At 48.2% G+C, this 70,533-nt stretch overlaps 5 protein-coding genes across 9 annotated transcripts in view; 3 read left to right on the top strand and 2 right to left on the bottom strand.

The window, feature by feature from the left end:
* LOC122372245 (60S ribosomal protein L10a-like) overlaps positions 1-2,266 on the bottom strand; it is a 4,387-nt gene extending 2,121 nt beyond the window's left edge. The window contains exons 1-2 of one of the 2 annotated variants that reach the window (XM_043349192.1): positions 2,161-2,266; positions 1,647-1,942 (exon numbers count right to left, since the gene is read on the bottom strand). Coding sequence is in view for 1 of the 2 variants with exons in the window: in XM_043349191.1 (XP_043205126.1) it covers positions 1,790-1,942; positions 2,161-2,168 (161 nt within the window). In the remaining variant the exon portion in view is untranslated. The remainder of the gene's footprint in view (positions 1-1,646; positions 1,943-2,160) is intronic. The other variant, XM_043349191.1, reaches the window with a different exon arrangement.
* A 630-nt stretch (positions 2,267-2,896) lies between these two features.
* On the top strand, positions 2,897-13,323 carry LOC122372240 (lipoyl synthase, mitochondrial-like). 3 transcript variants are annotated; one of them, XM_043349176.1, is made up of 8 exons: positions 2,897-3,009; positions 8,634-8,733; positions 9,143-9,383; positions 10,393-10,526; positions 10,968-11,182; positions 11,554-11,712; positions 12,064-12,179; positions 12,445-13,322. In XM_043349176.1, exons 2-8 carry the CDS (start codon positions 8,671-8,673, stop codon positions 12,696-12,698), a joined length of 1,182 nt encoding a protein of 393 aa, XP_043205111.1. In that variant the 5' UTR covers positions 2,897-3,009; positions 8,634-8,670; the 3' UTR covers positions 12,699-13,322. The 3 variants fall into 3 exon arrangements, with proteins under 3 accessions (XP_043205111.1, XP_043205112.1, XP_043205113.1); XM_043349177.1 differs by lacking the exon at positions 2,897-3,009 and adding an exon at positions 8,167-8,286 and having other exon boundaries at positions 12,445-13,323; XM_043349178.1 differs by lacking the exon at positions 2,897-3,009 and adding an exon at positions 8,344-8,366 and having other exon boundaries at positions 12,445-13,323.
* A 1,220-nt stretch (positions 13,324-14,543) lies between these two features.
* LOC122372239 (src substrate cortactin-like) lies at positions 14,544-22,886 on the bottom strand. 2 transcript variants are annotated; one of them, XM_043349174.1, is made up of 11 exons: positions 22,590-22,886; positions 21,747-21,857; positions 20,791-20,966; positions 20,183-20,293; positions 18,347-18,457; positions 17,969-18,090; positions 17,684-17,801; positions 16,742-17,445; positions 16,372-16,429; positions 15,978-16,033; positions 14,544-15,562 (listed from the first exon to the last, which is right to left on the bottom strand). In XM_043349174.1, exons 1-11 carry the CDS (start codon positions 22,748-22,750, stop codon positions 15,485-15,487), a joined length of 1,806 nt encoding a protein of 601 aa, XP_043205109.1. In that variant the 5' UTR covers positions 22,751-22,886; the 3' UTR covers positions 14,544-15,484. The 2 variants fall into 2 exon arrangements, with proteins under 2 accessions (XP_043205109.1, XP_043205110.1); XM_043349175.1 differs by lacking the exon at positions 20,183-20,293 and having other exon boundaries at positions 22,590-22,884.
* A 5,378-nt stretch (positions 22,887-28,264) lies between these two features.
* LOC122372243 lies at positions 28,265-31,006 on the top strand. Its single transcript, XM_043349185.1, has one exon. The coding sequence runs from the start codon at positions 28,265-28,267 to the stop codon at positions 31,004-31,006; it is 2,742 nt and encodes a 913-aa protein (XP_043205120.1).
* A 5,008-nt stretch (positions 31,007-36,014) lies between these two features.
* LOC122372238 (metabotropic glutamate receptor-like) lies at positions 36,015-59,257 on the top strand (the record flags this gene model as incomplete). The annotated part of the gene is made up of 5 exons (XM_043349173.1): positions 36,015-36,087; positions 46,091-47,002; positions 56,633-57,120; positions 58,671-58,774; positions 59,003-59,257. Coding segments are annotated over exons 2-5 (1,689 nt in total), but the record flags the coding sequence as incomplete, so codon positions are not given.
* Positions 59,258-70,533: the final 11,276 nt, after the last annotated feature.

The following is a 70,533-nucleotide window of genomic DNA, read 5'->3' as shown; positions in this document are numbered from 1 at the left end:
ATTAACCCTCGCCCATGTAGGGGGGGGGGTTGGTGCAACCCCCCTGAGGTTTTTCGGATGTAGTGCAAAAACGGCGGCGCGCAGCGCCGCCAAATTTTGGGTACCTTATGGGGCAAACCTTGCGCATCTTTTGATAAAAAAATTTGACCGGGTCATGTCAGGTCACGGAGTTATGACGTCACAAAGGGAACAGCCTCCGGCCGGATTTTCACAAACTGAGTGCCAACGCCCGAGGTTTCCTGCCGGTGGTACGGAGATCGGTTGATGGATCGTGATGAAACTTCCCATGCATGTTGGGGCAAGTATTGGCTATCATATGGTATAAGAAACTTGACCGGGTCAGGTCAGGTCACGGAGCTATGACGTCACAAGAGGAACAGCGTCCGGTACTATTTTTGAAAAGCGCCCGAACCACTATTTTGCTAATTCTTGTCACCTCAATGGGAATATGCAGCAATATTAGCTTCTATAGGGAGCAAATGGACCTCCCAAATCCAAAAATACAATCAGATTTCAAAAATTTAAATTTTGATTTTTCGAATTTCTGCCGCCGACTGTGACCTTGCCGACTTCCGGCGCTCCCAACGCGCCATTTTTAGAGCTAGGGAAACGAAATACATACCAAACGATAGAGAATTGATCAAGGAACACGATAGTGAAGGTTTCAAGTCGATATCTTCCACCGTTTTGCCGCAATCGCCGCCGAAAGTTGAAAAAAAGTCTATTTTTCCGAAAATTTGACCTTTGACCGGTCAAAAGTAGGTCAACATTTGACCTACTTTTGACCGGTCAAAGGTCAAATTTTCGGAAAAATAGACTTTTTCCACTTTCGGCGGCGATTGCGGCAAAACGGTGGGAGATATCGACTTGAAACCTTCACTATCGAGTTCCTTGATCAATTCTCTATCGTTTGGTATGCATTTTGTTTCCCTAGCTCTAAAAATGGCGCGTTGGGAGCGCCGGAAGTCGGCAAGGTCACAGTCGGCGGCAGAAATTCAAATAATCAAAATTTAAATTTTTGAAATCTGATTGTATTTTTGGATTTGGGAGGTCCATTTGCTCCCTATAGAAGCTAATATTGCTGCATATTCCCATTGAGGTGACAAGAATTAGCAAAATAGTGGTTCGGGCGCTTTTCAAAAATAGTACCGGACGCTGTTCTTCTTGTGACGCCATAGCTCCGTGACCTGACCTGACCCGGTCCAGTTTCTTATACCATATGATAGCCAATACTTGCCCCAACATGCATGGGAAGTTTCATCACGATCCATCAACCAATCTCCGTACCACCGGCAGGAAACCTCGGGCGTTGGCACTCAGTTTGTGAAAATCTGGCCGGAGGCTGTTCCCTTTGTGACGTCATAACTCCGTGACCTGACATGACCCGGTCAAATTTTTTATCAAAAGATGCGCAAGGTTTGCCCCATAAGGTACCCAAAATTTGGCGGCGCTGCGCGCCGCCGTTTTTGCACTATTTCCGAAAAACCTCAGGGGGGGTTGCACCAACCCCCCCCCCCTACATGGGCTAGGGTTAATCAAGTTTATCCATTGTTATGGAACACAAAGCACACCAAAAACTTAACAGCTGGTGGGACTAGAAAAGAAACATGATTGTGACACAACATGCACAAGACAAAGCTGAATACCTGTGTCATACAACATGGTTTGATGCTCATCACCCTAAGGTGGCGAGATCTGCCCAAAATTATTAAGGCCCTGGGTGAGGGCCCGCCCCGAAGGACTTCCCAGAACAAGTGGCCACTGGCCAAACTTGTTTGGGCAGACATACTTGACAGTTCCTGAGAAACGCTTGTCCTTCTGGGGGTCATAGTTCTTCAGGCCAATCTGGAGTTCCACCGTCTCACGGAACTTCCTCTTCTTCTCCTGTGCTGACGACAGCACAGCATTCACACACTCATACAGAGTGTCTCTTGATACTTTCCTGGAATGAACATAAAGTCAATATTACATTTCATAGCATTAACACCTCATCACACCTACAAAAGAAACCATTACTGCTCCATGTTAAAGCAAACTGAAATAAAGTCTTGACGTTTGGCAAAAAAGGTAGCCAGCATGTGTTGACATTGTACATATTAGCATTGTTACTAGCTGAAATAGAACAATTCACAGGCAGATATAAGTATCTACACCACTTACGAAGACATTTTACGGCGGAATGGGGAACGACGTCCGACACGTTTCGCGACGACCGGAAAAAGGACGAGAAGTGGTGGTTAGTGTGATACCAATTTATATGGCTACTTACAAAAAAGTATTCTTCTTTTCTCACTTACAAGTATATCTTAAATTATATTCATTTGCGAAACTCACTCTTTGACGAAATTCGTAAGCAAATAAAAATCAAATTTTTAAGTGCGCACTAAATAGACCTGCTACTTTTAATCATCTTTTAGTCTTGTAGAGTCGTAGAGTTAGATGGTCGCCTTCTTTTATTTAGTGAAGGAAGGATATGAGACTAATGATTTTCAGAATTAAAACGTTAAAAATATTTTGCACCAACTGTTGCAAATATCCACAGTTACATCAATTTAGCCTTGCTCTATGATCATCAAAATGAAACAACGTATCCTCGCATTTGCAGAGATCTTTGGAATCTGACAGATCTGCTCATCAAAATATCATGTAAAAACATTTATGTTTTTGGTGCGTTTTCTTAAAATTACAACATAATAATTTTTGAATAAATATGAAAGATTTCTTTACATAAATGAAGAAGAGCAATTGAAAAGCGACACAAACAACGCATTAAAGACATTATGAAAGCATCAGCCCTTTGTTCTACGAGTCATGATTATGAACAATAGCAGCAAATTGCTAGGCAAATTGGTAAAAATTTGACTGCTCAGAGCATTGGTTGATGGAAACATTGTCTGCGTATGCTGATCGCATGCTTTTGAATAGAATTCTTGTAGGGTCTTATCCTGTGTTGCTTCGTATCAAGGCCCCTTCGTATGTGCAACACATATACAAACAATTCAACACTTGGTAGGCAGATACAACTTTCATTTGCTTTTATTTTTTGTACTACAGGTGCAAAATCATTTGTACCTGTAGTTTAAAAATTGAAATGATGTGGAAAAGGATAGCATCAGTCTCTATGCGAATGTACCTATGTTTCTTACTGACTAGGTCAAGGTACCTATGCGTAAATTGAAATAGTTCCCAGTACATACCTAGGTAGTGGATTTGCAAATGCTTGTCTTATGTAATGCATTTTAATTTGGACATGAGTTATCAGATGTTTGTCTTAGGACTTCGGCTCGCGCTTTCACGGAGATCGGACGTGTCAAATCGAGCTCTCACTCTCACAGGACCCAATCAGTGCACACATTAGTTAGGTACCCACGACACAATTTCAACTGTCTCGGCGTATCTTCATGAGCGAAGATGCCAGTCCAGAGGTCACCTCCAATGTCGAAACCACAGCGGACCGCAACTGAAAATGCACTCAATTCGACGATCGCAAATGGATCTACAGCGACGCCATCGACGCCGTCGGATGCAAATGTGGAGGCCGGCGGCGGCGAATGTGGAGGCGGCAACGAGGTGAATGATTTTGTTGCCGAAGGAGCTGAAGGAGGTAAGGCAGGGAACTGTGCTATTTCTGAACCGTGTGGAATATTTGAGCTAGGCTCCAAGGAAAACCAGACAGATAAAATAAAAGAAGTGGCTGGTGCTGTCGCACGAGCCCCCCAACTGAGCTCACTTGCAACAGATTCCACAGAGGATGAGGCTCCCAAAATTAGGAGGCTCAGTAGTGACGCCTATAAACTGTGGGGCACAAGGTCTTCAAACACGAGCCCTGATCCGGATGTACCAAACTTTGACAGAAACTCGTGCAAGGGTGGTCCGAGCAACCCAATCTGTGACACTGATGTGAAGGATGGGGAAATGGGTGTACAGTGCTGCACGTGTGATCGCTGGTTCCATTCTAAGTGTCAAGGCATTTCAAAGCAGTGCTACAATGCCCTTGTGAAGCACAAGGTGTTATCTTGATCTTGGCATTGTTCTGCCTGTAAACAAGCCCTCAAAACTAAGGGGAAGAGTGACGAGGACAACAGGCTTTCTAAGCTGGAGTCAAAGCTTGATGCATTGATTGATTTCATGCAAACAGCATTTGCAAAGATTGATGCCAACAGTCACAACGAGCACTGTGAGACACAGAGTGGTGTCAAACAGCTGAAAGATCATGTAAATGAACGAATGGAAAAGGTGGAGAAGGTCATGCGTGCTCATGCCAAACTCATCGGGGATCAGGAGACACTGTTACAGCACTCCTTCAAGAAAATCCAGGATGATAGGGCGTCCTACGCAGAGGCTGTCAAGGGCAGCGCTGAGGTGATGCAAAAAGCAGCCAAAAAGTTTGAAGCGATTCCATCCCAAGGGAAGGAGAATACCAGCCTCTGCACTGAGAAGGCAATAGCAGGTGTCTTTGATGACTTCTTAGAAAAAGAGAAGCGCAAGCTGAATGTGGTAGTGCATAACCTCCCGGAGCCAACAAGTGAGTTGTATGCTGAACGAGTGGAAGCAGACAAAGAAAAGTTTAAGGAGGTAATCCGCGATGCTATGCATCTCAATGTGAGAGTAACAAAGGCATACAGGGTCGGCAAGCCGGGTCAGGAGAAGCCACGACTGTTGATAGTGGGACTTGAAAACACTGAGGTTAAAAGTGATGTGCTAAAACTGGCACCTCAACTACGGTCGACAGATCTCTGGAAAAATGTATACCTTTCACCTGACCTTACCTGGAAAGAGAGGGAAGAGGGTAGACGCCTCCGAGAGGAGCTACGAAGGAGGACAGATGCAGGTGAAGTGAACCTCACCATCAGGAAGGGTCGGCTTGTGACAAGAAAACTGGACCTGACTCGGACAGTGGAAGCTGAACTTGTTCGGGGTAGGCCACAAGGTGCTGTAGCACCCCAGCAACATGCTACATCTCAGAGGCAGACCTTGACAACCCCAGGGACGGCCCAGACGGGTCAGACCCCGGATCAGGAAAGGTGCTGACAATCCAGGCCGGCAGGACCGAGATATGAAGAAGGTCTCAAGGTACTGTATGCAAATGCAGACCAGTTTGTGAAGAAACGTGATGACCTTTGCATGTTCATTTCGGGAAACGAACCAGACTTCATCTTACTTAATGAAGTCATACCTAAAGCCCAACTTCACCCAATATCCCCAGCCCTTTTGTCTGTACCTGGCTACGTCATGTATCTGAACTTCGACCCCTCGGAAACCAAGCTGGGCTCAAGTGGTATTAGAGGGGTCTGCATTTATGCCAAATCATCACTCCGGGTATCTGAAGTTGTTTTTAAGGATTCAACATTCAGAGAGCAGCTTTGGATAGAAATGCCGCTGGCTAGCTCTGATGTCCTTCTACTTGGCTGTATTTATCGAAGCCCCTCTGGTTCTGCCGAAGAAGATCTAAACAAGATTGGATCTTTATTCAAGCAGGCTACCAACTCTAGATACACACATGTGGTTATTGGAGGTGATTTCAATCTGCCGCAAATCAACTGGCAAGTGGATCTTTCTTCAGCACCTCCCTCACACTGTTCACATGGGTTTGTTGACCTGTTGAACGACTCATTTCTGTACCAGCATGTTGACAGACCTACCAGATTCAGACTTGGCGAAACACCTCATACCCTTGATCTAATATTGTCTTCTGAAGAGGCGATGGTTAAGAACCTGGAATACTTGCCTGGCCTGGGCACAAGTGACCATATCATGCTTCAGTTCCAAGTGGAATGCTACTGTCCTCCCACTGAGCCATTGGAGCCACACCTCAATCTCAGCAAGGGCAACTACACACTCTTAAACCAACTCATGTCTGATGTAGAGTGGCCAACAAGTACTTCACAGGACACACATGCTATGTACCTTTTTATCAAGGCCAAACTGTCCGAGCACTTGACCACTTGTATACCCCTTGCCAAGTCCAAACAAAATAATAAGAATATCTACATCAACCACGAAGCCATTCGGCTAAAGAAGCAAAAACGGTCACTGTGGTTACAGTACATGCGAACCAGAGATATGCTTGATTATGCCCGCTTCTGCCGTGCACGCAACAAGCTTCGGTCACTCACTCGGAGTCTTCGGGCGAACTTCGAGAGACATCTGGTGAGGAATCTGCGTACGAACGCCAAAGGTTTCTGGCGTTATGCAGGCACTCGACTGCGGACCAAGACAAGAGTGGAGGACTTGAAGGCTGAAGACGGGACGATGGTTCGGGAGGACCGCGACAAAGCCAACTTGCTCAATCACTTCTTCCAGAGTGTATTTACGGTCGAGGACCCCGTCCTGCCAGCACCACCACCTGTTTACCCTGGCCCCCTGCTGGACAACATTGACATCAGCACTGGCGCGGTCAGGGAGAAGTTGCTGAAACTCAAGATAGACAGCTCACCGGGACCAGACGGACTCCACCCGCGCATCCTTCGGGAAACGGCCTTGGTTATGGCAGAGCCATGGGCGCGTCTCTTTCGTTCTTCTCTGGACAACTCCTCCTTACCAAGTGACTGGCGCAACGATGAGATCATCCCTATCTTCAAGAAGGGAGTGAAGGACAGTCCTGCAAACTACCGACCAGTGACGTTGACAGCCGTCCCATGCAAGGTCCTCGAGTCATTGGTCCGTGACCAGATGATGTCCTACTTGATCGAGACGGAACAGCTGAGCAACCTGCAACATGGCTTCAGACAGAAGAGGTCGTGCTCCACTCAGCTTCTCGAAACTGTCGAAGACTGGACCCGTGCACTGGAGGAAGGTGACCCTGTGGATGCCCTGTACCTGGACTTTAGTAAGGCGTTTAATTCTGTGCCTCACCAGCGCCTGTTATTGAAGCTCCAATCCTGCGGCATTAGGGGTCGGCTGCTCGAATGGATAAGGGCCTTCTTGACTGACCGACAGCAGCGTGTGTCGATAAATGGGGCAAAGTAAGACTGGGTTCCTGTCACCAGTGGCGTACCACAGGGAACGGTCCTGGGCCCGTTGCTGTTCCTGGTCTTTGTCAATGACCTGCCCGCTTGTGTCTCGTCAGGGCTAAAGTTATTCGCAGACGACACGAAGCTGTACAGAAGTGTCGGCCAGGCTTCAGAGTCGGAGGCTTTGCAACGAGACCTCGATGCCCTGCTCGGATGGTCTGAGAAATGGCAACTTCCTTTTAATCAGTCGAAGTGCAAGTCTCTTCACCTAGGTCCTCGAAACGTCAATCACCTGTACCGTATGGGAGACACTCTGTTAGATCAGACGTTGGTGGAAAAGGACCTGGGGGTCAAGATAGACAACCAGCTCAAGTTCCGGGAACAGGCTGCCGCAGTCGTGGCCAAAGCGTCACACATTCTGACAGTCATTCGTCGATCCTTCGGAGTAATTGATGAGACTACGCTTCCAACACTCTTCCGGACCATGGTTCGCCCCCATCTCGAATACGCCAACGCGGTCTGGGGACCCTTCAACCGAGAAGACCAGAAGCGCATTGAACGGGTACAGCGACGGGCCACGAGACTGGTTGCCAGCATCCGCCACCTGCCATACGAGGAGAGACTCCGGAGCCTGAATTTGCCATCGCTCTACTATCGGCGCCGACGAGGCGACATGATCTCGGTTTACCAGGTGCTTCGACGGGGAGTGGATGTTGACCCATCTCAGTTCTTCACTGCGGCGACGACGACCAGAACTCGAGGGCATGAGTGGAAGCTGTCCAAGCCAAGAGCTGTCTCCAGAGTGCGGCGGAACGCCTTCAGCATACGAGTCCTGAACGACTGGAACTCTCTGCCATCCGCTGTCGTCGATGCGCCCTCAGTCAATAGCTTCAAGGCCAGGCTTGACGAACACTGGGCTCACGCCAAGTACACCATACATTCCAACGACTGATGCAGTGACACACTGACACAAAGCTCGTCACGTGCGGATCCAAGAGGCCAAAAGGCCTTCCTAAATTCCGCATTTTATAAGTATAAGTATAAGTATGTAATTCATTTTGATTTGAGCAACTGGCTCATTTGATTTTGGGCTAAAATATATAGCCTTGGCTAGGATCTCCCAAGCATGTCCCCCAGCTGCTGATCAGCTTTAGGATGAAATACTTAATCTTGGAATGGGGTTCGGTGGCTGCCGTACATGTGCAGGCATCAACACTAGTACTTAAAGGTAGTTCAAGTTAAGCAGGCACCATGCTTCCACCTTTTTCGACTGACTCCGGGCCTGCAATGCTGGAGACTGGAGTTGGATATCAAGCTTGTCTTTCTCTAATAAGTAATATGAGTGTCATTTGGATCAGCAGTGAAGTAAGACCAGTTTTGTGTTCAGCTGTAATGCAAGTCTCAGCAATAAAGATTGAAGCATGAGCTGGACTCTTCCACATTTCAAAAAGCATTTTTGGTTTGCCTGATTAAGGCCAGGAAGTGTTCAGTTAGGTTAGGCAGTGCTAAGTAAGGCAAACTAGAGCAAGGTTATATATACCTAGGTCCTAGGGCTAGATCTCTGACAATGTTTGTGCTGGTTCAGCCAAGTCCAACACTATAAATGCTGCAGAAATTAATAAAAATTGATGTTGGTAGATGATCAAAATTGTCAACATTGTTTCTTCTTTCTTTTTTCAGAGGCGAAATGAACAAGTGACTTCAATAAAGTGACATCATGATTGTTTTTAAATCTCAACTTAGAGGGTGTACCAGAAACAACTTCAGAATCTGGGCTCAGGTAGGCAATGTGGAGTCTTGTCATATACATATAAATACTGTAGTGGAATGGTTAAGATAGGTGTAGGTTAGGTATTTATTGACATTGATTTCTAAAATCATGTTAATGTAATGGACTGTTCTACTGAGCATTAGCAGTGCATGAGAAATGTCTTCATCAGTGTACAACCTGCAGTTAGTGATCATATTTGATGACTTTACTTACCTTGCACCTAGGTTGTTGAACTTTTCCCTGTCACTCATCTTGGTCTTGGCTTGGCAGGCTCCAGCTAGTCTTCATCTGTGTACCTAGTACCTACATAATTTGTTGATGCTGACTTAAAAAAATCCTTTACTCATTCATCTGTGGACTCTATGGAAGTCTCACACATGTTGTATGGTGATGGGGTTTGTTGCTCTTTGTGTCACAGTCATCCCTACAGTCCTCTACTAAGACAGCCAGTGCATCTGATGGCGAGGGAACCGCCGAGCGGTCCAGTGCCGGCCGAGCGGCTGCCGACCCGCGCACGGGGCCCGGCCTGGAGGAGTTCCTCTCCGGGGAGGTGCCCGCCGGCAGCACGTGGAGCAGCTACTCGGGCCAGCTGCGGCGACAGCCCGGCGAGCGGGGCAGACTCCGGCTGCCGCCCTGGCTCAAAACGGAGATACCTATTGGTGAGAGCAGGGTTTAGCTGGCGGGGAATGAGCGGGTGGCGCTACCTTGACCGGCAGTGTGTCACCACTCGTGAATTGTACGTTTTGATGAAATATTTGATCTGAGTGTGAGATTTGTAGCTACTGTGTAAAAACCGTATGTGATAGTTTGTTTCTTATCGATATCCTATTTCGTAATTTTATAGCTTCGTGCTCTGTCTGTGTATATCGATTTGAATTGGATATTATGCTAGCTTCGATGGCTAATGCCGCGATACCTCCCGATGTACCGGGTGTTCATTAATGAATGGAATAAAGTAGCTACGTCACGTGATAACAATAAATCACGTACGCGCATTTTTTGCCTTGTAAATATGAAGCATAGGCCTTATCATTTTTTAATACATTATACCTAACTTAAATCACGGCGTCATCCAAACGCTTGTGAATGGCTCTGGTTTCGAAGAGCCCAAATCGGCACTTCAAGACAAACTCGCCGTTCAATTATGAACAAGCGGGTTGGGTTGTGGAGAAGTGTGCCGGGTTGGAAAGTCTTACCGTGGTTAGGCGGGCTTTCCGCCTTAAGTTCTCTCCGAGAAAACCAGCAGCAATACCACATCTGAATGCTTTTCAGCGTTTGGTGGAAGGATTTAGGATGGTTGCAGCGACACGGCCATGTGTGCGCTCCGGGCGCCAGCCGATGACCCCTGGTGAAATGGAACAGGTCAAGGATTTCTTCCGGAAAAATGCCACAGCTCATGCTCGGCAGGCGTGCGAAGAGTTTAAAATGTCCATTGGAAAGGTATTGAAGATCCTAATTCTGCCATGGCCTCCCTCGATCGAAGTTCAGCGATCTCGCGCGGAAGTGCCATCTGCACTGGCCCGCATACAGTCCCGACCTGTCCTGCCTGGATTTCCCGTTCTGGACCCAAGCTTTGGATCGCGTGATGGAATCGGAGCCGGAAACAATCAAAGAACTGAAGAAGGTCGTGGGTATGTCCCCTAAACGTATGTATTTTGTTTCTGACAGGGAAGAACTACACTAAGCTGAAAGATACGCTGCGCGGCCTGAACCTGCACACCGTATGTGAGGAGGCTAAGTGTCCGAATATCGGCGAGTGCTGGGGTGGCGGTGAGGACGCCACCGCTACCGCCACCATCATGGTAAGTCGGCATACCAGAGCGTGTTGATCTTTTTCGCATTACAACCCCTTTTACGTACCAGAGTGATTGTGTAATTCAGCGGAGCTATTTTTATTTGAACTGCCTGACGGTTTATTGACCTATTTGGCCCCTTTGTTGCGGATACACACGCATTATTCGTTTCCCGGGCATAAACCCTAAATAACCAATGCTGAGTAACACGTGTCATCAGAGCGAGACTTTACTGTCATGTATTGGGCTGTCTTGTCTGTTTGGTTCGTCTTCGATGTCGGTGCGGGTGTGTCACTGTTGAGGCTTCCTCTCTGAATGTGTCTCTGTGTGGGTGTCTCTGTGTTGGTTGTGTCACTGGTTTACCAGTCTCGTATATGTCGGTGAGAACTGAACAGTGTCGATTTCATGACGATGTAGTGACCATCCGGCGGTGAACCTCCGTTACCACAGGTGCTCGGTGACACTTGTACTCGCGGCTGTCGCTTCTGCTCTGTGAAAACGTCACGTGCACCGCCACCTCCGGACCCTCTGGAGCCGGAGAACACAGCGGCAGCGGTGGCCAGCTGGGGACTCGACTATGTGGTACTCACCAGCGTGGATCGAGACGACCTGCCCGACGGCGGTGCCGCCCACTTCGCCAAAACGGCCGCCGAAATCAAACGCAGGTGCGTCTCATGGATGTGTATTTGAGTAATGGCTTGAAAGTGTCTGTACTACTAGGTAAGCTGTACAAATGCATTGCTGACACATTTTTACACCTTTCATTTACAATATGCAACTTATAGATGCTTGATAGAAAACGTCTGGTATGGCATTTATCGTTCTTTCCACCACCTGAGATATGCTGTTACGTATCACGCAAAACTGAGCCCCGTTCCTGCCGATCTACACCAATACCTCACTCATGAGTCATGCAGCTATTCATGTGCACTCATCACCGATTTGTGTCTTTTCCATTACCCCATCTCCACAGAGTCCGGTTTCCGTCCTCGCTCTGTCCTCTGCCTGTGTTAATCACTCGACCTTCCACCGCCAGGAATGCCGCCATCTTGGTCGAGTGCCTAGCCGGCGACTTCCAGGGCGACCTGGACTGCGTGGCCACGGTGGTTCACTGCGGTCTGGACGTGTTCGCACACAACATAGAGACGGTGGAGCGGCTGACACCGGCCGTCCGCGACCGGCGGGCCAAGTACAGGTCAGGAAGAGAGTACATAAGTCACTTGTGGCGGTGCTAACGGCCACCGTTTAGGTATAATTGTGGACCTGCAGCCTATTGCTCGCTCGCTTGACTTACTGAGTTCAGGTGTTCATTCAGTGCCCCGTACTTACTCAGAATGTTAGGTTTTCGACCGGTCATTCAGTGTCAGTGATCACCACTATGGACGTGAAGAACTGTTTGTCTTCCAGACAGCCATCTTATCCCATCGCTGCTTGTCTCCTCATTCGGCTCGGGCGTACCGGGGTGCTGCGCTATTCGATGGCATGTAGAACGTACTCGTGTGTTGTATCTCGCCGATTCTCATTCTACCGTGTCCGGCGCTCGCAGGCAGTCACTGACTGTGTTGGAACACGCCAAGCGGCTCCGACCAGAGCTGGTCACCAAATCGTCCATCATGCTCGGCCTCGGCGAAACAGACGACGAGATCCGACAGACCATGGAAGGTACGGCTGCGAGACGAAAGAATGACGCATTGTGTGTAACGTAACTTATTGTTTTGCGTGACAGCTATCTGTGGGTAAATGACAGCTGACAAGTTAATTTGTGGACCCCAGGTGCTGTACTATTCGACCTCTGACAGCTGTTTACGGTATACCTACCCAAGCAATCGTTTTCAGTAAGATGAGCTGTCATCAATCATTGCTAAACCGTCCTCGTCCTTGCTCACCACAGCCCGCCATTTGACCGTCATCCCCGTCTCCCCGGCAGACCTGCGCGCCGCCGGCGTAGACTGTGTGACGCTCGGTCAGTACATGCAGCCCACCAAGCGACACCTGAAGGTGGTCGAGTACGTGACCCCAGAGCGCTTCGACCACTGGCGAGAGGTCGGCGAGCGACTCGGCTTCCTTTACGTGGCGAGCGGACCGCTGGTTCGCAGCTCTTACAAAGCGGGAGAGTTCTTTATCAAGAACGTCTTGAAGAAGCGACGCGCTGAAGTTGCGGGGGATACCTCGGCGGCGTGAGCGGGAGGAAGCAGCCCGCCAACAGCCGACCCGACTGAGGACTCTGTGTGAGGGATGTATTGACTCTGCTAATGTGGTGATCGGTCGGCACTGCGGCTGGTGTGCCGCGTGAAACTTGTGACCCGTTAGCTGGTCAGGGATGATCTGGAAATGGATCGTCAATGAAATCGCGTTTATTCACTAGTCGAGAGACTCATGGTAAATGATAGCTGGGCGACTCCGATTCTCGCGTTCGATAATGTGACAACCAGGATCTGAGGATGGTTCTTGCTCCTGGCATTGAACTAACAGCAGGCCCATGGCTATTCACGGCTATTCTAGCTATGCACGGCTATTCTGTCACATTGCCGTGACATGCCTGTGCGCTGTATGCTAGACGGATTCTTAGTCATGGCAATCATGACACCTGGGAGTCCTTTAGAGCAGGGGTCGGCAAATGGTGGGGCATGCCCCCTTTGGGGGTAATGGAGCCCTTTCGGTGGGGGTAATGAGGGATTCTGAGAAAATCTATCTTTTTAGAGTTAGTGGCTACTGGCTCCATTGATGGAACCAACCATCGTGACTGTTGCATCCCAGGGTTCAAAGATTAGCCCAGGTCAAAGGCTCAGCACACATTGATTAGATACCAATTTTTCACGTAGCTGCTCGCTCGCCTCACCATCTCACCGCGGCTCCGTACAGTCGTACAAAAGCAGCTGCAATTTTTATCTGTCGCCCGTCTGTTGGCGTTTCCACAGCCGCTAACGTAAGGGGGAGGAGTCGATCGGACCCCCGCGGCCTCTCGGACTCTGAGATGGAGCTGTGCATAGAAAACGATCGTACTACCCGTGACTATAGGAAGCCGCTGCTGCCCATTTTTAAGGTCCTTGGTCATTTCGTCTCATTCAGGAGGTCAAAGACAAGTGTTGAGAAAATAGGGACCCGCTATAACTTCTTGAAGTGAGATTTTATGGCTCAAGATGATCTCCAGAAAAAGCTCATAAGCCAACGGTCATTATGGGTCCAGAGGTCATTTTTACCGACAGAAAAATAGCCGCCTGCCGGAATTTTTCGCCTAAAGAACAATTCACATACGGAGCGTAAACGGTAAAGCCCTATCCACTTGCAAACTCGTCATGCGAAGCGGTTTTTAGGCAAATACTACGGCAGGCGGCTATTTTTCTGTTGGTTAAACTGGCCTCAGGTTTTCCCGGGCAGGTAAAGAAAAAATGATTGGCTCGAGGGTACAATTTGGTCGTGATCCAACGGCTTTTACGTGAGCTTTTAACGAAAAACCACCCGCCGCCCCTATATGTACGAGGGTTAAATGGGATATACAATGGGATGGGATTAAATGCTTTGTGGAGGAAGTGTCATGTTTTAAATTTGATGCATCGGAAATGCAGAAATACCCAAAGAGTTCCAGAAAGGTATGGAATTTCAGTAAACTTGGTTGTGTCAGCAATGGGGTCTGGTAGGTGGGGGTAATGGCCCTGCCTGGCGCCTAAAAAGGGGGCGCAACCGCGATTGACCTGCCGACCACTGCTTTAGAGGCAGATACGGCCGTACGGATAGTTGCAATACGCGATGCCGCGGGTGTTTGCGGTTGCAGTGTAGCGTAGTGTCACGGTGCATCGGGTCTAATGACGATGCTGCGTGGTATTGCCAATTCACTGGTATAATCAGCATTTGCGCTAATTTGTGTGTTGCGGCCATTCATATGCCTACCGATTAAATAGTGGCTATATGGCTGTGTATACTTGATAATGCATGTGGTGAGCGAATAAATGAAAGGAAACCACTAACCTAGTCCGGACAGTGAATAGCCACTGTGTCCATTTCTGTTCCCCACAGAACACGACTCTATTGACCCGTGTGGGGCAGATTGTTTATTATTAAATAATAATCGATGCGTGGTAAAACGATGATGACAAAGTTCTGGCCCCGGCGCCGCTCGCTGGCTCTGACAGTGAACGGGTTTCCGCGGTTGGCCCTGATCAGGCACAATTACACTCGCCGCGCCGAGTATCAAAGCCAGCGGTAGCACAGAACAGCACTTCAGAGCCGTAATCAACGCCGGTCAATTGACAAGATGAATGCGTGTTGACAGCGTCTGTTACACACGGTTCAATTCGCACGTTTCGAGGCCCGAAATAACCCGAAGTTCGGCATGAAAAATCGCGAAAGCCCATTGTTGGTAACACCCTGTGCCAACCATTCAAAAGTGCGTCGTCGCGTATTCAGTTCCATCGCTTGATTGTAAACATTACGAATTCACGATGCCTGTACGAATATTTAGAGAAATAACAATCAGTTGTTCTATTTCACCGCCTCGTCTCGGTTGTGATCGTGTCATATGACGGCTAAGGTTGTTCCTCGATCATATCGTCACAGATAGTTTCACACTAGAAAAATTAGGAATAAAGCTCTCAAACACTCATCAATGATTCATTCTATCCAGACTGGATACTTGAGCGCGGCGAAAAATCTCATCCACTAACCACGATAATTAGGCAAGATCTAGACAACACCTTGAGGGCCAAGCCCGCCTCGCAAGAAGATTACCACACCTCTCATCTCAAGCTTGGAAGCTTTTATGGGAACAGTCTCTTCTGTTCTATGGCATAGAAAGCGATATCAGTGAAGCCATTGATACGTCACGCATACACAATACAAAATATACACTACCGATACATAACAAATGCCTACCGGTCCGGTGTGGCGGCCGGTATTTCGTTGCGGTGGCTCACCCAGGACTGTGTATAAACTGAGCGGGCTGTTTTGTGAGCGGACACAGGCCCCGTCGTCTACAGAAGCTCGACGTAGTTGGCCGGGAAGAGGCCGTACATGCCGCGGCACTCCCCGCGCCACCAGCCGTCGTCGATCTGAAACAGGGCACGGTGATCGTCAGTAATGGTGGACACTGGACAGGATGAACATCATCCCCGAGTGCCTCTCCCCATCATCCCCAAATGTGGACGTCCAGATTGCCTCCCAGCGCAAGCTACACTCGGTGATCAGGGCGTCAGTTGCCGCAACTCCACAAATTGCCGTCATTTAGGACGTCAAAGCAATCCACGGAGACGGTGTGTTCCATGCTTGTGTGAATTCTTACGTCCGTATTCCAAGTTTCAACAGCAGTCATTGGCTACACGAAACGAAAAACATGTGAGATAGCGGTGCTAAAAGTCAATGCTTAAAACAATTATAAAACCACCACACATCCAAACTTACGGCTCCAAACTAGCAAGGTAAGCGAAATTTCGCTAGAAGGGCGCAGTTAGCTGCGCACAGACGTACCTTATCGATATTGGTGATGACCTCATCCGGATCGAAGGTAAGCTCGTCGTCATCGGCTGAGGAGCACACATTTTCGGGTCAGCCACAAACTCAAAACTAATTTCAATTCACCATCATACGCAGACATATTCGTTACTTTCGTGAGTTTCTAAAATAAAATCACAATGTAAACATGTCCTTGAATGCCGGACTGTGACTATCTATCTTGACATATTCCGAGACTATCATTATTCATTACCGATCCTAAAAAAATCGAAACATTAAAACAAGATGTTTTGTCAGCATAATGCATCCTGATGAATACCGTATGAGCTATATGCGTATTGCGTAGGTTCATTTACATTTACATACATATGTGCAAATTTATAGAGACTCGGCCGGGCTGTGAACTTACCGGCCTGGTAGTCGTACAGCGCCCGCGCCGACACTCCAGTCTGAGGGATGCCAACCTCCTGTCGATCAAAAGGACGTCAGGTCAGTTGAAAGTAACACAGCAGGATATACTTCTATGCAATCTTTGTTAACCACTGCAGGTTGATGGAAGACGATAGCATAAGGCTACGTCACGGATCAGTGCAGGTGAAGCAGTGCTCTTTTCCACCGCCGTCACTAAACTCGGCCGGAAAGGACCTGCTTAATGAGACTAACCAATGTCATCCAGAACTATCTCTCGTTTGCCGTGATTGAACTCTGTCTACCATAACTTTCTCTGTCAGCTGATAATGAACTCTGACGGATCTAGTACGCCCTTTGTCGCGACTTACCGCGGCCTGCTGGTCCCTCATCCTCTGCAGCTCCTCCTCGGCGTTCCGCTGCGCCTCCTCCAGCTGCGCCAGCGATTCCTGCTTCATCCTCTCCTCCTCCTGCTGCTGTTTCCTGCGCGCCGCCTCCTGCTCCTCGCGCTGCCTCCTGGCCGCCTGCTCCTCGGCGGCGCGGCGTGCAGCCTCCTCCTCCTGCAGCCGCTGCTGCTCCCGCTCCCTCCGCTCTGCCTCCTCCCGCCGTGCTCTCTCCTCCTCTGCCTTCCGCGCTCTTTCCGCCTCGGCCGCCGCCGCAGCAGCCTTCTCAGACTCCGCCTTCTGTCTCTCAGTCTCCGCCTTCTGCCGTTCCGCCGCCTCTGCAGCCGCCCGCTGCCTCTCTTCAGCAGCGGCCGCCTCTCGTCTGTCCTTCTCAGCAGCCGCCTCCGCCTCCGCCTTTCGCCTCTCTTCCTCCGCTTTTTCCCTGAGCGCCGCCGCGGTCGCCGCCTGCTCCTCGCCCTCCTTGAGGAGCGCCTGTTTGCGCTCCTCCTCCTGGCGCAGCTGCTCCCTCCTGGAGCGCTCCTGCTCGGCGGCGCGCTCCTTCTCCTGGGCGTCGCGCTGCTGGCGGCGCTGACGCTCCTCCTCCGCACGCTGGGCGGCCTCGGTCTCACTCTGACGGGCCATGTTCTCGAACCGAGAGCGCAGGTTGGAGGCCTTCACCGAACCGCCCACGTCTGTGAGGACAGATAGGTAAGCGATTGATAGTTATACAGATCAACTGAACCGCGAACGAGCTCTTATTTCCTTTATATAAAGGTAAAGTGTCATATGACAATCAAAAGCATAAGCATTAGAAGCTAGTTGAGCAGAGGGCCAATCTTTATTTTGCATTGAATATAACATTTGCAGCAATTAACAATGATGTTAATGGGTCTCAGTGACTGACAGTACCAAACAGACCCGACGGCTTACCCTTGTCCGGCTTGGTGGGCTGGTAGTTGGTGCCGACACGCTCCTCGCCACCCTCACCGAACCCGTGGGCCGACTTGTCCTGTCTGTCCGACTGGACGCCGAACTTGCCACCGAAGCCCTGTGAACAGCGAGAAGTGTGAAAAACGATGAAGACGAAGGCAATGCGAGTTCTAAAATCAAACATAGAATATCATAAACACCGATGCCAGATTTATTACAACGAAAAGAAACGATTCAATCGTGCTAGTCTCAGAGAAGTTTCAAAGTGCCAGAGTTGTGACTCACCTTAGCGTAATCCTTTTGGCTCTCGTGTTTCTCCACTTTCTCGATGTGGTCCCAGCCGGCGGCAGACTTATCCTGGCGGTCCGTTTGAACGCCGAACTTGCCGCCAAAGCCGGTCTTGTAGTCTGTACACAACAGACGAAGTCAGTATAAAAATATACGTATAAAAAGAAACAGCGTTGCATTTCGTCGCCAAAAGAACGAAGTAAGGAACACAATAAAAAACTGCTGAAGGTTTCACAAAGGTTTACAGCAAGATCAAAGCACGGAAGTCATACAATCACAGATTGAATTACCAATAACAGCGAACACGTTACAAACACGCCATTCAGACAGAGTAACGCAATTGAGGTGACACGCACGTAGTGCTCGGGAGCGTACCTTTTTGGCTCTCATGTTTGTCGACGGTCTCCAGGTGATCCCAGCCGGCTGCCGACTTGTCCTGTCGGTCCTTCTGAACGCCAAACTTGCCACCAAAGCCGCTCGAATAGTCTGGCGAACAGGCAAATTTAGGAGGCGTCAGTTGAAAAGACAGGTTATCAAATACACAGTCTATAGAGATGGAACTCGATAACAATGCGTTATTAGAGAAAATGACGCTAATATATAGGAAACGATTCCAAGATGTCCTTTCGAATAAACTTTTCAACTAGCTATATGTAAGTATAAACAACCAAACTTAAACATTATCGGAAGGACTAGCTACATTCTGCTTACAAGTCGAGCACATATTCGAAAGCGAGGCAAGAAAATACCAAAGTGCAAATCAAAGAATCCGCGACGAAGAGAGCAATACGCATTAGCCAATAGCCACTCTATATTTCTCCTTAGACCTTACACTACTGTCCTTCAGGGTTGTGCTTGACTCATGAGTCGTGTCAGAAATTTGACTCAACTCTGACTCAAATGAGTCAGATTTGAGTCGAGTCGGATAAAATGTTGGGCTGTTGAGTTGAGTCAGAGTTGAGTCGGACAAAAATATTAAGACGTTGAGTTGAGTCAGAGTTGAGTCAGTAAAATAGCTGTTGACATTGCGTTGAGTCAAACATCCCCCCTCCCGCTTAACAACTTAGCCGTGGCCTTGCTGCTGGATTTTTTCACCCCCCCCCCCCCGCTCAACAACTTTTTTATCTGAGTCAATTTTGAGTCAAATCAGTTGACTCAATAAAAATTGAGTCAAGTCTGAGTCAACTCATATTTTCATTCAGACGCTTGAGTCATGAGTCGACTCAAGGGAAAAAATCAGCTCCTTGTTTGAGTCAGAGTTGAGTCAGGGCTTTCTGAAGTTGAATGATGAGTTGAGTCGGCGATTTTTTTTTTTTTTTTGAGTCGAGCACAACTCTGCTGTCCTTACCTACACTTAGTCCTTACACTACTGACTTTCAAGTCGACAATATCAATAATCCAACAATAGTATTTTCCAGTAACAAATATTTAATGCATTGATAAGAAGGGACAGAACAAATTAGTCATACCGGAGTCTTATCTACCACAGTTTCCCGCGTTAGTTTGTGCGGTCGGCATATGGAGTGCTCAATCCGAAGCAAGTCCAGGAATGAGGAGAACGTGAAGCAGATGCGGTGTTTTGTTTCCAGTAGCACCTCCCGGACTCCACGAGAGCAAACGAAAGCTGAGGCCATCGCTGTCAGTAGCATGCAGCTGAGAACGCCTTTTGTTATTGTTTCCATTACACTGTAATTGGAGCTACAACTAAAAAGCTGTGATTAGAGACGACAGAAATCGGAGGACGGACACACCTGTAAAGTCTGAGCTCCATCAAAGCGAAGAAGGAGTCGTGTTGCACTAGGAGAAAATCATTCAAGTTGCGCGTTAGTAAATAACAGGTGTCCAGTTAACGCCAAGTAGCACAACGCCGGTAGCGTAAGAGGAAACATTATACGGGAGTTCAGTGTCAATAAATGAGAGAGATCAGTAGACTATACTAGGTCAGTGGGTGAGATGAAATAGCAAACAGGGGTACGTAGAGGTGAGTATATAATAGCACGCAGACCGGAGACGTCCGCCCTGCAGCCCGACAGGTCCCTGACAGGTCCCTGGTAAGAACTTGGACAAGACGCGAGCCATCTAATCCTCTGCCTGTCGACGCTGGTGTTAGGCGGAAAGACGGACAATTGCAGACGAGCAAAGACAACCGGTCCAGTGGTAAAACGAGCTGTTAGAGAGACGACACCAGCCAGACAGGAAGGGCGAGTTTACCGATCTGCGACGAGTGCTTTTCGACCTTCTCGACGTGGTCCCATCCGGCGGCCGACTTGTCTTGTCGGTCCTTCTGCACGCCAAACTGACCGCCGAAGCCCGCCTTGTAGTCTGGGATGGTCTCAGAAGGTCAGGAGTGTCATCCAGTCTCAACAACAACACATCGCGACACATACTCGTATATACAGTACCAATACATGGCACTAAGATACCTATTCAACAGGCAAAAGCGACATGGTATAGACATAATGAGAAGTATAGACATTTACACAAATAACAATTATGATAATTCAGATATTAAAACATTAAACTTCCCGAAACTACCATGAAACTCCCTCAGAGAGCCTTTCATATTCCTTGAAAATTTAAAACAAGTAACTACGAAGCACGTAGCATAATCAATACATATAACAGCGAACAAAAACAATGAATAAACACGCATCTACAGCCACAACATGCACTTCTGAAAATGATGCATACACTACCATTAAAATATATACAAAATTAAATGGAAGAATCAAATAAAGCCCCTCTTTCCAACTATACATCTCTACAGCCGAAATACCAACCACCGGCAGGCGGTGCGTCTACTCTCGAGCAGCACCCACCTTTCTGACTGTCGTGTTTCTGCAGCTTCTCCACGTGATCCCAGCCGGCGGCCGACTTATCCTGACGGTCTGACTGAACGCCGAACTTGCCGCCGAAGCCCGTAGAGTAGTCCTTCTGAGAGGCGTGCTTGTCCACCTTCTCCAGGTAATCGTGGCCGACAGCCGACTTGTCCATCCTAGTGATACAGCAGCAGACCGGGATGAGAATATGGACATCAGACCATGATGATATGGATCCATGCTACTCAAACGGCGATCACGTCCCCTCGAGTTTCTCTAAATAAATTCAATTAAAAATACTTGAAAGAAAGGAATCCTCAGCTTACAATCCACATAACACAGGAAAAAGAGGCTTCTGAGGTGCCTCCAAACCAAACCAATTATTCAAATTTCGAGCTCATGTTAAACATCAAGGCCATTGGCCACTGCCCGACCTGTCAAAAGCAAATGTGTGGCCACACCACCATATTCACCTAATCCTCCTGGATAACTTTAGTAGCTCACATGCATCAACATAAACGACAAAAGCAAATTGGTTTCTTTTAGTTAGACCAGATGGTTTGGAACTAGGAACTTGTTGCAAGGCCTGGTGAAGGAACTGTATGCCAGTGGCTTCAGGAAAGGTTGATATAATATGAGGGATGGGGATATTACATCTCAATTAACACTTGTGACACCACCCTGGAGTGTGTGTGTGGGTGTGGGTGTGAGAGAGAGAAAAAAGAGAAAGAGAGAAAGAGAGAAAGAAAGAGACAAAGAGAGAGAGAGAGAGAGAGAGAGAGAGAGAGAGAGAGAGAGAGAGAGAGAGAGAGAGAGAGAGAGAGAGAGAGTAAGAGAGAGAAAGAGAGAGAGGGGAGAGAGGAGAGGAGAGAAGAGTGATTAGTCAGAGGAGGGAAAGGGCCTAGAGAAGGCTAGAGAAACTGAGGGAGAGATCTGTCACCTTTAGGTAAGCATACCTGTCTTTTTCCACACCAAACTGCCCTCCATATCCATGGGAACTTTTTGGTCCAACTTGTTTCTTCAACTCCTGATCAGCCCTTTCAGTTTCTTCTCTCAGCTTTTTCATGCTGAAACATCAGATCATGGACTATGTAGGTAGGTTAGGTTAGGCTGCACAACATTATCCCATAATATGTCTTTAACGTGTTCCAGCTGTTGCTAGAAAATCCTCACTGAAAATCAATAGTGAACAGAGTAAAAACTGAATATTGTGTGAGGATATTGCATGTTATTTTACATATATATTGGAATATTGTAAGCTTAGCAAATGTTGTAAGCAAGATTGACAAAGAAAACGCTAAAAAAATCATTTAAATAGAAACTTAAGTGGCTATTCAAAAAAAATCAGCTTAACTAATAAAACAAATTGAATAGGTATTGAATTGTTTTACATTCAGTCAGTAGCACATTGGTTGTCCAGCTGACATAATGAATTGAGTAAGACATGAAAACAAATAGCTCTGACTCACTACAGTCAAAAATAATTGAGAAAAATTCCAGACGATTAGCTTAACCATATCTTTTGGCATAGATAACATGAATCATGTTATCTATGCTTTTGAATAAATCCAAGCTAAATGTTTTATCAATGGACTAAAAGAGGTGGAGCCACCCAAAGCACAGTTGGCTGTCCTGGCCAGTCCCCTATTGTTAAATAGATCAATTTGAATACCGAGAAATGATTATCCCTAATTTGGATTGGAATTTGGATGAACCCTTGGCTTTAAGATTAACTCGTACTGTCATATTAAGTGAATTCTCATAAACGCAACATTTTTATAAATATGGAAATAACTTACTCAATACTTCCTGCCGTTCTTCCGGATCCTTCGACTGTCTTGCTTCCCCATCTTTGTTCCTGCTCACTGACGTCGTTGACGAAATCAGGGTCAGTTTCCCAGTCATCATCCGGAGTATCTTGCTGGATCTTGACATCTCGACCAACTGTAGCCTGCCACATTGTTAGCAGCGTACGTTTCGACCTCGTCAAATCAAAATTAAAAAGGGACAAGTGCCTTATACTTCGCGCCGGAAGAGAGAAGACAGGAGCGTCACACCCGTCACACCCAACACCGCATCAAACGTCACTCTTGTAAATAACCAAACGTGTTCAGTCCAGTCGCATTGTAGCGAGTGCGTGCGCAAATGCAATGCAAGAGGAAAGCGCTTATATATAAATTAAGTACGCTATACTTTTCTCAAAAGAAATAAACTTTTCAGGCAATCTTTTGAGGATATAAAAATATTATTTTTCCAAATGAAAATTCCAGAAACTTTTACTCCGTTAGCAGTCTAACGCTTACCCTTATATCTTCGAACACTAAAAACATTTGCGCAGTTTTCGAATCAACTGCGTCAAAACTTTCTAAAACGATGTCGCTAAATAAACGTAGGCGATTAAAAATGTTATTACGACACCGAAAACAAAAAAGATGGATTATTTTATTACTTGAATTGCTAACTATTTTCAAAACGCAATCGTTTTCCTTTACATAATATTTTGGTTTTGATTAGAAAAGCAGGTAGGTTCTGATTCAGAGTGAGCTTGGCCAAGTGAAGATCGTGACATATCAATATCGAGGCGAGGCGGTTTTGGTTGTGCACCCTTTCTTGTTTCAGCGCCTCGTCTAACATGTTAATGGGGGGGGGGGCAAACCCCCGCAGTCACCGGCCTGCCCCTCATTCAGGGTAAAAATGGTACTACTGGGGGGGGGGGGCGGCCAAAGCGAAAGGGCTAACGAATTTTCACTGCGAAGTGTCAGAGCACATAAAAAACAAATGCGTAGGTAAATGAAACATTGAGCACATTGGTTTACCCGATTACCTACCTGTGACTGTTTTCACGTGTTTATTTTGTTTACGATACCAATCTTTTTTTTCGCTCAGCAGTACTTTACATTTCGTCTTTTCAGGCAACCTAACTGCGTGTCTCGCATATTCTCCTTTACGTAGCAATCTGTTGCTTCTGTCCTCGGGGCGTCAATCTGTTGTTTCTACCTATCGTCGTCCTCACTACGCAACGTCCATCTTTGTTCCTGCTCGCTGACGTCGTTGACGAAATCAGGGTCAGTTTCCCAAATCCCAGTCATCATCCGGAGTATCTTGCCGGAGTAGAATTCTGGTTGGACGGTCACCGGTGTGCGGCGAGAGTAGCTCCGAATCGTAATGAACCAGGCTGAGGCTCCCATTCTGGGTCAGAGGCGGATCCAGCTCAGAGTTGGGGGGGGGGGGGCAAACCAGGGGCGTCGTTTTGTATAGGCCTGGGAGTGCCCGAGCACTACCAATGTTCAGCTGAGCACTACCAATGTGTTGTTGAGCACTACCAACATTTTTCTTCACTTATTGAGAAAATTGCATTCAAACATGTCATACAAATAAAATGAATGAGGTTCTTATGTATAAAATCAACATGATAGCAAGTAACTTCAATGGTAAGTGGTAACTATTGATGAAAATCTATAGACTTACTCCACAAGTAGATTGAATTTGAATTGGTTGACCAATTCAATCTTCTTGTAGCGTACCTAAGTCCATAAATTTCCATCAATACCTAGGTATCATTTTCACTTTCCACATCATGTCATTACGTCAAGTAATTTCAAGTTATGTGGTACCTACCTACCTACCTACCTACCAAGTTTCACAATAGTCAGGGGCGTCGTTTTGTATAGGCCTGGTAGGGCCCGAGCCTTACCAATGTTTATTTGGGCCCTACCAATGTTCGCTGAGCCCTACCAAATTACCAGTCTTTTGTCACTTATCAGTTGATAAAAAATCAAAATAAACAGATAAGCAAATATTAAATAAGCACATATGCAAGCACATAAATAAGGTTCTAGCCACAGTAGGTGCATGTAGCTGACAATGAGGTTTCACGTGTCTAGGACTCCGGTCCTTAATGGATTTTAAGAGGCTCGAAAACGCAATTGGTTATAGAGGTCCATAACTGCCCCTGAGTCCCGCATACCACGCGACCGCCCCTAATAGACCCCGATCCGTCTCCACACCAGCCGCTGGAGGCCCTACACCGACTTCGGAAGGTGCCGCGGTGCTCCAGAATAGGCCATAGGATTTGAGTGGGTGATGCAGCCTGATTCCCCAGGGTTCAACGCCAGGTCATTACCGCATCAGACCCCGAAAACTGAAGCTCGTAACTACGAGGGGCGTTCAAAAAGTTTCGGGCCGAACAATGAAGGAGTTGGAATTTTGGCCTGCAAGGCGGTGTGTTAAATGATGTGTTATTGGGATGTCCACTTACGCAAATTAAGTAAGTGGCCATTAATTAAGTCTCTTCTGTGATTGATTCGGGCTTCTATTCGTAGCATAGTTCGCCATTTCGGATAGGATGGGCGACGCCCAGAAGAGAGCAGTGATTCGTTTCATAGTAGTTAGTGCAGAAAAGGCACCAAGCGTTAACCCTCGCCCTGGGCATTTTTCATAACACGGCCTGGCAGGGGGAGGGGTCGATGCGACCCCCCTCCGCTCGTCAACTTTCCAAAACAGGGGCACACAATTGATGATGTGCGTCCATTCGATAAACATCGAGGAGAGGCCATAGGGAAGCTGACGTAAAGTGTGCACCTGATCCGCGACCACGCACCTGCGTACATGGGCGGGATGACGAACAGTGAAGCGATGAGCTTCGAGTTGTTGTCGCATCCACTTTTTTTCTCTCCGAACCTTGCACACTCTGGTTAGTGGTTGCCACCTCTTCCCCAACATAAGAAAATTAGCAGCGGCAACCTCGCTAACAGCAGGGAGACGAAATCAGCCGTCTTGGACGTGCAGGATGGGTCCAAAACCCACTTGGTTATGGAGGCCTTGAGGGCTCTCGCGAAGCGCTGCGCGAAATGTGTTTGTCTTAACGGTGTTTATTTGAATAAATGAACATTTTGGTCTAATGAGTCTATGCTGTATCTCTCTGCTCCTTCATGGTCGGGCCCGTAGCTTTCTGAACGCCCCTCGTACTGTCATCCTTTTATTTTGGCAAGCAGGTCTTTCTAACTATCGTTGTGTTTCCAGTCCTCGTTAGTTGTCGAACCCTTCAATTGGCGTGGGTCTTCAATACCGTTCCTGGCCCCGCAGCCGTCTTTTTTAGTCGGCTTGGGCCCTCAAAGCTGTTCCTGTCCCCTTTCAGCACAGCCGTCCTTTTAAGTCGATGTGGGCCTCTTTCAGAATGGCGTGCATTCCTCCGACACTATTGCCTATATAACTGCACGTTTTGTGCATGGCGTCCGGTGTGGACCCAGATTTCCAAAGTTTTTTTTTTGTGTTTTTTAGATTTCGGTTAGTCTTGTCAATGACCAGGGCGAAAAATAAGTGGCCGAAATCCGATGAGAAAGGCAGATTTGGGGGTACCCTACCTTGTAAGCCCCGTCATATATGGCCAGCCGCCGCCTTAGGGCACTACCAATCATTTTCGGAAAACGACACCCCTGGGGCAAACCATAACAATTTATCGATTCTTTGCATGCCTCGTCCATAGGCGTAATGTTAAAATTATGCCGTTTGGGAGGGGCAAATGCCCATTCCCCCCCCCCCTGGATCCGCCACTGTTCTGGGTGATCGTAAGCTCAGCTTGGTGGTCTGTCTCTGGGGACGGTGTGGCGTGATACCGGGGTCGTGGTATCCCGTCCCCGGCGCCGATGTTAGAGACGGTACCTGGTCCGGGCTGTACCGGGCCCCGGACTGTACCGGGCCTCACTGTCAGAGGCGGGACGACAGGGGGTCTGGGGACGGAAGGACCGGGTGGCCTCTCGCGCTGTGTGACTGGGGGTGTGCGGTGGCCCGTCTCGCGTGTGCAGTGGCCCGTTTCGCGCTATCGGACGAATACAAGCTATTTCGGCCTTACCATGGCTGGAGACGAGGTGCCATCAGTGTCCGCGAGTGCAGTGAGCGCGGGTGCCTTGGACGTCCGCGTGATAGCGGAGTTTGACGGCACCACAGACGTGGTAGAGTGGTGGACCCGCGCGGAACTGTTGTGCGCCCACCGTGGCGTGGACTTTGGAGCGGTGGTCCCCCTGCGTCTCACCGGTGGAGCCTTCGCCGTGTGGGCTCAGCTGCCGGTCGATCATCGAGCCTCCCTGGCAGCCGTCAAGTCTGCCCTCTTTGCGGCGTTCGCCCTGGACAGCTTCGCGGCTTACGATGCCTTCGTCACTCGTCGTCTTCAGCCGGGCGAGTCCGCCGACGTCTACCTGGCGGACCTGCGGCGGCTGGCTGAACTGTTCGGTGGCGTGCCGGACCGGACTCTGTCCTGTGCATTCGTGAACGGGCTGCCGGACGCGGCAAGACAGGTGATTCGCGCCGGCTCGCGCGCCGAGGCGTTGGACCTTCCCAGCGTGGTCGCGCGAGCGCGCGCCGTCCTCAGTGACGACCGCGTGGCAACGGTGGCGGCGGCGACGGCAGCGCCTCCACGCGGAGGGGGCGGAAACCGCGGTGGAACGCAGGACGCGGAGGCGGTGATGGCGGCGCGCGTCCCGAGACGGCCGCGCTCGCGCCGGTGCTGGGCGTGCGGCCGGCTGGGCCACCTGGCGGCCGGCTGCCCGCAGGGAAACGGCACAGGGAGCGGTGCGTCAGCGCCAGCGCCGTCTCCTGCGCAATAAGAGGAGCGCTGCCCATAATCAGGTTGCCGCTGAATGGAGGACTCCGAGACGTGCTTGTCGACACGGGTTGTACGCATAACCTCGCTCACGTGGACATTTGTGATCAGTGGGACCGGCAGCGCTTGCTGATCACGACAATGGGTGGTCACGCTGTTCAGGCACTAGGCGTGGGAGTCGTGACGGTTGGCCGCGTCGGTGGCGACAGTGTCTTGCCTGTGGTAGTGGTGGCGTCGCGGCCAATGGGTGTGGACATGATTCTCGGAATGACGGGCATCTCCGCCCTCGGCGGAGTGAGCGTGAAAGGGCCGGGGGATGTGAGGATCGACGCGGTTTCAGAGAGTGTCCCAGTGCGCCCGGCGGGGATCAACAGAGCAGTGGCACGCCCAGGTGGTGTCGCGGGGGCGGCAGTGCGCTCGGCCCCGGCTACGCAAGGACACGGCGGGGCAGTGGCGCAGCCAGGCGAGGCGCCGGCGGCGGCGCGTCCAGCCCGGGCGGCGCAGGTGATCGGCGGGACAGTGGGGCGCCCAGGCGGCGGCGAGGCAGCGGCGGCGGGCCCGGCCCGGGCGGCGCAGGTGATCGGCGGGACAGTGGCGCGCCCAGGCGGTGGCGAGGCGGCGGCGGCCGGCCCGGCCCGGGCAGCGCAGGCGATCGGCTGTGCAGCGGCGCGCGCAGGCGGCGGCGAGGGAGCAACGGATCGCCCCGCTCAGGCAGGCCAAGTGACCGGCGGAACAGTGGCGCGTCCAGGCGGCGCCAAGGTGGCGGCGGTGGAGCCGGCCAGGGCAGCCTCGGCATCGCGCGGAGAGGGGGCGGGGCTTGGTAGCGCCGCAGCGACTGCGTCACAGGACCCGGCCGGCCCGGCGACCGGGCACACCATGCCCGGGCCCAGAGTGGGCGGGGCACCCACCGCGGAGCTAGTGGCCGACGCGAAAGACTTCACGGCGAGGTTCGATGTTAATACACGCAGTTGGACAGTGGCCTGGAAGTGGGCGGACGGAGTCGCACCAGACTGTCTGACCAACCGGGTCGCCGAGTACCGCGTGCCACCGTCAGCGCGGCAGGAGTATGACGAGGAGCTCGAGACGTGGCTGAGGAACGGCTGGCTGCAGCCCTACAATGAAGCAGAGGACGGTCCGCCGCGCGGCCTCGTGCCCTTGATGGCCGTCCCACAAGCAAAGAAGGTGCGCCCTGTACTGGACATGCGAGAGCTGAACGGTCACGTAGCTGCAAACACCGCCGACTCGGACGTGTGCGCCGACCGCCTGCGGAAATGGCGCCGCCACGGCCGGCGGGTGGCCGTCGTAGATCTGCGGCGAGCGTACCTGCAGCTGCGTCTCGACCGGAAGCTGTGGCCGTATCAGACAGTGATCATCCGTGGTGAGCGATTCTGTTTGACCCGCCTTGGTTTTGGACTTAATGTAGCGCCGGCCGTGATGAAGGCGGTGGTGCGGCTCGTCATGGCGCAGGATGCAGCAGTGGAGCGCGCCGTCTGTCCGTATGTGGACGACCTGCTTGTGGATGAGGCTGTCGTCAGTGCTGAGCACGTGATCGAGCACTTTGAGCGTTTTGGGCTCGAGTGCAAGCCACCGGCACGCGCCGAGGACGGCGCTCGGATGTTGGGACTCCACGTGCGGCGTGTGGCGGGTGAGCTGCGGTGGTCTCGTGACAGTGCTGTCCCCGACCCGCCCGACCGTGTGACGCGCCGATCGGTATTTGCATGGTGCGGCAGGCTGGTGGCGCACCTCCCCGTCTGCGGCTGGCTGCGACCCGCCGCCGCCTGGGTGAAACGGCGCGCCAATGCCGTCACGCGCGGCTGGGATGACGTCACGACCGACGCGCTCCTGCAGTCTCAGATCTCACACGTGCACTCCCGGCTGCTAGCGGCGGACCCGGCGCGGGGCCAGTGGTGCTGGACCGGGGATCAGGCAATCGTCTGGACAGACGCCAGCTCGATCGCGGCTGGAGTGGTCATCGAGACACCGTGCGGTGGCGTGATGGAGGACGCCTGCTGGCTCCGGCCCGGCGATGCAGCAGCGACCCACATAAACATGGCCGAATTGGATGCCGCCGTTCGCGGCTTGAACCTGGCCGTGGCGTGGGGCGTGACAAACATCGACCTAAGGACAGACTCGGCGACAGTGCACCGCTGGGTGGACGACGCGCTCAGCGGCCGCGCCCGCCTCCGGACGAGAGCGGCCGGTGAGATGCTAATCAGACGCCGTGTCGACCTCATTCGACAGCTAGCCAACGAACTGGAGCTCAAGGTCACCGTCACGCTGGTTCGCTCGGAGGAGAACCTCGCCGACGCCCTGACGCGAGTGCCGAAGGAGTGGCTGCGTGACGAGTGTGAAGAGAGCAGGATGTCGGTGATGGCTGATGACGGAGCCGGCGACTCGGCCGCCCGTGGGCAGGTGGTCGTTGGTGCTGGTGCAGCAGATGCCGTCAGGTCGTCTGTGCAATCGGTGCACGAGCGGGCCGGTCACCCTGGCGTTCGTCGGACGCTGTTTTTCGCGCGGCGAGATGTGTCTCGAGACGTGACGAGGGCTCTGGTGCGCGCGGTCGTGACGACTTGTGATGTGTGCCGATCGATAGACCCGGCGCCTGTGCGGTGGCGGCACGGCTCGCTAGAGGTGGCGGCAGTATGGGAGCGCGTCGCGATGGACGTGACCCACCACCAGGGGCGGAGCTACCTAACCGTCATCGACTGCGGGCCCACGCGGTTCACCGTCTGGCGCCCGCTCGGCCGTGCCGACGCAGTGGAGGTCACCGGCCACCTGGAACAGATCTTCCTTGAGCGCGGCGCGCCCAAAGAAATACTGGCGGACAATGACACGGTGTTTCGGGGCCGGCGACTCGCCTCGCTCGTGGCACGGTGGGGCATTGCCCTGAGATTCCGCGCCGTGCACGAGCCGGGCGGCAATGGCGTAGTGGAACGGTGCCATCGAACTGTCAAGGTGATCGCGGCTAGGAGGCGGTGCCCTGTGTCCGAGGCCGTCCACCTCTACAACGTCACTCCTCGTGACGGCCGGACGGCGGACACCGCGCCAGCGGCCGGGGTGTACCGCTACGCGGTGAGAGACTGCGTCCGCCCAGGGCATACGCCAGTCGATACCGACGGGGATGGTGCCCATCCTGCGCCAGCGCTGACTCAGCCGACCGACACCCGGCTCCGGGTAGGGGACCGTGTGTGGGTGCGGCGCCGCGGCACCCGCTGTACCGAGACGTCTCAGCGCGGGACGGTTACGGGCGAGCTCTCAGAACAGGTGCTGGAGGTGGACGGCGTTCCGTGGCACGTCCGTAACCTGCGACCGCGGTACGAAGCGTCCTCGGACAGCGGGGATGACAGTGAAGAGGCCGACGAATCGCCGCCACTGCTCGTTGGCTCCCCGCCGGCCGCACTGCGAGCTGAACATGACGCGCTGAACGGGGCGGCGCCCCCCGATGAGCCACAGACTGAGTCACACGGGATAGATGGGACGGTGCCGCCTGGCGAGGGGTCGGAACCGTTTTCGACGGAAGGGGAGCCGGCGGAAGCGGCAAATATCCCCCCGCCCCGTCACAGTGAGCGTGCCCGGCGACCGCCGCCGCCGTGCAGCTGCTGCACCCAGCCGGAGTGATGACTCTTACGTGAGCGGTGAGCACATGTGCGTTTGATATTGCATGATATTGTGTTGTTTGTTTGTATTGCTTGTATTATGTGTTTGTATTGCCGTATCGTGTGTTTGTATAATTGTATGTATGATTCTTGAAAATCAGGGGGAGGTGTGGCGTGATACCGGGGTCGTGGTATCCCGTCCCCGGCGCCGATGTTAGAGACGGTACCTGGTCCGGGCTGTACCGGGCCCCGGACTGTACCGGGCCTCACTGTCAGAGGCGGGACGACAGGGGGTCTGGGGACGGAAGGACCGGGTGGCCTCTCGCGCTGTGTGACTGGGGGTGTGCGGTGGCCCGTCTCGCGTGTGCAGTGGCCCGTTTCGCGCTATCGGACGAATACAGACGGTAAAAACCAGTGTGGGCTACCAGAGCCCAGAGGCCAACGTGGGTCCAGAAGCTGGCATTGGCCCTCAGAGCTCGGTACCGGACGCTCAGGAGCAGGCGGGGCCCATCAGAAACCGATGTGGTTCGCAAAAAAATATATATATATATATATATGCGTGCGGGCCCTCGGCAAAAGGCCCACGGAAGCCGCCTGCCAGCCTGGGAAGGCCTACGGGCGTAGTCTGGGACACTCAGTAATCTAGGTACGGCCCACTAGCAAAAGAGTGGTTGCAGGGGCGTCGCCACGGATTTTTGAGTGGGGGGGGGGGGGTCGGGTTTCCGGTCTTCGTCTTGATGGGTAGGGGTGTATTTAGCCACACTCCCGGTTTTTTCGTGTGCCCGGAGAAAAACCTCGGCGCGCAGCGCCGCGAGAGCAGCGGTATATCTTATTGTACATCAATTTTGCATCGTGCATAAAAATCAAGCAAGGTCACCTGAGGTCAGGTCACAATGTCATGTCAAGTTCAGTTTTAATGCCTCTTAAAACTGCAATCTTGTCATTCCTATAGATTATCTCCTGACTCCTATAAGTCTGAAATTTGGTGTAATAAATGGGATTATAAGTGCCAACAAGTTCATGAATCTGGGATTTTACATCTGAGAAGCGAAGTCAGGTCAAATAGGTGTGTGACCTCACCAATCATGATAAGATATGGGAAAAAGCACGATGCCCTCTGCTTTGAAAGAATATGCTAAAAACGCTAGATACTTTTGTAGCCATGGCACCTTGTTAATGTTCATTTTAGAGGTGCAGCTAATGACCAGTGGTGACTGAAATGGTCAGTCATTAGGTCATCAAAGGTCTCTAACACATTTTCGACAACAACTTTTGATGGAGACGTTGTAGAGCGATGACAGCACCTGGAGTTTGAGCTCAGTAACACAGATCGATCCATATACAGCAGGTTCTTTTCCGGTCAGGTCATGACCTTTACCTGATGTCAAGTTTTCTATTCAAGTTTTTAAGTTCAAATTGTAAGCCATGCGACGTGTTTCGACGAAACAAAAACGATGGTGATAGCATGAATATCATACACATTCACTGAATCATAGGTTGTTACAGAACAAATGTTTCGGCAAAATCCGTCCGTTTAGCTGTTTGGACTCTATGGTACACAAGCCATAGACCCGAAGTCATATCTGAGGCGAAGTTGGCGAAAGAGGTTTAAAAAGCCATCGAATACGCTTTCTGTGTTGCTGTAGCTCTTATTCGTATTTTGCGGGTCGCTAACATAGGCGCGGGAGCCGGGGGGCAGTGGGGGCAGCTTGCCCCCCCCCCCCCCCCCAACTCTGGGGCCGTGGGGGCGGTACCCCCACAGCTTTGAGACGGAATACCACACTTTTTTTGCAAATGTTTTCTTTTTTTGTTGAAAAAGCCGAGGGGTGAAAAATAAGTGGCCTAAAACCGGTGAGAAAACTAGATTTGGGGGTACCCTAGGTTGATCTCTATTATGGTGTGCCCCCCCAGTCGGAACGTAGTTCCCGCGCCCCTGGTCGCTAAGGTAAAACGTTTACCAACGTAACGCATAAGGCATGCTTTCGGCCCCTGATCGAGGTAGAGTTTCGCGGAAGAGCGAAAATGCTGCCCGTGATGAAGAAAGCCGATGATGTCCAATTTCAAGGTCTTGACCGGGTCATCTTAGGTCAACGCCCAAAAGTAGGAAAAATCTGGCCGCCTGCTAGAACTTAGTGAGCCGTAGCTGTTATCGGGGTCCCGCGAGTACGAGTTCGATGTTAGTCTTGAACAAAGATGATTACTCCATGCATTTTGGGTAGATCGGGTCGGGTCAGGTCAGGTCGACCAGCAGGCTTCCTGCCGGCCATCTAGAGTGGGTGACCGACAACCACCAACGATAGCTTCGTAACATGTTACATAACCATCATTTATCAAAACTACTTCAAACGGGCGCTAAACTCGAAATCAGCCCCAAAAACCACACTTGTAAGTGGAAGCAAATAAAACTCAAAAAAGTAGAAAAACACGGAACAAATAGTGCATGGACGCGTTTCGATTATTAAATCTTCATCAGCATGATTTTCTCTCCGTGTTTCCGTGTTTTTCTACTTGTCTCTATCAAAAAACTCAAAAAAGTTAACCAAGATCATCCATATTCGAATCAGGGCCAATTTTTTTTTAGAATAGGTGTAAAATTCATTAACTCGAGGTCACTGGAAGTTTCGTTGCAATATAATCCTTTTTGCGCGTCTTATTAGGAAAGCCCCAGAGGGATCCACCATCTGACCCCATGTCCCCTTTGCAGGCAGGTCAGAGGGTAGCAGGGCTGTGGCTAGCCAGGTACCTCGTAGTTACTGATACGTCATCCGACGAATCGACTGCAACCATTATTTTGACAATCAGACGAACGCTTGGGTCAGTTTTGACGCGCTCGCTCATTTGAGGGATAAAAAGGGACTAAAATCATATTGTCATGCTGATGTTCTAGCCCACAGCTTATTGACCTACTATAAGCAATAGGGACTTGGGAGCTCTTGAAGCGATTCTGAATCTGACGTTGTATTTGTTGATGTTGCTGACGCCAACTTCCCTGACATGATAGCTAAAAAAGCATACTCAGCATCGCCAAAAGTGGGGGGGGGTCGACCCCCCGGTTCTGACGAGTGGGGGGGTCGCGACCCCCCGACCCCCCCCCCCCCGTCGGCGACGCCCCTGAGTGGTTGGTATGTGCTTTTGGTGTAATAACTTTGAATGACAGAGACACTCCTGTAAAATGAGGCAATAGAAATGAGAAGAGGGTTCGTACACACACTTCGGCAATGGTTTTCAACTGCCATTAGATGTATTCATCAATACAGATCGCTTATTGTGATGTTGGCAACCAACCACTAAATTACCTGGAGGGCCGTACGTTGGACCTCAGATATACCATGTGTACTTGTCCGTGGTATCCAGAGGTCTCTTCACCTCTTTGAGTTTCGACCATGGCGGTTCATCCACCGCAAGTCCCATCCCATAATATACCAATTCAACACTGAAAGAAAAAATGACACCCTGTACGGGGTATTGACGGTCATGTCAAAAATAACACCCGAGTGGGGTGTTTTGAGGGGAGTCGCTGAGCTATTATAAATGGGGTGTTTGGCGTACACCCCAGGAGGGTTTCGACGCATAGTGGGGAGTCGCAGCCGCTAAAGGGGGGTCAGCGCCGGCCCACATGGGGTTCCGTTAGACTCCAGGTGACACCCCTCAAATATCAGCCGAGAACCCCTTTTTGGTCCCTAAGCACCCGACGGGGTGTCAAACACACATTTCAGGATGTAAAAGACAACGGTTCAACTCCCCTGTTTTCCTGATATAACCACGTTTATCCTGACCTCCACGCGGGTAATCTGCGTCATACCTAATATGATAAGCAGAAAATTAGCTTGGTTTGGTACCTACCGAGCAAGTCATTCCGTCGGTTCATCTGTGACCTGTCGCCATGGCGTATAACCCCTGCAGTAAAATCGACCGTAGTCTCCGGTCACCCTGGTACGATAGGCGTTATCACAAGTGTATTCGCGGCCATTGGGGCGACGTAAGAAAAGAAGAAAACAACTGGCCCCAAGAACTTTAAATTATGAAATAGCATGCACCTTTTCCTTGATATGTAGAGAATTTACCATTAATTGTTAGAGAAAATTGCATTTAAAATCTTCCATTTATGCTTTTTTCATTGTTTGCACAGTATCTTCTTTTACTAAGCTAGAAACACTAATTAGAAATAGTTCCAGCATCATCAAGAACAATAGGGAAGGCTTGAAGTGAATACAATAATCTAAACGGTTTTGTAATCCATGTGAAGACACTTCTAAAATTGCCTGTAGAAATATTGAAGGCAAGAGTTCAACTTTTTCACAAGACGGATGGCTATAAACCTATTCAACGTGTGACAACTCAGCTGGTATATCGTCGCCTACAGCCCAGCTTTCCCTAGTGACCGATAGAGGCGCTGCTATCGATGTCCGCCCGAGCCGCCTAACGAACAGCTCAGCAGTTTATGAGTGTTCGGCACTGGTTCGGAGCTGGTGCTTCGACGGGGCATCAGAGCTGATCAGGTCACGGACTTCCAGTCGTAAAGCCGCGACCCAACATCAGCAGACGCATTGAGTTTACAGTTACCAATTTGCTTGGAGGGGCGCTGCTTTATTGATATTTACTTTAGAGGGAACACATAATTCAGGATACTAGTTGGGCGTTGGAAGCTTATCCAAACTATCCAATATCCATATTTGTCAGAGCAACTCTCATGATCTATACACATCTAACCCGACCAGCTTATTTTCGATAGACACCCGGGATATGAGAGAAACCATATAACTTTTCCCGCTGTCCATAATTCGGCGGAAGATTCTAGCCTCTCCTCGGCATCGGATTCCGACCCTGCCTGTCGCCACGCCCGACCCGCTGGCTGGGAGGGGCACAGCGGGGAGGCGGGCGGACCAGGTGTCGGCTTTCGCCCTCTCAGGTGACCGTCGGTGGCGACAGCCGCCCCGTCGGCGTCGCAGTCGACGGTCTCGGTCGCCGACGGTGTGCAGTCCGGCGGTGGCGGCGGCCGCGGGAGGCGCGCCGATACAGGGGGGTCGGCCGGTACCTTCAGCTCAACGGCGACCCGACACGACCGAAGACGGTCGGCTTTTGAGGTTGAAAAGAAAATATAAGGTAAGCAAACGGAGGGTGGATTAATGTCAATGTTATCAACAGGAAATTCACTGAGGATTGGCTAAATTTTGTGCATTCTGTAAATGTAATAATTTGCTAATTATTTTAATTTGAAATGCGGTGCTTTTTTGACTTTTTGCATTGAATCAATCAACTTTTTAGAGATGGACTGCAATTTAAAAAATGTCAGTTTGAAACAACGTAAAAATCAGTCAAATTGATCTTACTAAAATCAGCTGTCTAAAATGTTGTAATATCTGAGAACAACGCATATTACGCTCAAATGTAAGTCAGTGAAAACACGGTAAAACTTGGAAAGTTATAATAATTATTTGAAAGGTTGTGTCCAAAGCAATTGTTTCTTGCATGGAAACTTGGCTATAACTGTTTGTTGTATGTCAATAGCGCCAAACAACTACCTACTGCCTGTCCTTTCAAACTGATCCACAACTCATAGCAGAAATAATCGTTCTTGTGGTGACCAACACCTCCCCCCAAAAAAACATCGATGAAACAGAGGCAGTTAGCAGAGGCAGTTATTTCTTTCCTTGCATGCGAAAAATGCAGGGAACATTTCTTATGCACAGTCATAGCGATATTCAACTTTATTTTTGAAGTTAAGAGGCACTGTTTGACAAGAAGAAGAACAATCTGAGACTACGCGCTTTGTGACTTCTGAACTCTCTTGATTGACAACTAGTGCTTGTTTGCCTGTTCCACGCGTTGCGAAGTCGGTTCGTTCGGGCCCGTATCACACACACTCAGCCGGGAAGTAATCGACAACTTCCTAACTAATTCCCCACGGGGACTGAAGCTCATTCTAACGAGCCCACGCTTTCTGACAGCTGGCGTGATATCTAAACAGCCGAGACCTGCATTGTTTTGGAGTGTTTATGCCCAATTATTGCCCAAGCGTCACTATTTAGCTTAGTGGAGCTGCAATGTACCTAAATCTCGGCATTTCCCTCGCTTCAGTATGGTACTCCGGGTCGCCAAGCACTCACCATTCATTGCCACTTGCCTTTGATTGAGTTCCGTGTCTGTGACAGTGTTAGATTGCGTCGCCAATAGGTTTTCGCCGCACGAATGAGAAACACATTTCTCGACCTCTTGAAGAGTTATTGCTCGGCTAATGCATTGCTTGCTATACAGCGGTACCCCATAATGTCATTCACTGCCAGTTGCAGAACCACTGCGAGTGAATTGGTGTCAGAGCTGCGTTAGTTACCAGCGCGGATCCGATTTCCAATCATTGAGTGGGATCGGTCTGTCAATACGGCTGCTGTGTGGTCTGAAAAGCCGCAGGGCGCGCGGCAAAATAGCATGGCTGCTGTCATTGATCCGCACCGGGGATAATTGAGTTGACTGAGTTGACCATGCGCCGGCCGATGCACCGTGGGGACTTATGCCATCCTAGCACGCATTAAGTGGCAAGTTAAAGTATTTCGATTTCCACTTTTTTGTTATTCATTCCACGTAGAATTGTCCAGCGCATCCGAATCACACATTAAATCGTCTGTAAAGTGATTGTTTATGCCTACAAAAAACTCTCAAAGTGTAGCTTCGTCCTGACCAGCGTCGTGCTACCTGCATACAGCGAAAAAGCCCACTACAATAAAACGCCCTCTCACTCGTTTCCCTGAACAGCAGGTTATAGTTGCGACATGTTTTCATTATCTTTGACTTATAAGGAAGATGATGGTATGCACGAAAATTTCCAAAATTCATCCAAATGTATAATTTTTGACCGAAATGCTAAAAATGTTAACCCTCGCCCGCACATGCCATTTTCCCATCCTAGAACGCACATGGGGGGGGGGGTGGTTGCCACCCCCCCGCGCCATTTCGTTCCTGTTGGAGATAGAGCTTAGCGGTAAAGACCAAAAAGATTCTTTGGGAAGAGACAAATCCAATGATACCCAGTTTTACCTTCTCAGGTCAGTCATTGACCTTCCAGGTCAGGTCAAACTAAAAAATGTTGCTGTTTTGGGTCACCGTTGGATATCAAGTGCGCTGCTTATCAAATACCGATGACGATGCTGTTTTCTGGTGCCAGGCCAGCTAGAACCTCTTTGTCACACTACCCGACCAGAATTTTACGGCTGAGGTCATTTCAGGTCAAGTTAGGTCAAGGTCAATTATATGTGTTTGTATGTCTGTGTGTGTCTGTGTGTATACTGATGTGTGCACCGATTGTTTTTGGGTCCATATTACATGAAATCATGCTCTGAGAAGCTTTTACCAAAAATGCAGTCAAAAAAATTCAAAAAAAGTAAATTCAGCTTGCCTAAAACGCAATTATCTTAGATGACCTAGGTTGACCTTGACCCTGACCTTGACCCCTGTACATCGTCGAACAACATGTTCCATGATAGGTGGGAGGTAATACTGGCAAAAAAAGCCGAAATCAGGGTGTCAAAAGCTCGCAAGACCCATGGCAAACGCAAGATGTTGAGAATTGGCCATTTGGGTCATGACATGACCTGAAAAACAAGGTCATATCTCCGAAACCAAAATTCACAGAAACTTGAAATTTTCAGTGGACATCAAGAAAGGATAGAGGAGCAGCTATACGAAAAATCAGCGTTCTAGCGCTAAAAATGTTGAGTGCAGAGCAGAAAGACTACCTGGGGGGGTGGCAACCACCCCCCCCCCCATGTGCGGGCGAGGGTTAAAATGCTTCTTGATTCAGAGAGTTGACAAGCAAACTATTGCGTTACAAAGTTTGATACGCGGTGGTACGCGTGGAAATGTATATCAAAATGTTCTCCAATGATTTCTGCATCGGGGGCAGCTCTCATTTTTTGCCGAAATTTGCCTAAACCAGTCACTATGAGACGTCAAAGCAGACGGTGCCGCGTGGTTTCTCACGCCCCGCCGGGCCGCGCCGCGGCGGGTTACCCGACCGCAGCACACCGCCTGGGGGTTTCCGGTCAGATAGGAGTTGGGAGGAGGGAGGAAGGGGGTGATACCATGTTGACATTATTTTTCTATCGCCAAATGTTCTTTTTGAACAAAACAACAACACCCTTGCAACGCTGCGTCCATTTTATTGGCTATCGCCACCAATGTTCACCTTATTGAACTTCAGTACAGAGCTTTGATGTAGGTAAATCGAAAAAATGCTGTAACTTTGTAAAGTGAGGTTGGAGGTTTTTGGGGTGCTTATCACGAATTTCAAGCTAGTTTTGATCAAGGATGATGTTTTCATGCTAGGCCGGGTCAGGTCAGGCCCGACCAGTAGGTGTCTTGCCGGCTATCCATAGAAGGTAGGCGTCGATTACCTTTGACGGCTTCGTAGCATGTTCCGTTAGGCACCAAAACTACTTAAATCTTCAAATGGGTGTTAAGTTCGAAATAAGCTCCAAGCACTTATCTAGAAAAATCGTATAACTTGAAAAAAGTCAACTAAGGTCATCTAAGGTAAATGACCTTGATTTGACCTTAACGTGACCTTAAAATGCAAAGAACAAACAGCATTTCATACCTTGGAGAGTTAACAACCACAACAAGACTGAAAACGCGCCGATAATGTGCGCTGATAAGCGCCAAATCGATAACAGCCTGACATGGTCTGGTGAAACAGGTCACAGGTCAAATTTTTATTAACCCTATTAGTGGCAGGCTCCTGGCTACCCCATATTAGTGGCAGGGGGGGGGGGCTGTTTACGACCGCCCCTTGATATCTCGAGATCTAACGGGCCGATTTTCAAAATTCAAACGGCATTCGATTTCGCTCAACGTGATCTACATTTCTAAAAAAAAAAATGTCAATAGGGGGGTAGAGGGGGGTAAAAAAGGGCAAATTGCAGATACATTTTAGACTGTTTATCACGGCCAGGTTTCTGAACCAATCTTAACACAACTTTTGCCGATCGATAGAGAATGAACCATGAATTCACATTGATCCTAAAAATATGCATTTTCAAAAATCATAGGCGGATACAGATCATTGAGATTGGGGGTACACAAAAAGTATAGTAAATAAGGTTTTTGTTGGTACTGTTTCTAAAAAGGGTGGCAATGGTCTTGTTATGTTACAATTTTCTTATGTGAGAACGACTAAAATTGTATTGGTCATGCATAGGCGGTGTCAGGGCACCTATGTTGGGAGGTAAAAAATAACCCCCCTTTTTGGACGCCTGGATCCGCCTATTATAGCAAAAACGTGTCAAAAGAGGATGCACAATAACTTTGTATATGTTATCACATGATACCTTTCATTCACTGTTCGTAAAACTGGTGCAGCATCGTGATCTTCGCCCAAATGACTCGCTTCACGAATAGGACCCCCCAATTCCCAGTGCTCTGGAGCCGCCCCTGGTTAAGTTATGAACTTGAAATTTTCAGGGAATGTGCCCAATTTAGTTTTAGGAAAAGTCAGAAAATTTCAGCATCGTAGCTTCAGCGGTTTCGGAGATATTCCCGAAAAACCTGAGGGGTGGATAAAAACACCCCCCCCCCCCTGCCACTAATAGGGTTAAGGTCAAGGTCATGAAATTTTAAGTGTGTGAGTAACATTGATCGAGTCGAAGGTATAGAAAGTTTCGTCGTGATCCTCCACGTTTTGCTTGAGTTAGTATGCGAAAAGTCGAGGACAGAAGTCTGTGCGACCCCCTCCCCCTTTAAGTGCAAGGACTAACAAAGTGCAAAGGTTAAGCCCGAAATGCCTTTTTGGTGATTGGGCTAGACATGAACAAATATCTACTTCTAAAACGATTGTAGTTTCGTTCTACCTTTTTAACGCTTCCACGCCCACGATGCATTGCTAGCCGAAAACGCTTCAGTGCTAAGTCCGTGGGGAGGGGGCGGGGGAGGGATGGGGTCAAGCAGGAGAGCCAACCATGTTGTCAGGGATCATACACCCTAAGCCTAACCATTTAAAGGTGAAATAAAATTAGTTAAGGTAGCGGAGGATGCGATATAAATAAATTCGTGCTAGGATCGATAAAAACCCCACAGTGCGATGGCACATACACCACCGGTGGCCACGGTCAACAAACTGACCCGAATTTGGTGATGATAGGACGCGCAGTGCGTGGTTGTCGCTGCATGGTATAGGTGTGAGGGCCGATTGGGATAGGTGCGATCCATACCGGCATAAACATAACAACCGATGTAAGTTAACTCCCTCGAACGCAGCTACTGCGGACCGGTGTATGGGCGGAGGGAAACTGTAAGCATGAATGGCCTGTGGCACTGATCATATAACGGACGCCCAGCTAATGCACACTTCATTAGCACTGTTTGTAGAATTTGCTTTACCTAATTTTGATTTTTCATCCGATTATTCAATTAAGCGACTACCCAAACGCACAATCATATTGCACGAATTATTTCCACCTTTATCAGCAATTTTTTATGTGCTCCCACAAGCGTAGCTGTGGTAGGGCTGACGTTTTGTTTATTTTGTTAGTTTCCCTTTAAACACTTATGTTATCAACCTATCCACCCATTGCTGGTCTCAATTATTGAAGTCTTATTCATGCGCTCCAAGGCGGCTTCCTCCCCACTTCGCACTACATACATCTTTTTGTGTTGGGTAGACTAGCCCGGCAGTTGCTGGGGTATTTCGCCACCCACCGTTTGCTGGGGGGGGGGGCGTTAAACGCCCCCAGCCGATAACTCGAGAACCAATAGGCGCAGCGAAACGCACGAGGCGGCAAACGAAAGAACGCGACGAGACGCTTCAGATGAGTACTTTAAAGTTGAATTTTGAGGTCACAGGTCGGGTCAAGGTCAGGTCAAACACCTGAAAGCGGGCTTTCAGTAGCATGGACTTCAGGACTTCGCAATGGGCGCCTCTCGTCATAAACTCTGTCAAAACGGTGCACAATCCATCATATAAGGCCTACAAGAGTGTCAGCTCCATGTAGGGGTCAGTCAAGCATAGGTCAGGGTCAAGGTCAGGTCAACCCGGTAGGCACATATCCTCGAAAATCAAAACTGATATTCGCAGCCTGTGACACATGTTTAAGGGGTAATTTGGGGCGTAGAACATGGTGACGTTCATTTTATCATATGTGTACGTGTTTGGCACAAAAAGTTCAATTTAAGAAATGCATGTATCATGGTCGTGAAGTAGTCACGAGAAATTGCCAAGATTCAGTTCAAGATTTTGGAAAATGAGAACGATAATCAATAATCGAAGATAGCCATTTGATTGTTCATGGTATTGGCAGTCTAATGGCGTTTACGGCATGTCTCTATGTCTATTCTGTGATTTTATATGATTTTTTGAACATATGCCGTTTTTGGTCGAAAACTCAGAAATCATGACGTCACTAAAACCTCGATATCTCAAAAATTTTCCGACCGATTTTTTTTGAAACTTTGTCACAATAAACTTCAATCAATTCCCTACAGGTACCCAAAATTTGGCGCGCCTGCGGCGCGCCGTTTTAATGCTATGGCCCGGCGAAAAAAGTGGGGGCGTTTAACGCACCCCCCAGCAACTCGCGGGCTAGGGGTATTTCTTTTTTATGTTTGCCATTCCATTACTCTCCATCACCACTATTCATTTAGGGTAATTACCTACATGTCTGGTCTGCATAAATGACGGTGATTGCTAATGCGCACATTCACAGCCCATACAACGAGCCAATTGATTACCTAATGAACATTGATGGGAGTGGGATTTATTGATGTCGTGGGCTAACCAACAGCTGCGCAGGTTTCCAAAGGAAGGAATTTCTTATACAATTTTGGCACGCCCACAAAGACAATATGACGCACCAGGAACAGAGTGACGCATCGATTCGATAGCTATGCACAGCAAGTGTTTTGAACATTAACCTCCACCTGACGCAGCAGGTGATGCATAATTTGCTCTGGTGCAGCTGCACTCTAAACTGACCCGCAGCGAATCGAACACTGTCCAATACGGTAAAAGGCAAAGGCAAACAGACACGATCCATCAGGCGACCAAACCTGTTCAGCGCGACGCTAGACTGGGAAGTTCATAGGTATCTGGAACAAATGGCACAACTCGATCAACTGTCTTCTAAACGCCGTTCCTAGCGTTTGGTATAGTGCCCGAAGTTTGTGCCACACACCGTATGTGCTCTCAGTCCATTTGGTATTGACTGATTGATGAGTATCCTGCCACGACCGCAGAACGTCGTGACGTGCGCTCGCTCGCTAAGGGGGTGCTCGCTGGGTGTTCGGACCCAGAAAATATCCGTCGATAGATGCTGTGCATTAGTAAAACAATTGGCGAGGCAGGTGTTAGTACACCTGCCAAAGTGCCAACTGCCTTCTGAGTGCACTGTGTGCTGTGCTAACGCACAGAAATCGATAGGTGCCCTGTCACCCTATATAGGGCCATCGACAAACATTTTTACTCGTGTCCGAACTAAAAAGATATATTATACGTGTGCTCACTTTATCAACATCAGGGACGGGTCCAGGATTTTCTTCAGCCTGGGGCCAATGGAATGTTGGCGGTATGTTTTCCGCCATAACAGGGGCGGCAAAATGCACTGTTGGGGCGCCTATCGTGAAAATTGAAGACGGCGTCATCTGCCTCTTTTCCATACTCTGATGTTGTTTATGGATAAATTGATTTTACTGCAGTTGCGGCTCCCAGATTCGTCGATCCGCAGGGCGGAATATTTTTTTTTTTCGGCAAGGGGCTTTAGCCCCCAGTGCCCAGGCTCTGTCCCTGATCAACACAACACGGTATTTACAGAGCCACCTGAACCTACATATTTCGGATACCAAAGCCACCTATGGTGCCGTATTTTTCAAATTTTCTTGGTCTTTTGTCTTATCAAATTGATTTGAAACAAAACGAAAACAACCAGAAGGGTAGGGTCAGGATTATGTGTATGCGCTGCGCATGGTCATGAATATATATTAAACCGCGAGTAGGTAGAACAAATCTTTTAAACGTCGAGCCGATAGGCGAGACGTTTAAAAGATTTTTCTACCTACGAGCGGTTTAATGATTTTATCCCGCACCGCCGATATATTTCGGGCGCTTAAAAGTACAAAAAACATTTTATATGAAAATACGACATATTCAGACTAGACGAAAATCGAAATGTTTACTAGACATTTAACAGTTTGTTAAACGTCTAGACGTTAAATAAATCAGTTAAACGACATCTGATAATTGTCTCCCTTATCACGTGAAGCAATTGTAAACACTGTCTACGGTGCGGGATAATATATATTAACACATGGTTTCCCGTGTGTAAATGGTTTTAACGCACGACGTGGATGGATTGGAGCACGAGTGTGTTAATGCACGAGTGAAACGAGTGCATTAACGCACAAGTGCTCCATTCCATCCACGAGTGCGTTAAAACCATTTATGCACGGAAACCATGTGTTAAACTAATTAATACATGCTTAACGGTGCGAATTTAAATTAAAATTAAACCTAATCCATGCCACTAAAAAGGGCCCTTTATGGGAAATCTTAGAATAAAGTCAATGACCCTTCCGAAAAACTTCAGTCGAGAAAGTCATCACCAGGGTATATTGAGTGAAGGGTAGGACGAACTTTGGTAGGAATTTCTAGTTTAACTACTAGAAAACCTACTATATGTGGTCGGGACCAGGGGGTGTCGAAGTCTAGTAGGAAAATCTGGCAAATTCCCTGCGTGACGTCACGTCGGGACTGACCGACGGCACTTTGCACTGAAGGATACGGCGGATTGGCTATTTTTGAAAAATGCTAAAAAATACTTTTGTAAGGTTATAACACATAAAAGGTATACCAGCATGGTCCTCGTCATGTGATAAAGCCATATCCGTGGTCGAAAATAGCTGAGCCCCTCCCAATTTTCAACCACCGACCTTATAAGCGATGGATGTAAGCGTAATCCTTAAGGGCGACTTTCCTATACATATCCGTACATATGCGTCCTTATGGAAATCGGTAGCGTGGCGATTGGCGACGCGCGCGACATCTGTGTGGCGACCAAGTGGCGACTGTGGCGACACCTGGTGGCTGCTTTTCTGCTGTATGTAGGCATTGGGGTTTTGCCAGATATGGTTCCTTCTGCTACACAACTATGTTGACCCAATACTAGAAAGTTATTTTGCCAGTAAAATGCAAGCAAATTGAAAGTCAATTTATAAAATTGCTTATAAATGATAACGAGAAAATAATAAAGAGGTTTTGATTGAATATTTATTAAAATATCTAACCGTGAAACTATATTCTGGTAGGTTTAGTAGAAATTAGTCCGTGCAACCTTGTATTTAGGGCCTTGGTCGGGACTAGCAAAAAGTTAGTTCAATCTAGAATATGGTAGCGCTTATGGTTGGCAGTCGTGACGCGCACGTGACAATCATTTCTTAAATTTCTTAAATAACAGGTTTTAAGGGCCGATTAGTGGGCAGATACATTCAATTAGCTATTAATAATTGATTATACAAACATTCAAGAATCTACATCATTTAATTCTAGCCAAAATCACGCAGCGCTCCCAGGATTCGAACTCACGACCCTCAGATCTGTAGCCCGATACGCTACCGACTGCGCTACCGAGGACCGCGAACCGACGATCGGAGAGGCGGATCGCGGGTGCTGGCGTGCAGAAAAATCTTTACCCTGTACGCCGTAAAAGATCGGCTGGGTTTCGTGAAAAATGGTAGAGGAATTGTCGAAAGAAAATTCATCGATCTATCATTTGAGACTAAGAACCATTGATTCCTTCAAAGGTTGACCGAGATATCGCTCGCCGAAAACAGGCCATTTAACATGTAAACCCTATGGGCTGGTAGGAAATGTACGCCGTGGAGCAGCAGTGCTACCAACTAACTTCGGCGGGGGCCGGTCATCACTGCACGCGCGTGCACCAATTTAAATTGGTGCACGGCTACCTTCGAATTAACGCACGGTTAATCTCCAGTGAACGCACCGTAAAGTATGTATTAATTACAATTATAAAAACACATTACATACAGTAAAAATGCCCATGCATATTGCATACATTTAAATAGATAGCGGGTATTGCGGATTTTATTATCAGGCATGCTATATTTTCAGAGTTCCTGTGGACGAGCTTACCTGCGAAACGTCACGGCGCATAGGTGGCCGTCGGCGCGGCTGCAACAGCATGGTGCTGGGAAGAGCGTGGCTGTCGTCTGGCCCGCCGCTGCCGCTGCTGCTGCTGATGCTGCTGCTGGTCCCACCGGCCCTCGGTCAGCACTCGGTACTGCTGGACGGTGACCTGGTGCTCGGCGGCCTGTTCCCCGTGCACGAGAAGGGTGACGGCACGCCGTGCAGCGCCAAACTGTATAACCGCGGCCTGCAGCGGCTCGAGGCCATGCTGTTCGCCGTGGACCGCATCAACAGCGACCGCCGCCTGCTGCCGCACACCACCATCGGCGTCAACATCCTGGACACGTGTAGCACCGACACGTACGCGCTCAACCAGTCGCTGGCCTTCATCAAGGCGCCACTGGACGTCATGGACACGGTGGCCTTCGAGTGCGCCGACCGGTCCACGCCTCGGCCCAAATATCGCTCAAAGGCGGTTAGTGGAGTGGTTGGCGGCTCCTATAGTACCATCTCCATCAACGTCGCCAACCTGTTTAGACTGTTCCGTATCCCACAAATTTCGCCAGCTTCCACCGCTCAGGCGCTAAGCGATAAATCACGGTTCGAATTTTTCGCGAGGACAGTGCCACCAGACACTTTTCAGGCCACGGCACTAGTGGACATGGTGCAGTTGTTCAACTGGTCCTACGTTAGCACAATCGCATCCGAGGGCTCCTATGGAGAAAGCGGCATGGACGCGTTCCACCGCCAGGCTGCCGAGAGGAACATCTGCATAGCGGTGGCGGAAAAGGTGCCGCGGGACGCTACGGCCAAAACCTTCGAGAACATCATCATGAGCCTGCAGAAGAAACCGATGGCGCGGGGTGTGATCCTATTCGTCAGAGCCGAAGATGCAAGGTGAGTTACAGGAACCCGTTTTCGTCTGTGATTCTCAGATGAGGTGCTACCTGCACCCAGTGGGGTGCAAATATTATAAGCCTATGCTTAAGATAATGTTATTGCCTATTTTATTTAAAAGCAGTTGCTGAATTATCTTGTTATTCCATGTAATCGATTTATGTGGTAGATATTTTTTTTTTTGCGCCGTAAAATAGGTATGTGAAATCGTCGGGCAGCGACAAAAAAGCTCAATGCATCGGACGTTTGTTTATCATTTATCGACAGGATTTCAATTTCCGTACGTCTTTTTCCCGCATATCATAATTCTTCTCATTCTTCGAACTAGTACAGCCACCAGTTCATTTCAGATACATTAACTTTCATTACGTGAATTTTGTGACCATGAGTGCAAAGCATCTCTTGCATATTTGCTTAGCACCTAAATCACATTTGTCTTGAAACAATTTACCCTACATATGTTACTAAATCCGGGGAGCTTCAACGCAGCTTTCACCAATTCAATGTTGCTAAATTTCCCCAGTTTCGCTCCTGTCAATAACACGCTTATTTCTGGCTAAATTCATCTTAAGTAACTCACATATCATCCTATATGCCACAGAATAGACGGCTATTTTCAATCTCTCCGTTGGCATTTCCAATAGCAAGGTTCCTCATCGCAGCCCTTTGTTTTCCGCTTTAGGCTCGCTAAAATATTTCTGATGGGGTTCTTTGTTGAAACGCAAACAATTCCGTTCAGAAATGTGGCTCGCAAATGCGAGGGACTTGTTTCCAAAACCCCTGTTTTAAAAGACAATCAGAAATATTGTTATCTGTGACACATCGCAATAAGCTAACTATATATAGTACGTACTCTACTCACATACATAGAAGTGTTCAACCGCGGTTTATCTTTTGTGCACAACAGTTTCGTGGAGTTCTGAATTACTCTATGCTTAGTAATTGCTCGCAATGGTCTCTTGCCGGTTCATTTTTAAACATCTTAACCCTACGCCTCTTAAGTTTCTACCGACAAGGCCACGCGCCGGACGTAAAAGTGAATAAAACATCCCCTGCGCTCCTTCGGCCAGGCATTGATGAACGAGGTGCATGCACGTAATTTTGGACATGAATATTCAAAACCAGCGATGCTCCAGAGCCATGACACGGTCGTCACGCCCATGCCTGTGTAAGTCAGTCTTAGAGAGCAGAGTGGAACAGTCCAATTTAACCACCCTTCCTCAAATGCTACGTGGGTGGGCCTGCGTTGTCAGAGGACTCATTTACATCAGAAAATAACAATGATAATATGGTAAGTTGAGGCTAAAGAGCTTGTTTATTTAATTTTTAGCACGAATAAATTTTGAAACGGTTCTTCTATACTTACGAGTTGCACGACGCACATATCTGAAGACTGTCAAGATCCGATCTCCACTCATATGTGTAGACGTAAATCTTTCTTCTCTCCATCCTTTCATTATCCTCTTCCTCCCTCTTTCTCTCTCTCTCTCTCTCTCTCTCTCTCTCTCTCTCTCTCTCTCTCTCTCTCTCTCTCTCTCTCTCTCTCTCTCTCTCTCTTTCTCTAACACACTCTTTCTCTCTGTTTCTTTCTGCTCTTCCTCTCAGCTCCTATCCTCATTTAGGTAATTAAGACGCCATTCGGCCTGTGCTTTATATCAGATGTTTTTCCTGCTTTCGGCAACGCTGAATCCGGCTGATGTAAGTTACGCACTTCTGGTAAGTTAGCACTGCCGGGCTTCTTACAAAGCCGGGAGATCCACAGCGTTTTTGCAGCCGCATCGAATTACTGCAGGGTTTGTTCACACAACGTTGTATGCCGATTATGAGCTTGCAGATGATGTGTAGCGATATTATGTCACTCACGGTTATGTAGGGTGTGCACCGTACATAATGAATATGACATGCATTGTTAACGTGAGAACAATGAACGAAACAACACGGCATGTATCTTGTGATAGAAGACCGTGTGTAAACTGCCACATGGCGATACAATTGTTTCTCCTTTATAGGCATTTTTAGTGTGCCCCCCACCACACACTATGTGTGCCCCATCGAAGACTTTTCAATACAAGTCGGAGTACCGGGACCAATAATAACTTTTACCCACTACCCAGTGAAAGTCCGCTAAACCAATTTCAAATAAGCATTTACCTGGGTATTAACTATTAACCCGCGCCCCGTAGGGCTACCGGCGGACCCTACCACCCGTAGGGGGGGGGGGGGGCCGTTTCGGCCCCCCCTAAGATCTCGGGAATTTACCGGCCGATTTTCAAAATTCAAACGGCGTTCGATAGCCCCACCCCGGAACTACCTTGTGACCAAATTTCATTGACCTAGATCAAACCGATGACGTCACAGGTCAGGTCAAAGGTCGGATTTTCACCGTTCACAGGCATTTCAAGAGATGTGTTGTGAAATCGAGTAAATTGGTAAGTTATTGAAAACCATCGATGGTACATTGTTCGTCAAACACATACTTCGCTATCTGAGGTCACTGATACCAGGTCAGGTCACAGAGGTCAGGTCACTGGGGGGTCACAATATGAAAGTGTCGTGTGATACATGTTTTATGGTCCATTTTACATGACAAATGCGATTATGTGGGTCAGGCAGCCTTTGGGGCCAGCTAAGGTCACGTTTTGGTGAAGGTCAGGTCAAGGTCAGGTCATATTAGGTCAAATTTCAAAGTTGATATTTTTGCATAAAATGGGTATCGATTCGATGCAGCTCGTCACTGGGAGTCCAATGGTGGTCTTTGTTTTGTCATACGTGGTCTAGAATTGCCAAAAATTGAGTTTGAAAATTTAACGTCATCATTTTTGAACAGTTTTTTCGCTATAACTTGGCCAAAAAACGAGATGTCGATCTGAGATTTGGTATGTGGATAGAAGACGGTAGGTACTATCACATATGTTCCGGGTTTTTCGAAACTCAAAAAACGTTTTGAATTTTTTGGCTAATATATCCAAAAAATTGCATTTTTGATTTTTGGGGGTCAAAACTCAAAATTTCAAAAATCCGAGATCGCAGTTTTGTAGCCTTGTCAATTCTTCACCTTTTATGTCTTGAACATTTTTCTGTATCTTCAAAGCTGTAGGCCTGACAGCTCTTCTCGCGAAGGTCTTTTTTCGGTCGAAAATGGCAGAACATGACGCCATTCTGACGTCATTTGTGGCCAACCTATCATAGCCTCTGAAAAAATTTGTGGTCACAATGTGTAAAAGTGATGCCCGGAGGGGTCCTAAGAGTTTGGTGGCGATATCTGCAGCCGTTTAGGAGATATCGACGGAAAAGGACAGGGGGGGCCGTTTCGCCCCCCCCCCCCTACGGGGCGCGGGTAAGACATGACTCTTCAGTCTCACTTAGGCATTTTTAGCCTGAAAAGTGGAAGTTGTGAGCCTGCTTTAAAGGGACCCTCCCACCTTCAAAAAAGTTAATGAATTGGCACGAAAGTGATGTCGCTCGGTTCAGAAAGAGCGAAAACGAATATCTACCAAATTTCTTCGAAAAATATTCACCGGTTTTCAAGATATTAGACTTTTACTTTTGTTTACTTTTTGGGATCTCCGCTGTTCCTAGCGACTTTATTTGAAAGTGCGGCATTTGTTGCGCGCAAAGCAGCATATACCACCGCGTGCTACCAAACGTTTTAGTAAAAGATTTAAAAATCGTTAGATCTCCGCTGACGTCACAAATTCTAAGGGGGCATACCAATGCACTAGCCCCTTAGAATCCGAAAACTGCAAGTTTGAAATTCCATATCTCCGAATTAAAGCATTTGTCGATGTTGTGAGTGCCCAAACCGGTATTTGCAGGCCATGGCCACCAATTTGGCTATCTCAACTCAAAACTAATGTTAAGGTGGGAGTGTCCCTTTAACCCTCGCCCGTATTGGTGTTTTTCCAGCCGCGAACGTATAAGGGGGGGGGGGGTCCGTTGGACCCCCCCCCCCCCTTGCCGTTTCGCCCCTGATCGAGCTAGAGCTTCGCGGAAAAAACGAGCGTGTTGCCCGTGACGAGAGGAAGCCGATGATACCCAATTTTAATGTCCTAGGTCATTGGTTGACCTTGCAGGTCAGGTCAATGACCCCAAAGGCGGGAAAATCGGGACCTGTTAGAATGTCGTTAAGTGTGGCTGCTATGGGGTTTTTCGGGGTGCTGATCACGAATATCTTGTTAGTTTTGATCACAGATGATGTCTTCATGTATTTAGGCCAGGTCGGGTCAGGTCAGGTCAGGTCAACCAGTAAGGGTATTCGTAGTAGGTGGCAACCGCCTCTGACAGCTTCGTAACATGTTACGAAGGCACCAAAACTACTTCGTAAATGTTCATATGGTTGCTAAATTCGTATTCAGCTCCAAAAACTGGCCTAGAAACATGTAAAACTCGAAAAAGTGAACCGAGGTCATCAAAGGTCAATGACCTGACCTGACCTTCAGGTGACCTTGACACCCACCCTAATGTATGGGAGCAACATCAAATCACATGTTTGAACGTTTGAAACCACGAAAAGTTTGCAAACGCGCGGCTAATGCGAGCCGACATACGCCGAATCGCGATTCCGGCTAAACATGGTCTCGGAAAAGAGGTCACAGGTCAAAGGTCATTTGGGTCAGGGTCATGAAATTTTCAGGGTAGGTGTAAAATTGATCAATGCGAGGGTACTGAAAGTTTCGTCGCGATCGGCCGCTTTTTACGCGAGTTATTCGCGAAAAACCATGGGGGGGGTCCGTTCGACCCCCCCCCCTATACGGGCGAGGGTTAACCCGCGCCCCGTAGGGCTACCGGCGGACCCTACCACCCGTAGGGGGGGGGGCCGTTTCGGCCCCCCCCTAAGATCTCGGAAAGTTACCGGCCGATTTTCAAAATTCAAACGGCGTTCGATAGCCCCACCCGGGAACTACCTTGTGACCAAATTTCATTGACCTAGGTCAAACCGATGACGTCACAGGTCAGGTCAAAGGTCAGATTTTCACCGTTCACAGGCATTTCAAGAAATGTGTTGTGAAATCGAGTTAATTGGTAATTTATTGAAAACCATCGATGGTACATTGTTCGTCAAACACATACTTTGCTATCTGAGGTCACTGATACCAGGTCAGGTCACAGCGAGGTCAGGTCACCGGGGTCACAATATGAAAGTGTCGTGTGATACATGTTTTATGGTCCATTTTACATGACAAATGCGATTATGTGGGTTAGGCAGCCTTTGGGGCCAGCCTAGGTCACGTTTTGGTGAAGGTCAGGTCAAGGTCAGGTCAAATAAGGTCAAATTTCAAAGTTGATATTTTTGCATAAAATGGGTATCGATTCGATGCAGCTCGTCACGGGGAGTCTAATGGTGGTCTTTGTTTTGCTCTACGAGGTCTAGAACTGCCAAAAATTGAGTTTGAAAATTTGACGTCATCAATTTTGAACAGTTTTTTTCGCTATAACTTGGCCAAAAAACGAGGTATCGATCTGAAATTCGGTATGTAGATAGAAGACGGTAGGTACTATCACATATATTCCGGTTTTTTTGAAACTCAAAAAACTTTTTGGATTTTTTGGCTAATATATCCAAAAAAATGCTATTTTGATTTTTGGGGTTCAAAACTCAAAAATTTCAAAAATCCGAGATAGCAGTTTTGTAGCCCTGTCAATTTTACACCTTTTATGTCTTGATCATTTTTCTGTATCTTCAAAGCTGTAGGCCTGACAGGTCTTCTCGCGAAGGTCTTTTTTCGGTCGAAAATGACAGAACATGACGTCATTCTGACGTCATTTGTGGCCAACCTATCATAGCCTCTGGAAAAATTTTTGGTCATAATGTGTAAAATTGATGCCCGGAGGGGTCCTGAAAGTTTGGTGGCGATATCTGAAGCGGTTTAGGAGATATCGACCGAAAAGGACAGGGGGGCCGTTTCGGCCCCCCCCCTACGGGGCGCGGGTTAAGTTCAATTTTGGACTCGCTCACTTAGTGAGGAGGTTATGCTTTCATAATACCCTTGAATATTGTTCTGGTCACATAGATAAAGTAATATTTTCCGTTTCGCTGGTAAAATATAGTTTGCTACATCCAAGTACCTAACCTATTCGAAATATAGGATATCGGACATCCTTGATTACATCATTTCCCAATTCAGGTCCATGACATTGGCATATTTCCAGCCAATTCTGTAACCTCATTATGTGCAATCTCAATTTATCGGGCTAATGAGATTATCTCGGTCAAAACCAATTTGTTTCTTGTCGTACGAATCCACCGCACTCCATTGGAATGTCAATGAGTTGGTGGCAATTAAATGAAATAGTGAATAGATATCTCTCCTAGCAATTAAACTTCATAGAAGAGTAGGTAAACGATAAAACGAGCAGTAATCTCCGAACAGAGATTCATTCGACTTATAGTTGACAAAATACGTCGAATGTTTCATACTAACTGTTCGGCCAATTGAAGCAAGTGTTGAAGCGATGTGCTCTTTAACCCGCGCCCAGATGGGGTCTGCCGAGCAACGCGGTCTGATGGGGGGGGGGGGCATTTTGGCCCCCCCCCTCAGATCTCGAGAACCACGCAACATAGCGACAAGCGGTAAACGGTGTTAGATAGCCCCAGCGGGGAACTACCTTTTGACCCAATTTCATTGACCTCGGTCAAACCGATGACGTCACAGGTCAGGTCAAAGGTTGAATTTTCACCGTTTACAGGCATTTCAAGAAATGCGTTGTAAAATCGAGTAAAATGCATTTCATTGAAAATCATCGATGGAGAAATGTTCTTCAAACACATATTTTGCTATTTGAGGTCACTGATACCAGGTCAGGTCACAGAGGTCAGGTCACTGGGGGGGTCACAATATGAAAGTGTCGTGTGATACATGTTTTATGGTTCATTTTACATGACAAATGCGATTATGTGGGTCAGACAGACTTTAGGGCCAGCTTAGGTCACGTTTTGGTCAAGGTCAGGTCAAGGTGAGGTCAAGGTCAGGTCAAATTAGGTCAAATTTCAAAGTTGATATTTTTGCATAAAATGGGTATCGATTCGATGCAGCTCGTCACGGGGAGTTCAATGGTGGTCTCCGTTTTGCGCTACGAGGTCTAGAATTGCTAAAAATTGAGTTCAAAAATTTGACGTCATCAATTTTTAACAGTTTTTTCGCTATAACTTGGCCAAAAAAGAGGTATCGATCTAAAATTTGGTATGTATATCGAAGAGCGCAGGGACTATCACATATATTCCGGTTTTTTTTCGAAATTCGAAACTGTTTTGGAAATTTTTTGAGTTTTTCAAAAAAAATCAATTTTTTATTTTTGGGGGTCAAAATCCCAAAATTTCGAAAATCCGAGATAGCAGTTTTGTAGCGCCGTCTTTTTTCTACACAACCACATAAAGAACTTTAAAATTGCTTGTTAACTGTAGAATTGATGAGGGTTTCAAGATGTCATGTTTTTTGCTCATTTTTGCTCGAACATGACCTCAGTTTGACCTCAATAACTCCTGACCTGAGGTGACCTGTGACTTGAAATTTTGTGTGAAGGTGTCAAATTGATGCCCGGTAAGGTACCCAAAATTTGGCGGCGCTGCGCGCCGCCGTTTTCTCGCTATTTAAGAAAAACCACAGGGGGGGGCCAAAATGGCCCCCCCCATCAGGGCGCGGGTTAAAAATCGACTCGTCATTTATAAACTTTTATCAATATCGGCCCATAGAAATAAACAGATCACAGAATAGGTGTGCATTTTTTTGGAAAGTGATCTACATCCTTTTTCAGCTTCTTTATAACCCTCTGCTTCAATTATGCAAACTTTCTTCAATTAGGTATTCATCTTATCGCTGTTTTCCCTGTTGATCGCTGTAAAGGTAATTTTAAATGACTACACGTAAAAAATATAATAGTTCCTCTTCTCTCTCTCTCTCTCTCTCTCTCTCTCTCTCTCTCTCTCTCTCTCTCTCTCTCTCTCTCTCTCTCTCTCTCTCTCTCTCTCTCTCTCTCTCTCTCTCTCTCTCTCTCTCTCTCTCTCTCTCTCTCTCTCTCTCTCTCTCTCTCTCTCTCTCTCTCTCTCTCTCTCTCTCTCTCTCTCTCTCTCTCTCTCTCTCTCTCTCCCTCTCTCTCTCCCTCTCTCTCTCCCTCTCCCTCTCCCTCTCCCTCTCCCTCTCCCTCTCCCTCTCCCTCTCCCTCTCCCTCTCCCTCTCCCTCTCCCTCTCCCTCTCCCTCTCCCTCTCCCTCTCCCTCTCCCTCTCCCTCTCCCTCTCCCTCTCCCTCTCCCTCTCCCTCTCCCTCTCCCTCTCCCTCTCCCTCTCCTCTCTCTCTCTCTCTCTCTCTCTCTCTCTCTCTCTCTCTCTCTCTCTCTCTCTCTCTCTCTCTCTCTCTCTCTCTCTCTCTCTCTCTCTCTCTCTCTCTCTCTCTCTCTCTCTCTCTCTCTCTCTCTCTCTCTCTCTCTCTCTCTCTCTCTCTCTCTCTCTCTCTTTTGCTCCCTGCCTTCTGAAAACACACTGCTGGCCAGGAGCAGCGCATTAAGGTCGAATATCACACCACAAACACTTCTGTCATCGCTAGGCGTCTTTCCAAACAACAGCCACTTGTCATGTTGGCGCAGTGCAAACTGCACCGGATGAGAGTGTGCACTTACACCGAGTGAGAGTGTCACCCTCTGCGGCTGGTTCAAAATACAACGGTGAGAAAGTCGCGCCCTCGCACCGGTGCTGAATAACCCATTTGCGATGTTTTGCTCCCCTGTCGCTTACGCTTTACATAAACCGTCGCAAACCGTCTCATTGGCGTCGATGCCGATGACGTTCGCGTAATGACGCTGTGGCCTCCACGCCCGAGAGATGACTCCCATTTAGGCCATATGCGGCACGGTCGCTTCGAAATGGGATCTCGCCGAAAACCCGGCCGGCTATTAGACCATTTGGGAGCACCGCGGCGGCGGCCGATCGGCCTCGCTTTGCATTCTGTGATGGGCTAAACGCCGGCTTTCCAGCGGTCGTGTAATAAATTGGACATGGCGGAGCTGTTTAATTCCATTTCGATCCCGATCCCCCGCCCCGCCACATGGCTGGCTGCTCTCGTCAGCAAAATTGGATGCTGACCATGGGAAACTCTGGCCGGGTCGGCGGAGGGCAGGGCAGAACGGCATGTTGGGCACAGGCGTTATACGTCTACAACTAGATGCTTCTGAACTTGACGCTTTCAAAAATAGCCTTATGACATTTCCCAAAAAGAAACATTGTAATGAAAAGCAAATCGAATGGTCCGATTGTGTTTCCTCGATCCGTTCACAAAAACAAACCATACTGCACCAAATCAGTATGCATACTTTCCCAATTTGCTTATACCTGCATATCCTTAGCAAATATAAGCAATTTGAATGCATGTGGTACGCAGTTACTTACATAACATTGATTCATGCTCAACAAAACCACCAACCACTGCGAATTCAATCAAACTGTGATTTGTTTTTATATCTCTGTGCAGTAAAGATGGAGCGCCGTTGGATGAAAAGGGAATTGAGGCTGGACAAACTGTGCCATTTGAATTTTTGTGTGATGCTTGCTGCTATGTGATATCATGATGTAGTGTTGGATATTTCACATCAGCCTGTGTCTGTTTTGGTTGTATTATTTTATTCCCCTCCGTTGACCACAGGGGCGTGCTGGAGGCGGCGAAGCGCCTGCGGCTGCGCGAGCCGTTCCACTGGATCGCCAGCGACGGCTGGGGCAAGCAGGAGAGCCTGGTGCAGGGCGTCGAGGAGGTGGCCGAGGGCGCCATCACCGTGGAGCTGACGTCGCGCCGGGTGGCCGCCTTCGACCGCTACATGGCCGAGCTGACGCCCGACACGAACCGGCGCAACCCGTGGTTCCGCGACTACTGGCAGGCGTTCTTCGGCTGCTCGCTGGCGCCGGACGCGGCCGAGGACACCGCCTGCGACCCGGCGCTGCGGCTGCGTCCAGAGACCGGCTTCGTCCAGGAGTCCAAGGTGCAGTTTGTCATTGACGCCGTCTACGCGTTCGCGCATGCCCTCGAGGTCCTTCAGCTCGATGTCTGCGGAAGCAATCGCTATGTTTGCGCGAATATGAGGAGGTACGACGGAGGCGATTTCTACAAGAAGTATCTACTAAACGTCTCATTCACAGGTGAGGACCAATATTGTTTGTGATTCATAAGCATGGTTTCCTCAAGGTTTTATATGTTGTAAAATATGCCTGTTGTAAAGTTTGGTAAAAGATTGCTCACGCTTTAATTTTCACGTTACATGAGTTCAGTTTCTGAGAAATGTGTCAGCCTTTATCAAGTTGCAATCACAAACATCATTTGCATCTTATGGAGAATAGTTTATAACATCGAAAAATATCCGGCATTAATTGGAAAGATTATATAAATCAGTTAGGCTTTCAATCTGTTCATTGTTTATTAGGCGTGAAAATGGCTAACTGACATCGGATTCAATTAATAGATGACTTCGGAGAAAACATTTATCAGTGAAACGTCTGTTTCTGAGCGCCACATGAATCTATGGAGGATCCCTGTACCTATTGGTGACCTTTTCTGCAAGGGAAAAAAGAGTTACCCGGAAATTCACCCACCGGTCGGTTTCCTTTCCTTGTGACACGAAGAAATCAACACTGATGCTACGATGCGTTGCACATAGGACAGACATAAACAGACAGGACATGGGAAACAGATATAGGAAAATGGTTTCATTGTTAAACGCAAAGCAACCATCAGGCAAATTTACAAATACACATTCAACTTCAACTTTTAGTGGCTTAGAATGAGAATGAAGACACATGAACGGCTGACACCAGCTAGCAATTTCTCTTCATCAACGCTCAGTGAACTTTGCCTAGAGATTCTGTGGGATATTTCAACGTTTTTGCAACGTGACCTTTCTGCATAGTTGAAGCTCGGTAGGTTTGGCTTTGAACTCACGAACCATTGATCGTATGCTTAAATAGTAAACGGTAGAGACATACAAATGCTGAAGAGACTGTTCAGTGCTCAGTGTTCAGGACATAGGGGCTCTCCATGCGGAACACGAGCTGTTCGGCAGGCACAACGTTACACTGTGCTTAGTGTTACGTATGCTATGAACTTGGCAGTCGTTTCTCACAGAAAGCGAACTGCTGGGATGACACAGCGCGACCTATCGACAGTCACAATAGCCCTTTCGATGATGACATACCATTTTAATCTGAGTGGAAGTTTGTTTATCGACCGAACCGCCGGCTAACAAATCAATAAATAGACGCTGTTTGTCTTACAAATAGTGATGCTTGGCCTTTGCTACTTCACTGGTAATATGACGACATCACTGTGCTCCGACCGTCAAAAGCTCTGACATGAGTTTCATCAAGGTCAACAAACCAACCCTGTCCGCGAAGTGGTTTTTTATCAGTGACCTATCTCATATACGTATACCCGAACAGGATGAGCAATATGGATAATTAATCACTCCTTCAAATAAGCACATGTTCCTATTTAATTGGTTCGATGAATGACATGCTGCTGGACATCTTGTGTTTTGTTTGTTTGGCCGGATCATGGCATGCCGACATTCGACTTTGATTGTTTTGGTTGACTACAGTTTCATCAATATGGGTCCTTTCAACAGCCTCTTTGTAAAGCGAGAACATTACTGATCACTGTGAAACACTAGATCGATGCCGTTCCGTCTTGTTTGCAGATATTGCTGGTAGCAAGGTTCAATTTGACGCACGAGGTGATGGTCTGGCGCGGTACACCATTTTCAACTTCCAGCGTGTGGCCAACGGTCAGCACCAGTACAAAGTGAGCATAAATTAATTGGCATTAAACAGCATAGTCAGCCCCAGAAGATAGGTATCGCTGACTTTGTGATGACACGAGCATAACTGACGGCATTGATCGTATTAAGGCACATAAGAAATATGAGCCCGCTTAATGACGCATAGGCATAGCATTGTGCAGCCGACAATCGGAACCACAAACAACTGCACAACAATTACTATAATGACACGGAGCGTTGTCTTTCCACAGGTGATCGGTCAGTGGGGGCAGGGTGAGCTCAACATGAGTCGCGGCGAAGTGCAGTGGAACGGAGGCACAGACCCCGACCGGCCACCACCGAGACCGTCCCAGTCACCGTCCGACGGCCGAGACCTGACCCCGCTGACCCCTACTGACCCAGACGGTGACCTCTGGGTGACCGATCTGACCCCGGCCGAGGTCAGCGTACCGCTGTCGGTCTGCGCCCTGCCCTGCGGCGTGGGAGAGGTCAAACTGATGCAGCAGGTGAGTGAAAGGTCTGAGAGTGTCCACGGTTGATTCTGGACTGTCTCTGGTTAAGCGTCTTTGAAATCTGAAGAAAGTTCGGTGCGGTACCTTCATACCATGCTCTATCATGCGCTTCCGGTGCCTTTGTTTATGCTAAACTCTCTATATTTTTTCCTAATTTCCTCTGACATTAGGTATAGAACTGATTAAGTTGATGCTCACACTTGGAGGAGTAAAATCATTTTGGAAAAAAAGTTATTTTTACACATGTCATCCAAGAACGGGCAGATTTTACTTTCTGACATAGCGCAACGAACTTCTCTGTAGAATTAAATTTAGAAAGTGTAGGAATGTCAGCACCGGTAATACCCACCATTTGGTCAAGCAACGGGAGATGACGGCACATAACTCTGCCGGCTAAATGGCAGGAAAATAGAAATGTCCCGTCGCTGGTCAGGACCGCCTCGTGCATTAATTTCGACCCACTGACTGCAGCTCATCAGGACGTAATTTATCTGCACGACGGTAATGGAACAGAAGCTCGGCTAATGTATAGTAACTATAATTAAGTCACCCATTGACGTAGCAATAGGTATCTCCTAACGATGTCCACCTTCATGCCACCTTTATCTAGTTTGTATACCTAATAAGCTTGCTAAGCTTCGCTTACCTTTTATTATAGTCTCTGTTCCGTCTTTGTCCGCAGAACACTCAACTGTGCCTCGTAGTCTTCATATATTGTAACACCGCCACGAACTCCACCCAGTCGCCAGCCCAGACACGAATGGCCACGCACACGAGCAAACCTCCCGGCATCGACTCCGCTGACGTGTAAAACCCGACCAGTGAAATCGGCCACTAAATCAATAGCGCAGTACGCAACAGTCTCACTAAAGGCTTTTTTACAATCCCCTTTACAACAAAAATAAGTATTTTGGACACACATTTTAAGCATCCTTTCTAGCAAGTCACAGCGCATCAAGTTTTCCACAAATGACCTAGCATCAAGTTTTCTTGTCAAAAGTAAATGCCTATCCAACCAACCATAGCGGGCTAATAAGTTTCCTAAAATAATATAGCAGTATCAGTTCTTCTCCCAGCCTTTATCGGCAGCTCAGCCTGGCGCTCAGCCGGTTCCATTGCTGACCCGCCGGCAGTGAGACCGCGGTCGCCGTGAAAGAATCTTGGGTCGCCGGCCGTTTCAGTCATAGAGATCTTATAATATAGAGATGCCCAGGTACTAAAAAAGCTAACGTTTCTTGGGCGTTTTCTAAGCAAGAAATTACGCTCTTTGAATATCGTGATTTGTGTCTGTACCCTCTTCTAAAAAGAAAATGAATGATTATTATACGTATTTCTTCATTATATGAAGTGTAGAAATAAAGGATCACATTAGTCCACTTTAAACGTTTTTTTGTTGCAATAATTTCTTATGTTCTCGGACACGTTGGAAACATCCCATGGGATATATATTGGAATGGAAGTTGACGTTGGGATAGCATTGAAGTATCGCTGTATTTTCCAAAGTTAGTTATTTGATTTATAAATTCGGCTCCCGGTACTGGGGTGTATTAAGAGATATCATTGGTTGTGCGGTGAGGTCATCATGAATATTTTAATGGGGAATATTTGTTTCTGGTCCCTAAAAAGCTGTTTCTGGCATCTAATTGCTGATCAGCCCCAAAATGCTTATTCGACCCTAATATCTGAATCTGGCACCTAATTGCTTCCACACAGCCTTAAGTTGCCAGATCGTCTAGTTGAACTCCGTATTTGCTGTTTGCTGATTCAGCACCAAAACCAAAACATCCAGCACCTATTTTATTCCACGTTTGCCTACCTAATTCGCGTAATCTTCCTGATTTTATGTATCCTAACAACATGAACGTTGCATTCGGTGATGTCAAGTGCCATTTTCGCCAGTGGAGATAATGATTAATGCCATTTCTAGACAAAAGAGAATCACTAGCCAGCTATGGTGCAGCATAGCAAGACGCTCCTATACCAGCCCGCTATGTAGAGACTAGAGATTACTGCACCCTCAGCCATTTTAACGTGAAAAGTTTGGATCCGTCACTTCCAGCCAGGCTCTCAGGTCATAAACTGGAGTAAAGCAAAATGTCAACTCTGAACAGACATGCCACGCAACCGGCCCTCTTTTCAATATTATTAGCTTTTTGCCAGGGGCGCGGGAACTACTTTCCGACTGGGGGGGGGGGGGCACACCATAATAGAGATTAACCTAGGGTACCCCCAAATCTAGTTTTCTCACCGGTTTTAGGCCACTTATTTTTCACCCCTCGGCTTTTTCAACAAAAAAGAAAACATTTGCAAAAAAAGTGTGGTATTCCGTCTCAAAGCTGTGGGGGCACCGCCCCCACGGCCCCAGAAATGGGGGGGCAAGCTGCCCCCACTGCCCCCCCCCCCCCCCCCCGGCTCCTGCGCCTATGCTTTCTGCAATCATCTGACTCCATCTCGATCAAACGCAGCATCCGGTTTCTACAGGGGCGTTTGACTGACCGGCCACACAATAACCAAAAACAAAATCAAAGCTTCATGCACACATATAACATAAGTAAGAAACGGATGAAAAAGGGACAACCACGGCACAACTCTGCGCGGCAAACAACGGACAATGTCCCACGCAAGATCCCGCGTTTCTTCAGCGGCCTTGAACGGAATGAAAACATTACATTTCTTTTTTGGAGCTATTTGATGACGTCAAAAAATGCAATACCCGTTTTAATGGTCAAAATCGAGACAATTACTCACGAAAATGTTTCCCTTTAAGCATTACAAATAAATACTTTTAAATATTTAAATGACATTGTTTTTTCAAACAAATCAATATTATTTGCTTACTTAAACGTCATATACAATGCTGAGATCACTACGGGGCTGTCTTAGAGTGTAGCTGCACTGGCAACCTTTAGGCTAGACTCCAGGGGTTATTATACCAGAACAACATGATTCTACCAGCCAGTAGTTCATTTTTCTACTAGATTGGTGCTACGCTCAGCATTTAGGTGCCAGATTCAGAAAAAAAGAGTAAGGCGTACCGATGAATAGGTGCCAGAAACAGCTAATTAAGGTCATTTTCCATGATTGGTGCTGGTATCCACCAAATAGGTGCTGAGGACCAATTTTGGGGCGAGTCAGCTTTTAGGTGCCAGAAATAGCTTTTCTGGGACGCAATTAAATGGCGTCCTATTTTAATGTCGATTTTTTGTCAACTTTTTTACACCGTATTATTAGTTCTTCAGTGGTGGGTTAATAAGTGTTGTGTTGAAGGATGCGTTGAACAGTCGCCGAACAGCTTCCACAAATTTCTAAGTCTTGAGCAGGCAATGGACGGAAGTGCTCGGAAAACCTGCAGTGGCTTCCAACGGATTGTGACAGGGTATGCTCCTCTCATTTCGACCCTGCCGTGATAAGAACGTATGGTCCCAGCGTTCGATTATTGAAATGTGCAGTGCCAAGAAAAACGGCGTACTTCATTGACCATGCAAGGATGCAAGATGACCAAACATTCTTGGAAGATGACCACACTTATGCCCTACCAGACTATACAGTACTGAAAAGAAGAAATGACGTTTTAGTCGATGCAACTTTTTTAGTCGATTTTTAGTCGATTTTTTAGTCGATGCGTTTTAGTCGACAATACAGAGCCAAATTTGCAGAGATGTTTGCCATTGTCGCTCTGTAGCTGAATGCATTGATTGTATCGAGACAAACATATGTTTTTTTTCTTCAAAACTCCGTCACAAAGATTGCTAATATTTTTACTTTATTGAAGCTGCTTTCAAGACGGGAATCTGGCACATATTTGGTGTAGATTTGGCAAATTAGGTTCATTGTAGCCGTTTTCACGACGGAATAGCGGGTACCTAATATACACCTGTTTGGTCCTTTGATACCTCAGGAACAGGAATTTTAGTAGTTCTTTATAGTAGGTTTTCCACCTTTCGAATGAGTGGCCCGATACTTTGCTGTTTTTCTACTAAATATTACAATAATTAATTTTATTTAAGGACTTACCACTCACGTACACCTATGAAGCGTACGCGCGTTCATGAAATTCTCAAATCTATATAGTGCTAGTACAATGATTACCTACAGTGAGTCGCAGTGGTCGGCAGGTCCTCCGGGGTCGTGCCCCCTTTTCGGGCGCCAGGCAGGGCCATTACCCCCACCTACCACTTACCAGACCGCATTGCATACACAACCAAGTTTACTGAAATGTCATACCTTTCCGTGACACTAGTGGCAGCGGAACACCTTTAATGAAGGGAGGGTGCACTGCCGACTTTTGGTCGCATCTTTCCATGCAGCGCCAATAGGGAATTGCAAGTTGCAACGCCAATGTCAAATACCAAAATCAAAGGGGGCACGGTGCCCCGGTGCCCCCCCCCCCCCCCCCCCCCCGTTCCGCCACCTATGCGTGACACTTTGGGTATTTAGGGTATTATTATGTAAAAAGCGTCGGACCACGACAAAATTGTACCCTCGTGCCGATCATGTTTTTATCTGCCATAACACATTTCATATATTGCACACAAATAACCGTTGGCTTGTTAGTTGTTTCTTGAGATCATGGTAGGTCATACAATCTCAATTCTAGAAACTACAGCGGGTCCCTATCTTCTCCACAACTGTCATTGACCTATTGAAAGTCTTAACACGCGCACCGACGGGGGGCGGATATCCGCCCCCCCCCCCCTGAGGTTTTTCGCGAATAGCGGGAAAGCGCCGCGAAATTTGGTACGACTATTCTCTCATCAATTTTACACATGGTGTGCAAGTTTGAACCTCCTAACTTTAAGGTCAGGTCACCAGGTCACTTTGAATGACCCAACATCAAGCCACTTTTTTGTAACTTTGTCACCGTGCCAGAGCTACAGTAGATGTCGGAGGCCTTTGAAAATCGCAAGATGTTATTAGGTCATTAGTAGCTACAATTTGTTTATCTCGGAATTTGGATATCGATGACCTAAGGTCAGGTCAATTTCTCGACCTCCCCATTATAAGTCAATGGGGGAAAAATCAACTCCCTGTTTTTACCACTAAAACGGGTCGGAATGGCCCCATATACCATACATGACTTCATATACGATCAACCTTCACTACCTTGAGGTCAGTTTTGCTGTTGGGCAGCTGTAAGGTCATGTGACGTCATCAAAGTTCACCAAAGTTTTTTTGCCAATAACTCCGTACAGGAACAAGATACAGCCGCGCGGATGGTCTCATTGTGTTCAGCTCGTCAAGACGCATCGAATGATATACATGATGACCTCGAGGTCACGTGACCTGAGGCCAACCTTTGACCTTGACCTTTCGAGGTCAAGGTCAAGGTCTGTGTGTAGGTCAAGGTCTGTGCAAGGTTTCGAGGTCAAGGTCTGTGTGTAGGTATACTGATGTGTGCACCGAGTGTTTATGTGTCCATATTACATGAAATCATGATTTGAGAAGCTGTTACCAAAAATGCAGTCAAAAAACTTCACGAAAAGTAAATTTAGCTTGCCTAAAACGCAATTATTTTAGATGACCTAGGTTGACCTTGACCCTGACCTTGACATCTGTACATCGTCGAACAACATGAGCATGATAGATTGGAGGTAAGAATGGCAAAAAAGGCCGAAATCAAGGTGTGAAAAGCTCACAAGGCCCATAGCCAACGCAAGATGCTGAGAATTGGCCATTTGGGCCATGACATGACCTGAAAAACAAGGTCATATCTCCGAAACCAAAAACCACAGAAACTTGAAATTTTCAGTTGACATCAAGAAAGGATGGAGGAGCAGCTATACGAAAAATCAGCCTTCAAGCTCTAAAAATGTTGAGTGCAGAGCAGAAAAACTACTTGGGGGGGGGGGGTGGCAACCACCCCCCCCCCCCCCCATGTGCGGGCGAGGGTTAACCCTCGTCCGTATTGGTGTTTTTCCAGCCGCGAACGTATAAGGGGGGTCCGTTGGACCCCCCCTTGCCGTTTCGCCCCTGATCGAGCTAGAGCTTCGCGGAAAAAACGAGCGTGTTGCCCGTGACGAGAGGAAGCCGATGATACCTAATTTTAAGGTCCTAGGTCATTGGTTGACCTTGCAGGTCAGGTCAATCACGAAAACGGCTATTTACACCATATTACTTTTGAAAACATTTTCTTGCGACACTTCGGTCATCTATGCCTAGTGCCTTAATAACCAAGATGTCATCCGTAAGAGAGCAAATAGTAAATGAATATATTAAAAAAGACAATTATATAACAGCTGTCCGTTATTGTCTATAACGACTTCTTCAGCGGTTAAAAAACGCTGTAACGGCTCGCTCGCCTCCGTTAAAAAAAAACGGCTCGCTCATGCCAAGCGGCTGGGCCGCTTGGCATGAGCGAGATAGTGAGCCCTGCACGTGCGGAAGGGCGAGAGGGTACTTCAAACGGGCTTGCGCAAAGCACCCTTCTAACCGGTCGCTAGCGGTGTACCAAATTTGAACGCAATCAGCCCAGCCGTTCATGAGATCTGGAAGCGGCATTCTGCACGTGCGCACGTGCAAACGGGTCCAAACTGACTTTTGCACGGCACCCTACTAACCGGTCTCCAACCGTGTACCAAATTTGAGCGCAATCGGTCCAGCCGTTCTCGAGATCTGGAAGCGCCCCCTGCACGTGCGCACGTGCAGTAGCACCTTAACCGCAACACATGGGAATGCATTGCCTGATGGGTGTCTACCTGTATGCCAAGTTTCAGCGAAATCGCCCCAGTAATTACCGAGTTATTAACCCTCGCATGTGTGCGGCGTTTTCCAGCTTCTAATGTGTAGGGGGGGGGGGGGGTCGGTTGGACCCCCCCTTGCCGTTTGGCCCCTGATCGAGCTAGAGCTTCGCGGAAAAAACGAGCGTGTTGCCCGTGACGAGAGGAAGCCGATGATACCCAATTTTAAGGTCCTAGGTCATTGGTTGACCTTCCAGGTCAGGTCAATGACCCAAAGTCGGGAAAATCGGGACCTGTTAGAAAGTCGTAAAGTGTGGCTGCTAAGGGGTTTTTCGGGGTGCTGATCACGAATATCGTGTTAGTTTTGATCACAGATGATGTCTTGAAGCATTTAGACTAGGTCGGGTCAGGTCAGGTCAGGTCAACCAGTAGGCGTCGTGACGGGTATTCGTAGTACGCGTCAACCGCCTCTGACAGCTTCGTAACATGTTACGAAGTCACCAAAACTACTTCGTAAATGTTCAAATGGTTGCTAAATTCGAATTCAGCTCCAAAAATTAGCCTAGAAACATGTAAAACTCGAAAAAGTGAACCGAGGTCACCCGAGGTCACCAAAGGTCAATGACCTGACCTGACCTTCAGGTGACCTTGACACACACGGGAGTAACATCAAATCACATGTTTGAACGTTTGAAACCACGAAAAGCTTGCAAACACGCGGCTAGTGCGAGCCGACATACGCGAAATCGCGATTCCGGCCAAACATGGTCTCGGAAAAGAGGTCACAGGTCAAAGGTCATTTGGGTCAGGGTCATGAAATTTTCAGGGTAGGTGTAAAATTGATCAATGCGAGGGTACTGAAAGTTTCGTCGCGATCGGCCGCTTTTTACGCGAGTTATTCGCGAAAAACCATGGGGGGGGGGGTCCATCCGACCCCCCCCTACACATGCGAGGGTTAAAATGGGAACAAATTTGACACCTCTTATTGTTGTATTTTGCACGTGCGCTGGGGGTGACCCACATGCATCGAGAGTATCCTATTTTTGGTAGAAAGGATGCAGCTACCCTATAAAAATTACCGCAAGTCAATCGCCCAAGCGGCTGCTGAGATATGAGCCTCTCAAAATCACTACTTTTGCAAAACAGCTTGAACACCCTTGACTTTTCACGTGGCACGTGCCACGACGGTCACTGAGATGTATCAAAAGTAGTCAATTACGGGGTAGAAGGGATGGGGCTACCCAGCAAAAAAGACCGCAGGCCAATCGGTTCAGCGGTTGCTGAGATATAAGCCTCTCAAAAGCGTTACAGGCCGGGCCGGGCCGGGCCGGGCCGGGCCGGGCCGGGCCGCTCATACTGCGATTTTTCCGTTATATTGAAAAGACTCGCTTCGCTCGCTGCGCTCGCTCGCTCGTAAACAGCTGTCCGTTATTGTCTATAACGACTTCTTCAGCGGTTAAAAAACGCTGTAGAAGTTTTTTAGACGAAACCGGTCCGGTTTTATATATAATTGTCTCTTTTGATATATTCATTTACATACTATACTTGCTCTCTACTATAGGCAGTACAGGTACACTCGTCTAATATATCTGCATGATGTCATCAATCTATGTTTTTACTTTCTTCCCGAAGCAGTCTGTGTTTAAGAGCCTCACGAGCTACCTGCGCTCAAAAAAGTTACTTAAAAAACGCCCAAGAAACGACACGAAATTGAGTGTTTTAACATTGTATGGAAATCTCTATAGCGGTCAGGCCGACCGGATCAGCCCCTGTTACCGGCCAGGTCAGGGGCTAAAATCGGCCGACTGGGGAGAGATTTGCCAAGCGGATCTCGCCGCTGGCGGTCAGTGCGTGGGCTCAAGATAAGGTCCCGGGGCTCCGCTCCTGGGGATTGACCTATTCGTTTTATTACTTAGGAACCTTGGGCTAAAAATGGTAATTGTCGTTATGTCTGCTCAGTTGTATGGTTACCATATAGCTGTTTGATTAATCTCAGTACGAGGGCATTGCCCTCAAACTAATTTCACTTGAAATATCTTTCCAAGCACATTTGCCTTTCAATCGGATATTAATACCTACTTGAAGCCCTATGACTTTATGGCATATTCTACCGAAAAGGAAAAGAGGAGTGAACAATGGATTGAGTACGCCGAGCTCCGCAACCGAGAGGTTTCCCTGCAGTGCAAATTTCTGCAGATTTCGTTCTCCTTTGTTTCGCTAGCTGACCTTGCTTTCAACATCATCTGACCAGTCTGCAAACATCCCGCTCTGTAAGGAATTTTCCTGCTTGCCCACCGGCTCCTGCCTCCCCCTTCCCCAGCCGGCGGTCACCGGGCCATTTCGCCGGGCACCGATATATCGGTGGCGACCCGGCCACCGATGGCCGGTCCCCGGGTCGCGGCTGGACGCTAATGGGTCGGGCCAGCCGCCGACCCGCAGCGACCGCGACTGGTTGCTGCTACCGACGACAGGGTGGGTTCATGGAGATTCCTTCCAAATAGCATACTGTAGGAGCAGCGGGGCATACAGGGGTCTCTAGAGATCCCTACATAATACATATACCTATCCTATCATCCACGCAGCACAATGTTGGGACCAGGCAGCTTTATAGACAATTCCTGTCCAGTGTTCAGCATAAGCACTTGCGAGGACATTCCTTCTTTACGGTAGATGGTCTCACATGGCACATACCTCCAGTACTTCGTATCACGGTCCACTGCCAGTCGTGGCAGACCATGCTAAAGCGACCAATAGGTAAATACTTAAACATACTCGCACGATATTCACATGTACAAATTTATGACAATGATGCGTTAGACATGAAACGTTCAATTAGCATGCCTACAAATTGTTGACCAACGTAATTTCATGCCTCAGTACATCCTGGTTAGTTTTCAATATACCAATGCCTGCAGCATGAACCTGAATATCACCTATGATTATTACCATGGTATACTACCCACAATGCCGTTTAGCTGCACGCGACATTCCGAGAGGTCAAATTATGTAAGGACCAATTTGTGGTAAGGAGAGGCGGTTCCGCGAGCACATAATAACTGGAATGTCAACAGCAATTTGTGCGCTCCTTAGTTCAGCTAGTGGGGCGTGTAGCTTCCCATCGTTGGAGTCAGGTTTCGAGGCATGTCGCTTTGAGTATGTCGCCTGTATAGATTGCCCCAATATTTGAGACCCGTCACGGGACGCTCTGTGGCTGCGGAAGCACTCAGTCGAAGTCGGCTGGGGAGACGGGTCGGTCCGTCAATGTGGACATGGTAAACACACGTCGTAAGTTATCCCGACCACTGAGGATTTTCCTATCGGTGGGATGGAGCTGAGCGGTCTGCTGTGCAACAAGCTCTGCTGGCGCGGGCGGCGGCTTCAGCTGTCTGACCAAACACTCTCAAACTGAACTAACCCTCGCCTGACATCATTTGCAAAGCTGATGGCCTGTGGGTTGATGCGACTCACTTCGGAAGATTAGCTTATGAGTTATGTCTTGGACGCTAATTGGACATTGCATAACTTCAAGGGATACCTATCAGACGAAAGAATTGTTAATTTGTTTTTTATTTATTTATGAATTTGTTTTTGTTTTCTTTTGGACCGGAGTTTTAACGGGCTTTACAACCTTCTCAAGCATCATGCATACATAGTTACATGTGCTGACACACTTCAAATGTTTTGCGCTCTTGTGAAATGACAAACCTGCAGCGCCAGCACAGTTGGCTGACTGCATGGCGGGCGTTGCACAAAATACTGTTTGACATTCACCATTGGCGGTGTGTGTCGGGTGTCATTAATAATGGTGTAGGACAGGCGAGGCAAAACAGAACTGCTACTCCGCGCCTCACATAAGCTTTTCCACTAACATCGCCTTGCTAACATCCTGACCGTCTAAATGAAGCAGCCCGTCTGAGGATTCCTCGTGACAACGCTGCATACATGAATATTTCAGACGCTGCAGGATAGGCGCCTGGCACAGCTTAATCCCAAATACGAACCGCAAACATCAACGCCATTATGGAAATACATCAACCAAAAAGATTAAGGTTTATTCATTTTGGAGTTGGAATGAGCATTTAATTTTTTGTTGCGCAAATTTTTAATCTATTGTACTTGAGTTCCTCCGATACCAATGTGCAATGCGGATTCTATGCGCCTTGTATATGAAAATTGACAGGAGCCTGCACTGTTTCTCTATGTTACAATGAGATAAGTGAGCCATTAAGAGATCTTGCTTCTGTGGACACTAGCAATCTTAATGGAACGTCAAAGAGGCGTTTTCCTCATTAATTATTTTCGTTCATTTTTATGATATGAACAACATTACCTCGATAAAAGGGTTAACATCTATTTTCCTAGATATTGTGCAAGAGCTTTGGCTGGGGCATTGGAAAGATGCTTAAAACTTATTTACTTACATATCTGAAGTATCTCGCTCCCGTTCATCCGGAGCTGCGCCTCAGCCACTCGCCCTGGCCAGTCGTTTCGGCCCGCAGTCCCGTGCAGTCAGTTCCAGACCCGGCAGTGCTCCTGTGTGACCCCATTGATCGGGTCGGGTCGGCGCGGGGTGACCGGGCACGACACGCACCG

Source organism: Amphibalanus amphitrite, unplaced genomic scaffold (assembly GCF_019059575.1).
Source record: "Amphibalanus amphitrite isolate SeventyFive unplaced genomic scaffold, NRLGWU_Aamphi_draft 001334F_arrow, whole genome shotgun sequence".
Classification (NCBI taxonomy): domain Eukaryota; kingdom Metazoa; phylum Arthropoda; class Thecostraca; order Balanomorpha; family Balanidae; genus Amphibalanus; species Amphibalanus amphitrite.
This window is presented reverse-complemented; position numbering and strand designations above follow the sequence as displayed.

Bases quoted from the DNA above. Each gene is read 5' to 3' on its own strand.
- LOC122372240 (XM_043349177.1), top strand. From the start codon at position 8,671: ATGATTGTTTTTAAATCTCAACTTAGAGGGTGTACCAGAAACAACTTC. The intron at 9,384-10,392 runs GTGAGAGCAGGG...TGTTTCTGACAG, and splicing joins CAAAACGGAGATACCTATTG to GGAAGAACTACACTAAGCTG. The intron at 11,183-11,553 runs GTGCGTCTCATG...TTCCACCGCCAG, and splicing joins GCCGCCGAAATCAAACGCAG to GAATGCCGCCATCTTGGTCG.
- LOC122372239 (XM_043349174.1), bottom strand. From the start codon at position 22,750: ATGTGGCAGGCTACAGTTGGTCGAGATGTCAAGATCCAGCAAGATACT. The intron at 18,091-18,346 runs GTACGCTCCCGA...TGTTGTGTACAG, and splicing joins CAAACATGAGAGCCAAAAAG to ACTACAAGACCGGCTTTGGC. The intron at 16,430-16,741 runs GTAAGTCGCGAC...TTTGATCGACAG, and splicing joins TGAGGGACCAGCAGGCCGCG to GAGGTTGGCATCCCTCAGAC.
- LOC122372243 (XM_043349185.1), top strand. From the start codon at position 28,265: ATGCCCGGGCCCAGAGTGGGCGGGGCACCCACCGCGGAGCTAGTGGCC.